This window comes from Serinus canaria, chromosome 3 (genome assembly GCF_022539315.1).
Source record: "Serinus canaria isolate serCan28SL12 chromosome 3, serCan2020, whole genome shotgun sequence".
Lineage (NCBI taxonomy): Eukaryota > Metazoa > Chordata > Aves > Passeriformes > Fringillidae > Serinus > Serinus canaria.
In genome coordinates this window covers 73,041,095-73,113,183 of record NC_066316.1, presented here as the reverse complement: position 1 = coordinate 73,113,183, position 72,089 = coordinate 73,041,095, and the positions used below count along the sequence as shown (strand labels likewise).

Below are 72,089 nucleotides of genomic sequence, written 5' to 3'. Positions count from 1 at the left end.
ACTGGCTTGAGATAAGAAAGAGTGGAAGCAAAAAAAAAAAAAAATATATGTACAGATATATATGTATGTATGTATGTATGTATGTATGTATGTATGTATGTATTTCCCCCCTCCCCATTTATTGAATTTGCATCTTAGGCCAAACACTCATTGCTGGAACCCCATAAATTGCATTAGCTCTGCATTATCAGAGCATTTGGTTTGCAGGACAACTGCACACACACCCCTGCAGGGTTCACCTCCCTTGCAGCACATGCACCACACTCACATCCATCCCTCTGCTGACAAGCAGGGATACAAAGAAAGCTGTTGGGCTTTGCTAGGCTTTGGTCTTTCTTGATCCTGCTCAGCCAAAGCCACCACTCACAGTTTTTTGGCTAATCAGAGGGCAAGCAGCATGCGGCTTTGGCTGAGCTTTGTGCTTGGGTGCAGGCAGCAAGCATGGGGCAGTTAGAAGTGTCAGGCAAATATGCTGCTTAGGAGAGATTTGGTCCACCCTCAGGAGCTGGTGTGCTCCAAAAGTGATAGGAATTATCAGAAAAATGCAACACCATAAAAGGTAAAGGGCTAAAGGGAACTCTTCTCCTAGCAAAATAATCATTAGCTAAAGATACCTTTCCCAAAAGCACAGAATTTAAATAATACTGCAGTGCTAACCTGGGACAGGAAACAACAGTGTGCCTGCAGGCCAGGACTCCTTTGGTTTGTGGGGCATTCTGACCTTGCCAGTGTGCCAGGATTTGGGACACACCCCCGTGGCACACGAGTGCACACCAGACCCTTGGGAGAGCTGCACAGCCCCAAGATGTCCCAGCCCTCTCTTCACAGCTGGGATAATAGCCGGCTCTGCCTCCTCCCCCAGGCTGGCTGCAAGGAGGAGCACGTGGAGACTGGGAGATGCCCAGGAGCCACAAGGATGTGTGCTTGCCCTGAGCCTGGCTCCTGTCCTGAGACGTGGCACCCATGGCAGAGGGGAGGGGGCTGCAGAGGCAGCGCCAGCTGTAGGCATGGAGATCGTGCACCTCATCGAGGACACCCTCTGTAATATCTGCAGGTTTATTTTCAGCAAATCTCAGTCTCTCTGCAGCAGGGTCTCTCACTGGTACTGCAGCTAATGCCCAGCTGAAATTCAGACCATTCCAGTCCCACCAGCAAGGAGAGCCTGGGGAGTGTACTCTGCCTCCACAGGGAGAGATGCTGGTGGATGAAATCTTACAGGGCGCTCTTGTGGCACAAGCAGCAAACCCAGCAAGCAGAGACCCACCTGTGGAAATAAAAATACTGCGTATTCCTCTCTCCTTAGTGTTACAGGAAGACAAGAATAAATAGTTTACATAGTGATGAGGATGCTCTGGCAAACATCAAGAGTACCTTGAAGCTAGATGCTATAATTTCAAAACCTTAAAGCCACAATACACATCTCTAAGAGAAATTATTCCAATACAATCTGAAAAACTAAACTTAAAAGCTTTTTTTTTTTTTTTTTTCTTTTTTAACCTTCCTAAACTTGTATCCTGATCTGGGTGTTTCTCATAAAACATTAGATAATATCAAACATTTCAAGCCATCACTGAAAGGAATTTACTCTACAGATTTAGGGTTGCTACCAGACAAAAAGAGATGCAAGCAGAACACTGAGAACAGGTGAATACAACAGAGAGACATTTCCATTCCTGCTGCTTAAAAAATATTTGTTTCTGTAACATTGGGCTACTTACTATTTGTGGTTCAAAATCTAAAGAGCTTTGTTTTGCCTTTACTTAAAAGCTGCACTTTGAACTCCTTTAGAAATACCCTATGAAAAGCAGAGCAGGTATCAGCCTTAATAAGAGTGCCTAAACTCCTGTGTTCGTGGAGAAACATGAAGGATGGCCACTGCTGGAAGAGAGGGCTTACAGGCAGGAGCACATTTGAATTTTTATCTGCAGTACAGATGATAAAATAAAATCTTGTACAACTCACCAATGTCACTAAGATTGGTGGAGTGGTAAGCAAGGAGAGCAGCTTATTGTTCCAGCAGACGGGAATTGCCTGGATGGATGGTTGCAAGTCAGCAACAAGCATTTTAAGACAGGTGAATGAAGTGAAGTTCAGGTAAGACATAGGGCAGCAGAGAGCAGGCTCTGCCTGGGCCTCAAAAAATACTCTGAACCACTGAAGACACGAGCTCCTAGGGAAGCTCTCACAGCAAGGGTATTGCAGAAGTGCCAGTGTGGGTTTTGTATGTATAAATACTTGGTAGAAATCACAAACCCTCTTGCCCCCACAGTCCTAGATACCTATGTCCATCTCTGGAGAAGACCCCAAAGGGTCCATGTACATATAAATTAGATATGAAGCAGGGCTAAGAAAGGCTTTTCAGCTTCTCCAGTGTGGGCTCAACACAGATGATGAGCAAGAAGCGAGGCAAAGCACCGGGACCCCATGTTAGCATGTTAGATGCCCAGAGACTTTTCAGAGAAAAGGAAGCATAAGGGTGTAATGTACAGGGAATTTGTGTGGTTTTAAGGAGTTTTTTATCATCCATAAAATGTCCCTCAGTCTGAATTGCAGCACCAGCAACTGAGAAGTTACAGTGGGTACCCAGCACCCACTTATTATTTATAATGAGCCTGGAGATCTCAGTGGTGAATCAGCCACTTGCCATAACCCTCTGTCAGGTTGCTGATAATAATCTGAGGTCATGGGCAATGGAAGTATGGGGCAGGGATCCTAGCTCTTATGTTTCCTTGGAGATAAGCTGCTGTCTTATATCTGTCCATGCTTCAGTCAGGGCACTGGACTAAATGACCTCCCGAGGTCCCTTTCAATCTGATTTATTCCATGATTCTACCATGATACCTTATAAAAAGTGAATATCTAGCCACAGACCTTAGCCCCAGACCTTGCAGGGTTTTTCTGTCCATCACCCTTGTAAGTTCCCAGCTGGACCACTCTTACCACTGAAACACTGCAAGTGCTTCTGTGATAAATGGAATTGCATGTAAGGAAAGCATGATTTTGGCCATCTGGGAGTATGTTATAAACACTTCTACAAGAAAAAAGAAAGTACTCCTGGGAAATAATTGTCATTCATCATTATTTCAACCTTCAGAAAGAGTTTTGCAAATAGTTATATACTGCCTTTATATAAAAAAGTTAAACCATACCATACCTATGTGATATGCATAATATGGCTTCCTTGAATTGGCCAAATATAAGAGAGATTGTCAGGTGCGAATATAAGTGGTTGCTTAAGTAAAAATTCATATTGAAGTTAGGGATAGCTACCCTAGATCTAGCTACCAGCATTAGTAATATAAACAACAACAATTACGAGATTTTTCCCAGTTCATCATATCTAAGGTTTAGATTTTAGTGATGTCCAATGTTAATCCACCTTGTTTAAATGTCTGCTGCCCTTCCAAGTATAATACACCTGGAACAATGAGAAAAACAGGAATCAGTAACCAGTGGTGCTATTAATTATCCTTCATGGATTAAATGCTTCAATTTCACTGAGTTGTCACCCTGTACCATTACTGCTCAGGAGCTTTGCACTATCTTTCCTTGCCCAAACAAGCTGAATCACATCATTTTATTTTTTCACAGTGCTGCTAACATAGTTCAAGGCATCATCTACATAATGTTGTTCCTGGGAGCCAGTGACTGAGAGAGCACAGAATGCCTGTCCTGAGGGTTTCCAGTGAAGGGCTCAAATGGAATAGAAAGTCAGAGGTCCTGAGAGGTCTCCTGGTAAAGATTGTTTGCTGTGCCTTTGAGCAGAGCCCTAAACTGCAAGAGAAGCAGGATATTGGTGGGTCTTTTCTCTGTTTAGGGAGCCCAATCCTCTTGAAGTTATTCAGATAGTTCTGATTTTGAAACAATTTTTTCTGACTACTACAACTGCAGGTTTAATTTCTTATTTGTAATAACTTGATTACAATTCCTTGACATTTCACCTGGAGGCCAGAGGGAAAAAAAGTGTTGCTCAGACCTTACCTTGGACTTGATCCTACAGATCTAGTCACTAGGGAGGTGGCTTGTGTGAGGACTCCTGGAAAAGATCCTTAGTGGAATTAGTCAGCATTACACATGGTAATATTTCTTGCTAGTAATTGACATATTTTCTTGTAAACCAGTTCAGAAAGCAGCTGAAATTAAGTGGTGCAATGGATTTGGCTTTACTTTCTCATTCAGGTCAGTGATGTGGGGACACACAGAACCTGCTAGCAGAGAGGACAGGCATTTTCCCAACACTTTCCCAGGCACCCTGGGAATCCTTCTCTTTCTCTGTCATTGGCACTATGAGAAAATATATTCTTACTGAATGCTGAACATCTGTATTTTATTTTGAAGCCCTTTCCACCACAGACAAGGTAGTGGGACACTATTCACTCAGATTTAACAGCAGGATTTAAGGTTTGTCTTCTGCTGCCTGCAGAACCTTTTTTCTTCAGTTTTTGCTATTTCAATTGCTAAAAAGGGCTTTTCCTGACTATTGTCAAACCTCTACATACATATATATAACACAGAGGTGGAAAAAATTTGCAAACAAAAAATTTGCACATTTTAACTGATTAGATCATAAGTTCTCTTCCTTTATGAAACTATGGCCAGTCTTTATTTTTAAAATCAGCTTGTTAATCAGTATGAACACTGTCATAAAAAGTCAGTATGCAAAAATGGACTTTTCAGCAATTCCAGGAAACTGCAAAATAAAAGTACAGTATATATAGAGTTAATAAAGGCAAGAATATAAAGGATATGATTAAAATGGAGTATTTGTTATTAAAATGTACCAAAGGCTAGCTGTTCATACATACGACTCATTCTACTAGAAGCAGAAATGATCAGACAATGTATTGCTTAGTAAAAGTTTGCTTTGACTGTAAATAACTGCAGGTGAAATCATAGCCAGTTCTATGAATTCCTTTTTTTTTTTTTTAAATCCATACTGTGATGTAAGAATGTAATTTGGAATCTAAAAATTTTACTTTGTGTTTATTTGAATTTCATTTAAGTGCAAATATTTTCTTGCTGCATTACATATTTACATGGTCAGACTATGAATGTTATTTTAATTATTATGTTATCTTAATGGTAAATTGACATTTTAAAATGTCACATAAAAGCACAAATTAAAGAGGCTAGTTTAGTACAATACACATGGTGTGTGACTGAGAACAGGTACTTTCAATTTTCTTCTGTTAGCCCAGTAATACTTAATTAAACTGTTTTGGGGATTAATAAAACCGTTTCAAACCAGTTTATTAAAATGCACAAACAGAAGAGAGTTTGATCCAGCAGAAGACATTTCAATCCCAGGTAAGTAACAAAACCTAAAAATTTCTATTAAAACTTCACAACTTCAATCATTATTTTGTATGATACTCCTTTAAGTAAAGAGCATAAAATTTATTTTAAAAAAGAAATAAAATTGGAAGAATTTCTTTTTCAGCATGGAAGTCCCCAAAATTTACCAAAGGCTGTAGAAATAATTACTGTTTCATGGAGAAATTGAAGATGTTTGACATGACAAGGCAAGGCAGTGATGGCTTATTACCCTTAGCACACTAATGTATTATATTGCAAATGGAAGAAAACCACTCTGAATGTCCCAGACCCCACCCCTGATTCCTTCTCATCCACTGTGTCCAGTGCTCAGCTGCTCTTGCTAGCGGAAAACTCCTCTTCCCCATGTCTGATACACACCTCCATGACTTCTTTGATCTCCAAAGGACACCCAGATAACTCAAACACCTCCCATTTTTTCTTATGATGCGTTAAAATTGCCCCATGTCCTCACTTTTATTTCTTTGTCAGAGGAAGCAAAGATAACTGTGAGAATTTTTCCTCCAAAGGTCGTGTTTGCTGTGCCTGTCCCTGCTGCCCTTCCCTGGCCCCTCCTCTCTCAGGAATATGTGGTACCTAACGCGGGTCTCCAGTGCTGAGCACCATGCTAACTGAATGTCTGCATGCTAACACTGAATGTGTGGCTTTAATTACTCTTATGTAATGCTCTGGATGTACATTCATCATCACAACCTCCAGCTCCTCTGCTGCCAAACTGTTCCCTTGACAGTTATTCCCTTCCTTGCATTTCTGCAGTCAATCACGCTTGTGAAGGGTAGGAGCCTGCAATTATCAAAGTCTACTCCATTTTTGCAGATAAATTCCTAAAATATTCAATGTAATTCTGAATTCTAGCCCTGCCCACCAATACACTTGAAGTGTTTCTCAGTTAGGTATTTCTCCAAGGCTCAGTTCTCTGCAATCATGCAGACTTGCAGTGTAGCAGTGAAGGGTTGCCTGCTTTCTTAGGCCAGCTTTCCAGTCAGCCATTTACCCATCTGCCCACAGGTCATTGTGCTTTCTAAATTTGCTCATGAACCTGTCATGTGATACATGACATACAGGAATCAAGATCTATCCTGAATATCATCTTCTTTTCTCCATGAGGTCTGTTGCCTATAAATCAGTTACTTTGGCTGGATATAGTTGGCTTGATGAGGCAATTACTGGCTGTTGGATGCTTATTTTGTTGTTATCTAGATGGCTGATCCATTAGCAAATGGATGGAAATATCAAAAATAAATACATAAAAAATAAAATATATATATAATCAAATAATTAAGACAAAATTAGTCTAATTCCTGGAATCTCTCCCTCTCTTTTAAAGAGAGATAATAGATCCTCAAGCTGCCATCACCCACATTTCTGAAGTTGCCCACTCCCTTCCCAAAGGCCTTCTAATTCTCCAGCTCTTTCAGGCAGCTCCCAAGCTATTCAGCCCTGACTCGTCCAGCTGTTTTGAAATGTCTCAACTTTCAGATAAATTTCTTTCAGATTTTAGCCAGAGTCCTAGGCCATTAGTTACTCTTATTAACTGCTTTAGCCATCTCATTTAATGCTTCACAAAATACAAAGAAATTCCCTTCATGGGTCCCTTCTTGTTAGATTAAGAAATGCCCTTTCAGGTTCCCCTCTTGTTAGATTTTCCTCACTGTTGAAAACTGGACTGACATTTTTGTCTTGTGTTCCTCTTACCAGTTGCATATTTTCAGAATCATGTATCCTTAAAATGAACTTTGTTTGCTGCGCTTCCACTTAACTCAGTAAACACCCTCTAAAAATAATTTTTATTTTAAGAGGCAAGCACAAAAGGAAGATGCAATTTCTTTCCATAACACGATCAAATAGGGGTTTTTCAAAGTTCCCATGTCATTTAAATATACTGTATCAGTAGTGGCATGGTGAATGCCAATGAAACACCACTTTCATATTATACCAGCATGCTTCTGCTGGTAAATTTCCCCTTGTAGACAAGTCCTTAGCAGTATTCCCCAGTGTTCCTCCCATTGTGAGTGACATTTCATAGAGCTGAGAAGAATAACATTGAAATGACCCCAAACCATGATGGAGCGTGGCAAAATTACGAAAATGCTGAGGCTTTGAACATTGACTATTCTGGATTTTAAATGCCCTCTTTCTTTTATTAATTTAGTGGGATTAGGAAGCTATTAAATACAGCAGACCAAACAAAAAAAAACCGAGGAATTGTCACCAAAAAAAAAAAAAATATTATTCCAGTCAAAGTGGGACCACCAGGCTAACAAATCTCACTGCAAAACACCTACAAGGTTACCGCCATTCGTACACCTAGACCCTGGTCATGTTATTCCATATAGTGATAAATGCAAGCTGTGCTTATCTTCTTTTTCTGGGAGATGGTTTTTAATAATTATCAGAATCATACCTATCTCTAAATACCAGGTAGTTTCTCTGTTCTTGCCAGCCTGCAGCCCTTTTAGCTGGCTCTTTCCCTTGACAAGCAGTGGCTTCCCAAGCTGGGAAGGGCTCTGAGAACATCTCCAGCTTTTCCTCCTGTTCCAGAAATGATTGCAGAAAGACACTAAACTTGGCTGAGGAGGCAGCAAAGCAAGGTCAGAGTGTCTTTTTCTTGGCTGTCCTGTAGCAATGTCACCTCAGCTGCATTGAGCTAGATGACATTTGCTCCCACGTGTCAGTCTCTGCAGAAACTATCCAGAATCACAACAAAACTTACAACTCTTCCTTCCATTTGCAACTTTCAGGTGCACAATGGCCAAACCATCATGCTCTATTCAGAAAATTCTCAGCAAATTATGCATATAGACAGAGAGAACAATCCCAATCATAAATTAATTGTGCATCAAAGGAGGTCACATCTTGGATATCTGCTCACTGGAGGAAGCTTCTACTGCAAATTTTCTCCCCCAAAACATGGAAACTTATCAGGGTAGGTGATAAACAAATAGCAATAAGCAGGATTCCATCCAGCTGGGATTTGAATGCCTGCAAAGATGGAGACTCCACATGCTCTCTGGGCAACCTGTACCCATGTCACCCACATCATAAAAAAAACATTTCCTGATGTCCAGGAGGGACCCTCCTGTGTTTCAGTTTTGTGCCCATGGTCCTGCCACTGGTTACCACTGAATAATGCCTCAGTTCTTTGCACCCTCCCTTCTTTATACCTTCTCTCTTATTCAGGTTGAACATTCCCAACTCTAATTCCTTTGTACAGAAACTCATCAACTTTAAATTGCAGTCTTAAAAACAGACTTAACTTAGACACTCATCTGGCATGGGCCCTCTCCAGGACACCTTTGAGCTACATCAGCAGAGCACTACAGAAAAGATTTGTCTGTTATGGGCTCTGCAGTAACTCTTTGGGGTTTAAATGGGAGGCTTGCATTTGCAACACCTTCCATCCAGCCTAGGAGTGGTAAAATTCCATTTGTTTAAAAGATTTGTCTCTGTACTTAATCATGTTCCTTGCTTGCTCTTTGATAATGCTCATTTTGCTCTCACATCTTTTTTTGCATTATTTTAAAATGGGTGGGGGGAGATATTTCACAGAAAAAATAAATATATATATATTAGCAAAAAGAGTTTCATGCAACTATAATTCCATTTAGATCACTGTCAGTGACAGGCAGAATTTACTTAAAGATATTTTCTGTGCTTTACGGTTACTCATTCATGCAAATAAAGATAGCCCTTGAAGCCAAGTCACCTTGCCCTCTCAATCATCCACCTTGCCCTCCAGAGCTCTGGGGGGAATGCTAAATTAAAATCTGTCTGCTCTGGCAGAGGTGGTTTTTTTGATATAAAGCCAGAATAATTATTCAGACATATGTTTACAGCTGCAAGGTTATATTTTGCCGAAGATTTTTTAAAGTGAAAATGTAACTTGGTTGCTAAAGGGTTTTCTGTTTAATCACTGCAGAGGTATGGAAGACAGGAAAATTTGTGAATTTGCCCTCTTTCATCTCAGTCCTTGTGATTTGTTTGTTTAGCTCACTTTTTTTTTTTTAATAACATAAAATTTTGCAGGCTCAAAAACATTTCCAAGTCATGTTATTTAAAGAGTTTCATTCTATTTTTGTGCATAGAAACAGAGTTTCCCCTCTTTTTTGTCTTCTGTGTTGATAATAAACACTGGCCAGAGCGAAACGAAACACTACAAGAAAATTGTGTTAGTCATGTTAAGAAGAGTTCAATGAAGGGCTTCAAACAATATTTTGAGTTGTTTTGCAGCAGTGAAAATTAGCTGGAAGGATGACAAATGCAAATTGAGAAATCCCTAGTTGGAATTTACAAACTGTCCTGTAATGCAAAAGATCCAGACTTTAATTTTTTACTGTGACAATCCTTGAAGCAACAAGAACAGAAGAAACAGAAGGGGAAAATTTTCAAAAGGAAGACAACTTTGATGATTTAACAGCACTCACATTGCATCAACTTTGCAGGAACAGGTAATATAATATAATACAAAACAAAGCTTCCTCCAATGTGGCAGGATTCCACAACTGGTATTAAACTCTGGAGTAGAGATGCGCCACAAGAGACTGTCATCATGCTAACTTAGTGAGAGACATGAAATAGCTCTCCATCTTCCTCCTCACTTTTTATTTAGCCCTCTTCTCAGTTCAGCTGGAGCTTTCAAATGATGTCTGTTGCAAAGCAGGTCTGGATAGTTTGGCAGACTCCCTTTCCACCTCAACAGCTGGAAGCCATATGTGATGCATGAGGTACATGGTGCATCCTGATTTTTGCCTCTCTCTTTCATTACTGCATTGTCTAACCACTGCTGAAAGAAAAACAATTGTAGTTAGATCAGTGGTTTCAGACATTCAGGTTTTTAGACATTCACCTGCCTTGGGGTTTTCCACTGCCCTGGAAACACTGCCTTGTGAAGCTGCAAAGCCAGGAAGTTGGTGGTCAGGAATGCCAAGGCTCTGAGCAAGAGGAAGATGGAAACACTGGAAAAAGCTCAAGTTGTACCAAACATTCAGAAAAATTGCCTCCTAGTAAAAGATTCCAGAATCTTAGTTTTTATTGATTTATTTATTATGTAAATCATATTGTTTATAGAATACATATTATATAAATATATCTATTATAATAATACTGCATATTATTTAAACAAAAATACTCAAGAAGTGATTGACTGCTGCAAGCAGGCACCTTCAAGATCTCTCATGCTGCATGGCTTTTTTGGTTCAGCAGGGAAAGACATCCAGGTGTTCGAAGCCAAAGCTAGAGAAAAAAGTACAAACATATTTTTTAAAAGCAGCTTCATTAATATCTAAAAGAATCATGGGGTGAAGTTTTATGAATCTCTCAAAGCTTTCATTTCAGGACTGGATAAGTTTCTGAAGATGTAGGAGTTTTCTGGGCATGGAGACTGGAGAGGAGCCTGACTTGTGTCCTGAGAGAGGTCACACGAGCTGGTCACTGCAGGCTCCTCTGTCCTTGCAGTCCCACGGACTCAGAGACCCTGTGAAAAGAGTTTCAAGTTTCAAGAAGCTTGCAGACAAAGAGAAATTACCTGGAGTCTGTTAATTCTTACTTTAAACCAAGAATCACTTCTCAAAATACCTTTGAAACTAGGCCACATTTTGTGCATTGAGAATAGGCAAAAGGAAGGAAAAAATATTGTAATTAATTCCAAGAAAATCTGCTTGTTTATTTTCTTCATCTGCCTGTCTCATAATACATTACACATAGTGAGGTTGAAGTCTTCAGTGTAATCTAATAATCAAGAGAGTTTGAGAAAAAATTCATGTGCATAAAGAAACTTTTTCTCAGTTATAATCTCTAAGCCTGGATAATGACATTACATTTTTGAGACACCGAAATCAACATTGCAACAGCCCATTCCAAGACCTATCAGCTTTCATTAACACAGCAATTCATCCCTGCCTTAATCTTTCTTCTTAAACTATTCAAACTGTGAACCAAATAAAATGTCTGTATCCACACAGCTTAAGTTTTACTAAAGTCTGATATTTGGCTCAGGGTCTGATTCACTAAAACATCTGCCTGCCAGTCTAGATTTGTACATTGATTTTCAGGTAAGACATCTCTCTTTAAAAGACCAGACTTCATACTGAAATTTAACACTGAGTACAGAAAAAGGTGTACTGACATTCAGTTCAGGGGCTTAATGAATCAAACCAGAATGATTCAGCCCTTATCAGCCTCAGTTATGTGTTGTTTCATCTTCTCCCCTGCCCATTTAATTTAAGAATGATCTTTTGTCACAGTTATTTTTTTAAAACTTAGGAATCAGGTGGACTGCAACCAGGGCCACTTTCTGACACAATTTTTTTCTTCTTTAATGGAAAGTCAAGGTACTTTCTAGTCTTTCCGAAAGAAGCTCTTAAAAGGCACATTTTCCTTTTTTAAGGAGTAGATTTCTGCTCTTTGCAGATATTGCAGAGTTGTCCTCTTGTTTAATTGGAAAGCAGACGTGTTTGATGGAGAAATTCCAGCCTCAACCTGTGGGCTGATGTTTTCAAGGTGTCTAAAATAGCAGTGTTCTGTTTCAGCTGTGTGACATTGTGAAATGGCAAGAAGCTGGGTTATCTGTAGCAGCGCAGAGACAGACACACCACAGAATCATCAAAGAGTCACAGGATGGTTTGGGTGGGGAGGAACCTTACAGATTATCTAGTTTCAACTTCTCCATGATGGGCAGGGATGCCTTTCACTAGACCATGTTGCTCAGAGCTCCGTCCAACACGGCTTTGAACAATTCCAGGAATGGGGCATCCACAACTTCTCCAGGCAGTCTGCTCCAGTGTCTCATAGTAAAAAATTTCTTCCTTATTATCACCAGACCACCTGCATTTCAGGTTGGTACTGCAATCCTGTAAACAGGCGTTGCTGTTGTCAAAGAAAAATCTCTTTTGAGAAGAGTTATTTAAATCCAAAGAAAATCCTCAAATTTATTTCCATGGCATTTATCAATAATACTCATTTACAGAGAGCCCTGCGAGCATGTGTTGCTAAAAACAAGGGTCAAGACAGAGGAGCTGGGGATTACAATGCACCAAGTCATACAGAGAACACCAAATATTTGCCTCCCTTCCTGACTCACCCTGGGAATCAACCATCAACCTTTGAAGTGGTGTTCCAACCCAATTCCTTCCTCCACTGATGGTAGTTTCTTATTCCCCGAGTAGCCTTGCTGATGGAGAGGTAAGGAAGTGTGGAAAAGCTTTGCCTGAGGATCTTGTGAGCCTCCATGGATCAAATAGCTTAGTAAGGTGGCAAGTCCACTGGAATCACTGTCTGCACATGAGAGCTCACAGACATGCCTATCTACCTACCTATACAGACACTCACATCTATGGGGCACTCACATTCCTATCAAATCCAGCTGATTGGATGGGATGATAAATTCCAAGCAAGAATTACTGCAAAGAGCCATCCAAATATGTTGCAGCAGAGGAAAAGAAAGAGGCAGAGCAAGCCAGGATCTGCTCTGAAACATCTCTCTTCCTCAGCCTGCAGCCCTCTCAAACAGCCTCACAACTCTATGCAGCTGTGTCTACCTCAAGCAAACCAACACGGTGCTCTCCACGAGCCACTAGCTACAACAGGAAACTCTCCACTGCATTCTGACAGCCATCCAGCTCCATCCCAAGCTTGGTCCCTCTCCTGCAGTGGGATTTACCTCCTTTCCAAAGGCCCAAGATGTGCTCTCCCTACTACAGCCTCTTGCCACTGATGCCCAGAGAAGATGAGCAAAGCTGGAGAGCTAAGTAAAGCCACACAGACACCTTGAGGTATGACTGTGAGGAGACACAGGCTGGTGCAGGTGGCATTTATTTCACAGCTGTGCACTGGAGAGGCAAATTTTGGAGCTGCCTGGTGTGTGAAGAGACTCTTCTGTCTCCCAGAACATTGCTGTATGTTAGCAGCAGAGTTTTCATAGATGTCCAGAGACAAAGACTCGTGACTTTTTGCCATCTCCCTTAAAACCACTGGAGACCTTTGAGCAGGTAATACTTCCACCTCCCTCCACTGTAACTGGCACCACAGTGCTTGTCAGACTTGTAAAACCATAGGCACCTCAAGTTAATATCATCCCTAGGGATATATGGAACTTGCTTGTAGCAGGTGTTATTTAGCTTTTGAAGTTCCTGAAATTGCCCAGAAGTTAAGGAACAGAGAGGAAATTTGCACAAAATATGTTAAAATACTTTTGAGGGTGTAGAGAAGGCAAAGATACTGAAAGCAGTGCCACACAGATAATGCTAAAGCATTTAAATTTCAGCATTTGAAGCTTCAGATTAGCTGGCTATGGTCAAATTTTCAGTTTTAGAAGCTAAGTAATAAGATCTAAATGTGGACAGTGCAATTAAACCCTTGTATTTAGAAGCCAAAAAAGTATAGCTGTTTGACATCTCCTGAAATGAGGTGAATGTGTGTGTTAAGTACTTACAGACTCTAGTGAGCTCCTGTAGTTTTAAGAGAGACACTGTACCTCATCCCTAATCATTCATGTCTTAAACCAGTTTGCAAAGATGCCTCAGGTGAACTCAGAAGAAAATAAGCAAGACACAAATCTGAATTTTAAAGGTACATGCACAGTCTTGTGCTGCAAACAAAGTTAAAAGCAGAAAACAAGTATTAAACACAGGATTCTGTCTTATCAAGTGACACAGTGGTGATTCTCTGAATTCGAGTTGTAGCAGCCCTTGTAGAGGAAGTATATTTTCTACAGCAGATGGAGAATTTATGTTCTACAATGATGAAGTCTAGGTAAAGAAAACCATTATCAGTAGACCACCAATATACAGATGAATGAGACAAGACCTATTTTGAAGAGGAAATTTTTGTAACTAATTTAGGTAGCCAGTAGAGTTGCCCTCAGTAACTGGGAACAAACAGAAATTGCAAAATGTGCCTTCACTCTTTGATGAAGAGCCTTCTCCACAGATACCAGGTAGGTGCTCTCCACACCAAAGGCTTGCCCAGCTCACATCTCCTACGTCCCATCCATGAGGATGAGCCCTCATTAATCTGCATTAATCAATGTCCCAGTACATGCCAGGCCCTTGGAACACCCCTTGTCTGGGTGTGACAAAAATGGCCTTGATACGGCATGATGGCATTAAACATCTCACCATGCCCCTGTGAGATGGAGCAGAATTTTGTGAGAATTCCAAGGTGACAGACACCATTTGGACAAAGAACAAAATTCCTCAAAGACAAATTCACACTGGATCCCTGTCTTTCACTTAGACTCAGAAAAATCAACCAGCAAAACTTACTAAATATCTGAGCTATGTTTGTCCACAATCAGATGAAAGAAAGATAAGAAAAATAAAGGGAGCCTAGGCAAGCAATCCCTGCCATTTAAAAACTTCATTAAATCCGATATTAAATTTCTGGATAACTTTTTTTTTTTTTTGTCCTAATGAAATTTTTCATTCTTGTGCCCAGGATTGTACAGAAACTTCAGTGCCTGAATTACACTGGCATGCCCAGACTCTCTCCGAACTTCACCTCCTCCTACAGCTCCCTCAAACAGCAACTCTTAGATAACAAAAGTTTCTTCAACTTTTTTCAGCATTTCTGTTACAGCACCTGACCAAGCCAGCCTGATCATGGAGAAAGAAAGAAACAGTGTTCATTGCCTCATCTACTTTGCTCTCTCTGCATGGTGTAACCAGCCCGGATAACACTGGAAGCCATGAGCCTGGTGTGCATCAGTCTGATATGAACCTTTACTGATCATGTTTATCCAGCACCTACTCGGTTTGATCTGCATACCCAGCCACATGAAGGCTGTGAGGCAGAAAGTGCATTTCAAAAATGTGATTTTCCTTTCAGATAAATGGGTTTAACTCAGAGCAAGCTGAATTGTAACTTCTCTCCCAGGTTTTGCATTTTAAAATTACTCTTGAAAGTTGAGCAGCTAAGCGTCCGAATCTACGGGGAAAGTTCCAGCCTCAGTCTGCAAGGCAGGAACTTTACCTGTGCACTGTGCTTTCTGCTTCAGCTTTTGGTTTGTCTGGAATTTGTTTTCATTATTTTAATCACAACCATTTTGGATGCTTTCAAATGCCCAGAGGACTGCTGATCAATAGATATAATTGCAGATTCAACCCACACAAGTCTGTGGGGCTGGATGAGATCCACCCAAGGCTGCTGAGGGAGATGGTGAAAGTGCTCACCAAGAGACTTTCCATCATTGACCAGCAGTCCTGACTCACCAGGGAGGCCCCTGCTGACTGGAGGTTGGCAAATGTGAAGCCCATCTACAGGAAGGATCAGAAGGACAATCCAGGGAAGTGGTGGAATCACCAACCTTGGAGGTATTTTAAAAGCTGTGGATGTGGCACCTGGGTACAGTTTAGTGGTGGACTTGACAGCACAGGGTTAACTGTTGGATTTAATGATCTTAAAGGTCCAATCCAACCTCAGAAGTTGTATGATTCTATGATTCTAAAATCATCAGAAATAGAAAAGGTCTTCTTTTTCTTTTTCACTGAAGTTTCTTCTTGTTAGTCAGCATTAATTGACCACTTTAATTGATATTCTCTACAGCAAAGAAAAAGTAGTGATTGGGAAATGTCCACACAGCTGTCACTGCCCACAGCTGCTCCTATGGCTTACTCACCTGAAATGACTGCTGCTTTTGGAGAAATTTCACAAATGTAGGATATGATGCTGCACAGGAGCACATGGAGCCTTTCTTCAGTGTTGCAACCAGGGTCCATAGCAATACCAGATTGATTTTTCCTATGCTTTCTGTGACGTTGCTGTGTAATACCCCAAGGGCTAAAGTAATATATGGCTATATGTAATAAAATAGGAAAATGAGCAGAAACAATAGCTGAGCAGATCAGAAAATATCAGTCATGAAGACAGATTCACAAGAAAAGATGTGCCAAGAGCAACTGTGCTTTTTAGATACATGCTTAAATAGAAGTACAAATGTTTGGGGACAATAAAGCCCAGGTCCCATGCATTTCAAACTGATCACCTGAATAAAAACTACCTGCAGCTCCTCCTTGCCTCCACTTCTCATCTGTAAGACAAAAATAGCACTGTCATCATCACCACCCTTATTAGAGAGCCACAAAAATAAAACAAGGTTTCTGAAGCACCTCAAAACCCTGGTTTTGAACAATACAGGAAAACTTCACAAAACCCAACTTCTGCCTGCCTAGCCAAGTTTGAATAGCAGGCAGAGACCACACACAGAATAATTCAAAAACAAAGGGCTGAATAGTTGCCTCTTAAATAAGTATTGCCCCCTTCCACGTACAGAGTAAGGCCACAGTCTTGTGAGAAAAATATTGTGCAATGCTAAGACTAAAACTTCTTATGAAGGGGGTGAATTAAAGGCTGCATAGAAAACTTGGACAGTATTGATGTATCTCTTCTGAGTGCTTATCCACGTAGCAATTTCTTTTGAAAGCATCTTTTAGTGTCATAAATGTAATGGAGGGAGAGAAAATTATTTAGAGCAATGTGAAGATTCAGAGATAAAAGAAATATTTGGTTTGTGCTCTTGAGTCGACTCTGAGATCAGTGTTCCCTACATAGATTTCTCTGATTTCAGACCCTTTATGTGAACTTTACAAAACTAAAAAAATCCATAAATTTCTATAAAGCTAAAACAAACTCTTGTTTGCTAAATTAAAGTTTCTTCTGTTTTCTTTTCCATACATCCCCCCAACCAATGGTAAGTAAATGTCTTTTTCTGATAGTGTTTGCATAAGAGGCAAATACAGCTGTTTGAGGACTGGTTTTTTTGATGATCCAGATTGATTTGTGAAGAGGTTGTCACAGAATTTCTATTCAAGTTCAGGTTTATAATTATATGTCCTCAGATCCTGAGGCATCCCAGCAAAACCTCCCCGAAGAGAAACCCTAAAATGTTAGGATCTGTGTCTGTATCTCTATATCCAGTAATGCCTCTATATATATGTATACAAAAACACATACATATGTACTAAATACATAGTTACATTTATGTTTCTATTTAGATGCATTCACATATCCGTATATTTCTATGTGGATATAACAAGTGGTAAATCAAAGAGCTGGAGAACCAAATATTGACTCCCCAGTGTGTTGCAGACCTAGTCTGAGTGTCTGGGAATTGCACCAGGGAAAGGGAAACCACACATGTACTGATGTGGCTGCAGCCTCATCCCATCCCAGTGCCAGCAGAGGCTGCCTTGGCTCCTGCCAGTGCTCCCAGGGCAGCAGCCAGCAGGGATGGCACTGGTGGAAGCAGCAGGACAGGAACAGGACTGGGACGGGGATGGGGTCGGGGAGGAAGCAATATGTGCCTTGCCAGTGAGGTCCCCAGTGACAGCACAGGTATCCCCTGCTGCAACTCAGCCTTCCCAGGCAAGACGGGGCCAGGGAGAGGAGGGGAAGCTCCGTTCCCCAATTAAATTTTATACATCCCTCCACTGTTTCTCAGGTTGCTTTCAGAATCAGAAAATCCAAGAAATATATTCACAGATGTTCCCTTGTTTATTTGTTGACTCTGTGTAATTTGTTTGCCCTAATTTGTTTTTGTCTATCATGGGACTTCCCTTTTTAATTTCCCTTTCTCTGTTTACCACTCTTTGTGGAGCAGCGGTCTGTTAAGCTGTGAGAGGCACATGCCAAATTAAAAAAAAAAAAGGGGGGAGGGGGGAAAGGCACTGCAGATTGTTTTAAGCACTGGCTGCCCCTTTGGGCCTGAAGGCCTTGCTTGCAGCCTGCACCTGCTCCTCCTCTTGAGACACGGGGCTCCTGATCTTTATCCCCTGCCTTTAAGCTGCCTGATTCCTATTATCCAAACTCAAACAGCGTTCTCTACATTCACGCCTCCAGCACTTGGCATGAAATTAATAAGCCTGGCTGATATATTTCCCTGGAAGCCTGCCACTCTTTAACAGTGGTGTTAGATTAAAAATTTTGGCATGGTTAATGAACAGGGAAAAGCTGAAGCCAAAAGTTTCATGCAGCAATGCAAAGATTTGGGGGTTATGAAAAGAATACCAACTTTGTTCGCATTTTCTGAATGCCGTCCTAATTACAGGGTTAGATAACAGACACAACAAAATAGTCATGGCTAGAAGAAAGGACGTGTTCTCATCCTTCCCTCGCATTTGATTTTATCTGTAGCCTTTTCAATCGCATCCCATTCTGCTGTATTGTGTAACCTGAAACACAGTGGTGCTCAGTTGGATTCAAAACTCTGCATTCACACAATTAGCACTGAAGGGGGGCCACAAATCCAGAAACTACCCCACCCTCCCAGTCTGGGAGCAGTGCAGTCCTCCTTCAGACTCTTCTGGAGACTGGGAACAACCTCTTCCCCAAACAGCAAAGTCCAAGGTGGATTGCAGGTGGCAATCATGCCACCAAGTCATTCAGGCCTTTGGGCATTTCTGATCTTCATCCATCTTTGGTTTTAAGAGATCTCATTTATAGGATGCTGACAGCATGGTTAGGTTTTTTCACTAGAAAAAAAAAAATCCTAACAAGAAATATCATGTGCACCCATGTGTGAGTCATAAGTACATGCATCTATACATACATATGTGTTAGAAGTGCTGGTGATTCTTTCAGGTGCAAGCCTTGTATCCAAATTTGCCTGACACACTGACTTTCTGTTCTTCCACTTTGGAAAGGAATGATCTTTAAGTTTCCCTGTAAGAGTCACTTTTTGCCCCCTGGTTACTACGTCATGGCTATGCTGTTACTAAAAAAGCTATAAAAATACTCTGAAACATAGTCTGCCAAACTGAAAGAGACATGAAACTAGTGCTAAAGCATGCCTAGCATGTCACCTGTGAGCCTGAGGTAGCCTTAGGAAGAACATGAGACCTGTCTTTTTTCCTGACTGCCACAGGTCCCATAGCTGTAAAGCCACAGTGTCCTACTACTAGTGGCAGAAATGCTTCCCTCCTCCATTTCCTATGGACTCCAGGCTGTGCTCCTGAAAATCCCTTGAAGTACCTCACCACCCATCTGGACCCCATGCCAAGGGCCATCCCCTGCTGCAAACAGGCCCACACTGGGAAGAGCTCTAGCAGTCTTTTTCCCTTGAAAACTGCAACAGTGCTACTGACAACAGAAAAGAACTTCTCCAGCTCACTGCTCAAGGGAAACTTGGTGTGAAAGGGCTTTGTATCACCTTTCTGTTGTCCTAACTTCTTTCCCTACCCTGCCCCTTTTCTCCTCTCTTACAGATTTGTCATCATGCCTTGACCAAAGCCTTTTAACATCTGCTATCTCTTCTGCAGCTCACCCCTTCCCTCTCTCCTTTCCTCCTGCCTTCTGGGATGCATTTGGATTCTGTTTGTTAAGGTACCCATTGGAACTCCACTTTCCTGATCTTTCCTGATCTTTCCATTTTCCTGATCTTCCATCCTTCAAAATTTCCTCTTCCATACTCTCAAGTGATTTCCAGCTGAGTGAAAGGAACATCTCTTCCACATTAAAAAGTCTTGGCCATTCTGCAACCACTGAGGCTGCCAAACACCTTTCCCTTTAGAGCAATGGCCTGCCCCCAGTGCTAGTTTTGCAGAAGGGAGATGTGTCCCTCCCTTGAGTTCTGAACACGAGGTGCCCTGTTTGGGCTGGCTGTTGGCTCTTTGTGCACCGTGCTGTCGGGTATGGCTGGGAAGGACTGGTGTCACAGATCAGCTGGTGCATTAATGCCTCACTGACACCACCACCTCAGCTGCGGGCTCGGCTGATAGCACAGAAAAGTGTGAAACAATAAGGAAATCGCTAATCTGAGTGATAGGGCATGGCTCTCGGTGCAAGTCCTACCTCTCACAGCTGCTCTTTACACATGCATGCCCTTGGACAGCTTCCCAGGCTGCCTCACTCCAAGGGTGTCCCAGAACGCCCCTCCTCTCCACCTAGGGTCAAGTCATCTTCTCCTACGCCAGCACCAACAGCTGGAGGCCAATGACATATGAAGTGCATGCTGAACATAATAAGAGTTTACAATGCTAATAGCTTAAGCAGGCAGCATTTGACCCAGGCATAAGTGTGACATGGCAAAAAAAGTGATACGGAAGCACAGCTTGTCAGGCTTTGTATCTTACATCTAGATGAAAGAGGGCATCTGCAAAGCATGACCTTTTCTAAAGTGTCCTGCTTGACCTACTGTGGAGCTATTTCAGGAGGCAGGAGGGACGGACCCATGGGGACTGTCCCCAAGACTAGACAGTGGGAGCCTTTGTTTCAGAAGTCTGAAATTTTGCTGAGAGTCTAAAAACCTTTTTTTTCTTGAATTGTCTGCCAAAGAGCAGCAGTTTAGAGGTTTTGTTTTGCAAGCAACAGTTTCAAGGAAAATTACTTTTCTTCTGCCAAATTACTAATTTCCCATTTCTGTTTTGAAGAAAACAGACTGGAAGGAAAGTTTTCAGCCAGTACCAGCCACCAAGCACCAGTTTCTTCATTCTGCAATCCTTCTTTATGAGTCCTTTGTGCACCATTGATCTCCACCCTTCCAGCCTACCTGAGAGCCCCAGGCACAGTGAAACTGTGATTTTTCTCTGTACAGCCAGAACAGACCATGCAAAAACACTATGCATTTCCATTAGATTGTAAGGCAAGGTAGCCCCAGCCATACGCTCCAAATATTTGCAAATTTATGATGTTTTGAATGTCCGGCACACCTTTAATTTTTATGGACGAGTTGCACAATAGTTCATCATTAGTAAAGCATAATCAAAATTAATTGATTATCAGCTCACTGTGTATTAATCAGAATTGTCTGCAACTGCAGGAAATGGCAATTAGTCTATATCACCACTGTGTGAAAAGCAAACAACTGGTCTAAACACATGCTAAGTCATCATTTAATACTACATGGCTCCCACCATTCTGGTCTCTATTCCATGTAAAAATGGCAAAATAAAAAAAAAAAATATGTAGAGCATAATGGTTTTGCCTTAACTACTGTTCTTATAAACAATAATGCAGAAATAATTCGTTTGTGTGACATTTTGGAAAGAATGTGACAAAAATGTTAAATATCTCTCCACATAATCTCACTACATAAACTGTTCCTAGTGTCTGAGTCAGCCATTCCACATGATACTACAATCTCCTCAGATTATATGGAGTTTGGGAAGTGTGGATAAACACAAATGTTATAATTGCCAAAATAAAAGAGTGTTAAGACAGGCAGAATCCAGTTTAAAACCTAGCTTAAGAGAGTGGATCCATCCTTGTTCTGAAACAGCTTCAGCTGAGCACATTTAGAAATCTCCCTATAAATCTTCATCTGTAGCAGTGCTTATTTCCTCCATTCCCAGCAGGCAGCCTGTTGCCTCATGCCTTGGAACCCTTCTTTATATTCATTTCCCTTCCCCTTATATTTTATCTGACTAGAAAATTTTTTCTCCCTTAATCTTTATTATTGTTTATGTTGACGTATGGGAACTAATGAACCTGAGGGAAAAAGACATCTGGATTTAGGCTGGCTTGCAGCAACAGCTGGATAACAGACAGTGGCTGGGACCTGGGTTCCAGCGTTTTCCCAGCAGATGCTCTGAAGAGCTTAGCAGTCTACACAAAACAACAATATTAGTCCCTGTTCCAGACCTGTTCTGACACATTTTTATGTCTGTTTTCACTGTCCATCCTGTCCTCACACCTCTTTCCCAAAGCCTGTGAAAGCAAGTCCCAGGCTAATGCTGGCACAAGGTGGGGCACTGGCAGAACCAGTGGTGCACATCAGCGTTTAAGGTTGAGTGAGTTGGGGCTGAAAGCTCCAGTATTACATGGGGACTGCGCTGGGAACTAGGGCTGTGGGGGTGGTTGGGTGTATCAGGGAAGGGTTGTATGAGAAATAGATACTAGGTGTGAATTGTGCATGTGTTCTGGAGACCCACGCAAAAGGTAAGTCACAGGGACAATGAGATAGCAAGGATACACCAGAACTGGACCTGAGGACAACTGTCTGTTGTCACTTATTCCTCTGGCCTCTCCCAAATGATGTCAGATAATCACAGGCCAGCTGTCAACCAGCAAAGATCACAAACCTGTGGCAATGCAGCATCTTGAGAAGACCATCTGTTCTTCAAAAGCCCAACCAATTCTTTATCTTCTGTGTTCACAAGAGGGTGGCTTGACTACTGGTTCCTCCAGAAATAACCGAGCTCTTCCTTTTGCTCCCCATTTGTCTTCCTAGATTAAACTCTGAGGGTACTAATTTCAAGATTTTCTCACATGATTTTTTCTAGTGAAGAAAGCATCAGGTGTTTCCCATGAGACCCATTCAGGTGGTGTCCCCTTACTGCCGCTTTGCCACAAGGCACAGAGGCTGGACCATCCCCTCTCCCAGTCCCCAGTCCGTGTGATGCCCCTCTCTCCCAGTCACACATGGCTGCTGGGGAGGTGGCATGAGCACAGGGCACCAGGAGTACATCTCCTACAAGGTCCTGCTCCCCCAGTCTGTGATCTGGCATATTTTGTGACACAGCTTTTTTGTGATCAGTGCACACAACTGCATCCCTCATATGACTCAGATTTCCACCCCAACATGTGAGCTAAGAATTATCATAGTACCTTTCACACTCACCTAATTCCAAGTTAAATCTCAGCAGCTCATATTTCCTGTCTTTATGTGGATTTCCATCTCCTCTGGTTTGTTTTTTTTATAAGGCAGCGGATGGTTGTCAAACACATTATCTGCACAGATCAGTCCCAGTCAAAGCTGGAACACATTGCTGGAGTTTTTCCCTGGGGTTGTCTGGGAACTTCATTCAGCACTCTGTGGCAAGCTCTGCCTTGCCCTGCAACCAGCAAAAATATCTTTAACTACCCCAGGTGCCAGCTGCATCCTACCAGATGGTCAGAGATTTTTCTCCTTTGGTTTTAGACTGACCCAGCAAAGATAGCCCGCTCCCATCCACGTGACCCACCACAGAGCTGTGTCCTTGCTCAGTCAGCTTTGAATGGCTGCTCTCCCATAAATGTGATACTGCCACTTTTTCAAGAGATCTGGGAGGGAAGGATCTGTGGAAGCCAGAACATCTCTCTGGCTGTCTTGGATGGCTCGAACCCCTGCCCAGGGGGCTCAGAGACCTTGGCACAGAGCCCAAGATGCCTATGACTTTGATTTTGACCCATGGAACAAATTATCACCTTTATATGAAGAATTACAAGTCAAGAGAGTTTAAGTAGAATAATAGTTAGTTTGTCAAGTGGTGAAAAATAGTCTTTTGGGGTTTTTAGAATGGGTGTTCAGGGTCCCAAGATGGAGGAATTTGGGCGTGCCCTGTCCTCCTTTCTTCTTCTTAGCCTCCATGTTCTGGGTGATGCTGGCACTTTTGGGTTGGTTTAAGGTAGAAGCTCACTGTCTAACATAGGTGATAGGTATTGGGAAGTTATGGTAAATAATGTACATGCAGTTTTTAGTATAAAAAGATAACACTGCCCTGAGGGCGGCCAGTGTGCCTCAACCTGACCTGCCAGACAGACCTGTGGCAGGTCAGAGAAAGAATGTTACAGATAAGAAACCTTGAGAACAAGAACAGAAGAATTTTGACTCCTTCTTCAACTGCTGGGCTGGGAAAAAGAGGGCTTGTACATTTCTCAGAGTCACTCTGACTAGCAGAGACTCTGAGAAAAATCCGTCTTCATTAATTTGTGGGACCTTGCAGGGACCTTGCAGTTACTGAGTGATTTGTTCCGTGGTGCCTGGGAGCACATGGCTACCTCCAGCCCCAGAAAAGGCCAGTTCCAAGGGCTTTTCTGGTTACCTCCAGCCCCAGAAAAGCCCAGTTCCAGGCACCTGGTGTAAAACTCGGTGCCACGGGCTCGCATCTCACCACGCATTCGCTGGAGCGCCCAAGGCCAGATAGGCTGAAGATGCCCTGCGTTTCCCTGGGGCCCTGCTGACACCCTGCCAGAGCCAGGCTGGCAGGAGCTGCTGAGGCAGATGCTTGCCCACATCTCCCAGCAGCAGCCCTGCCCAGCAGTGACTATCCAGTAGAGGGGCAGAGGTACCAGTGAAATTCTCAAAGTAAGAGCATGGCACGCTCGTGAGAACTGAGTCTTGCCTAATTATTTCACTTAGCATTCTTAATGTTGCCAATTATACAGGAGGGTGCAATTATTCATGCTATAGGAATTGTGACATGAGAGCAGGTCAGTGGACTTTTTATTATTAGATAAAGTTCATCTCTCCAGAAATATTCTCATGGGCCAGTCTGTGGCAGCCAAATGAACTCTCACAGGAGTGGTGAACCATTGCTAATTTTGCCTGATCCATATGCAGAACACATTTCACCATCCTTGTCATCTTTAACACTATCAGCAAGGTACCTTTTAAAAAATCTGTAAGACCCTACTACAAATGCCTCCACAGTTCTTTGCCATGGAAAAAATACAAAATTTAAAAATAAAAAATTAAATATACTTTATTCAATGTAAGTTAGAAGGAGCTTAGTGTAGACATGCTGAAGTTACTGTTATTGTGATAGAATAGAGAGAATAGGATAGTGCAGAACAGAAGTTGCTTCTTTGTACAGGTCAGTTGGCCTATATTCTACAATTAGGAGTAGTTTAAGTTGATGATAGTCTGCTATCTCTTTGAGTCATTTTTATTTACAGGCATGTATACAAAGCCTTTTTTCCACCATCCCAGTTCTACATCTCTTCCAGCCCACACTGTACCCTAAAAACGAGTTCCCTTCCCTTGTCTTTTCCAACATCATGTCTTCTTTCCTTTTTCTTGAATCTCTTAGATTTTCTTGGCTATATAGTTCACCAAACTCTTCTTCTCCTTCCCCTAAATAAGTTCATTTCCAAACAGGTTTACAAGAAATCTACATTTTCTGCAATTGTTGTACCTATTTTGGTCATGAATGCAGTGTAGTTTCCACATTCACAAGTTTTGAGCAGGTTTTCCCTAGTCTCCACCATAAAAATAGGATAGTCAACCAAAGTTTGATAGTGTCCAGTGACAGATGGCTTGAAGAAAGATGCAAAAATCTTCATACAGATAATTAAGGAGAAAGCTGCTCTTGGAATGTGGGACTCTTACATATAGGAAGTGTCTGCTTAAACCCCATCTCTTGACTGGTTTCTGTATTCACTGAAGCAGAAATGTTTATATTTCTTTGCATTTTTCATTGCATCTAATATAGCTGTAGACTTCTGCATTACCTGCAATTGCCCTAATAGTAAATGTCCAATTTGCTTTTAATCCTGCTAACCACTTGGAGCTCTATCATACCAAACCACCATGACTTCATGTGTTTATTTTGTACCATGTTAAAAAGCCATTTTTTTTTGTTTTTAAATAGTAGTAGTGCTTTCTAGTTTAGATATTCATTTCATCTGGCATTACCAGAAAGAATATGCAATCTATTTACTTTTTTCATTTTCAGTCTTATATATTCTGCCAATATGTTCCCACTTCCTTATTTTCTTTCCAAGCTAAGCAGTCTTAGTCATTTCAACCATAACTCAGATGGGAGCACCTTCTATTTTAACAACCACCTCTGCTACTGAGATGGCAGCTTCTGCTTCACACTTCTTTTTTGAGACAAAGAAAGCAGAACTCAGACCAGAATTCTGAGTGATGTCATATTTTATGATTTTCATCTGCTCATATTTTATGGTTTGCATCTTCATGGCATGTCAGGTGTGACTGGAATGTGCTCTGCCTTCAGCTCCATTCTGTGCACAGCCCACTTTTCAATCCCTTCACCTACAGCTCCCTATTGATCAGCCACTTCCACTGGCTATGCCAGTTCTTTTCTCAGGTATGCTGAACTGAGATCCCAACAATATTTATGAGTAGTTTAATCTACTCCTTCCAATGAACAGAATAATGTAAGCTCCCTTGTATTCGCTATGAGCAGAAATCAGCGCTTTCTGCATCACAATCTATTAAGTAATTTAATTTCTTTTATAAATCCTCATTTCAAAACCTAATAGTCAACACCAAGAGATTTTGGGATAATCTGTCAGGTCATTGAACTTTTTCCTACTGTCTTAGTTTTCACCCCAATACTTCCTACCTGAGTTCTGGTCTAGGCCTGAGTTGATGTGTCCACCCTCCTTCATTATTTCTTCACAATAAATAGAGGAGTTGATTTCTCTCCCTGTGTGTCATGAAAGTTTTCATCCAAACAAGGAAAGGTTTACATCATGGATCAGTAACACATGACTGTGCTGATACTTCCTAGGCCTTGACTTAGCTCAATAAACACAAGGTCCAAAAATATATTATAATTCTGGTTACTTTTACTTTAAGGCTAAAGTAGCTATGCAGAGCAAATTCCAACATTCCCACCAAAGGAGAAAGGGTAAGAGAGAGAAAGAGAAGCTTGCTGATATAAGTATGGGTAAGTAAGAATATGGCAAATCCTCTGAAGTAGGTCGAAGAATTTTTCTTTCAAGTTTTATAACCACAGACACCCCAGTCAATGCATTAAGTTATCCATAATGACATGTCTTCAGCCTGGATCTTCCAGTGTAAATTGATTAGAAATGCAGACAAACAAGAGAAAAATGGGCAATTGTGCCTGACCCCAAGGTTCTTAACGATAAAATAGTATCACTGACCCACTTGCATGACAGAAAAACTGCTGCCTGGACAGTGTCTGAAGGCACTATATAATTATGTAGTGAGGAAAGACCAAGATTTTCAAAGAGGGAATGAAACATGGGAACCTATTACATGACAAAAGGAGCCATCTAACCAAATTGTCAGGGCTGAAAAGATGGCAAATCCTGACCTTGTTGATTTGTGGGTTTTTAATTATGAAAAGGAAGAAGAAGAAGCCTGCAGAGGTGATGCATTGCCATCTGTTGTGGATGTCTGTCTGAGGATGTTACAAAATGCTCTCCAGAGACAGATACCTGTTCTATACATTGGACACTGAAGGGTGCCTCCATGATATCATTCCACTGTAGAGATCCAAGAGAGTAGGGAATTCATTTGATTTAAACTTCTAATTTGAAGACAGCTGAATTCATTTGGACGTACTTACCCAGTTTTCCTTTTGTTGAATTCCATCTTCCTTTCCAAAGGAAAAAGACTGTGGCTCCAGTGCACAGTGACCTCAGGTGTTCACTGTGCAGGGACCCAAGGAGATGCTGAGCACAGCAGCAGCAGCCTGCAGCAGCTGACATTGCAGCAGCTTCTCCAGAACTGAGCTTGGCCAGGTTTTAGCTAGGAAGACTTCAGTATATAGGTCTGCTTTCTGCTGCAAAGCACAGGAAGACTCAGGCTAATACCTGCATTCACTGCAAAGGATCAAAATTGCTTGCAGACACCTGAAGAAAACAAAATGCAAAACTGCAAAATTTTCCCTAATACCCCATTAAACTCCCAATGAATAGAAGAAAGGGAAACATGAGCAGCCATGAGAGGCACACTTACATGACTAGGTGCAGACGGATGTAATCTCACTCCAGTGTGGAAAACAGAGAGCTGCATTACTGCAAGGATGTGCAGGAGCTAAAACCTCACCTTTGTCTCTCCTCAGACCTGAGTTTCCTTGCAGGAAGGTTGGTGGGGTTGGTAGTTGTGAGCACCTGCTTGACAGAAATGAGTGTGAAATGCAATAGTGCTTGTTCAGCTCTTTGGCAATGTTAAGTGCCTCTAAAACACTGCAAGTGCTGCACATATTATTCAACTTTTAAAGGTGTAACGGGAAGTGGCAATCATTATTGCCCTGGCCAGAGCCTGTGTCAGATTTGTTCTTGCTGGAATTAAAAAGCATGGCTATTAAAATTTGAGTAGGAAAACTCGATCATTAGCTCATATAATTGCCTCATAATATATATGGACTGGTTTATCCCTCTGTGATCAGACCAGGGAAATAAGCTCATAATTCTCATGGCCTGTATCACCAGCTTTACTCCTGGCCAAGAGTCCAAATTCTGCTCTGGTGGAAGCTCTATATGGACCAAGCACAGGCACAACAGCTGAGTGCAGTATGAACTTTAGAGATAAGGACAGGGAATGATAAAAAGCAGAAAATGAGATTAAAAAATAGAGTTCTACCCTAACAATACAACACGATCCCATCAGTTTGTTGCCACTAAACTTCACTTGCCATCAGACCTCATCAGACAGACCAGGTTGTGCTCCAGCATCTGCCTTGTCATACAACACAGACTAGGCAATAGTTTATTCCACCATCCAGTACTGGAGCATCCCAACACACCCTCCTGGCTCTGCTCTGGGCTCCCAGAAATTCACTCAGCCCTGATAACCCCAAGGTTTGAGGAAGAGTTAATTGAACATATAAATACGCAGACTTCCTAGGGAACTTAGTTCCCCTGAACAATAAAAAAATTTTAAAAAAAATTCACTGAATTCTGTTCAGTGAGAATAAAGGCAAACAGGCTCATAATGATTACAAAAATGTGAAGTGCTTTTAAACTACACTTTCTAGAGTCCTTGTCACAGACTTCCCTAGAATTTGCATGTGTCATATGCCCATCTTCATGAGGAGAGGAGAAGAAGGGTATAGTTCAATAAGTGCATTGTATTTGCAACTGGGGAGCCTTCTGTGAGAAGCTACCAGAATCTTCCCCTGTGTCCACTGGAGCCAATGCCAGCCAGCTCCAACACAGACTCTCTGCTGACCACGGCTGAGCCCATCAGCAAATGGCAAATTTGGAGCCTTTGGGATGACAGGTTTGAGCTGGGGTGGGCAGGAGGATGGAGCAGTGCAACAGCAACTGCAGCTGGAGAAGAGGAGCAAGAACATGAGAGAAACAGCCCTGCAGACACCAAGGTCAGTGAAGGACGAGGGGGAGGAGGTGCTCCAGGTGTTGAAGCAGAGATCCCCCTGCAGAGAGCCCCTGGTGCAGACCATGGTGTGGCAGCTGTGTCCCTGCTGCCCATGGAGGCTCAGGGAGAGCAGAGTTCCACCTGCAGCCTGTGGAGGAGCCTGTGTCAGAGCAGCTGGATGCCCAAAGGAGACTGTGGGCCTGTGGGAAGCCTGTGCTGGAGCAGGATACTGGCAGGACCTGTGTACCCATGGAGAGAGGAGCCACACTGGAGCAGGTTTGCAGGCAGGACTTGTAGCCCTGTGAGGGGAGCCAGTGGAGCAGCCTGTTCCTGGAGGGAGGGACTTGTGTTGGACAAGTCATGGAGGGACTCCCCACTGGAGCAGGGGAAGGGTATGAGGAATCCTCCCCCATGAGGAGGAAGGAGCAGCAGAGACAATGTGTGATGATCTGACCACAACTCCTGCTCCCCACTCCCCATGCTGCTCGGATGGGAGGAGGTAGAGAATTCAGGAATAAAATTAAGCCCAGGGAGAAGGGAGGGGTAGGGATGTGTGTTTTAAGGTTTTGAGTTGTTTCCTATTGTCTCAAATCTGATTTAAAGGGCAATAAATTAAATTAATTTCCTCAAGTCAAGTATGTTTTGCCTGTAATGTTAAGTGCTCAGGGATGTCTCCTTATCTCCTATGATATTTTTGTTATCTTTTCTCTCCCCTTCCCAGCTGAGGAGAAGAGCAATAGAGCAGCTTTGGTGGGCATAGGCAAAGAAAATAATATAAAGGTGAGGCAACATTTCAGGCTGGGTAGTACAGGCATGGATATCACCAAGGTTTGGTTCTTCTGAACCAAAATTAAGAAATGCAGTGAAGAAGGCCCAGGACTGACTGCATAGTAAGAGATTAATCTGAAAGAGCAGCATCAGATCTAGAGGATGAGGATGTTCTTCTATTTAGAAGGAAAGGGAATGCTATGAAGGTGAAGAAAAAACAGTCAATGAGTTTGAGAGCAGCTCAAAAAATCTTTTGAAGGCCCACTGGAAAGCAGCTATCACCACCTTCATTGGAAGTTTAACTGGGACTGAAGTAGCAGGTAAAAATACTGAATATATTTGGTCAAATGTATCAGAATTCCACCAGCATGCAGCAGAGATGAACTTGATCTGCTGTTCTGACACCATAATTATCTGGTAGCTGATTTGTCTTCTACCCTTTCTGAGATATGACAGTGTTCACTGATCAAACATAGCTTTCTTCAGTGGGAAAAGGTGGTCAAACCCTTTCGTTGTGTGAGCTGGTGCCTGGCTAAGCAGACCTCTTTGTATTAGTATTCTGAGGGTGGCCCAGCAGCAGAGCAGCATGGAGGGCAGCAGTTATTTTGTTTTGAGCCCACTTTGTGTTTTTCAGCCCCAAGCATTGCCTCCAGCCACGTTCACTTCCTTAAGAGGATTATTTGCCAGTGATATTTTCTTGAAAAACATCAACACAATGTAATGCTGCTGCTTTTTCTTACAAAAATAAGAGAAGTGAATGACCAAGCATATGTCCATGAGGGATTACTGATGTCATTAACATTTCTTGTTTATTTGGTGGCTTAAAAATAACAACAGCAACAAAACCAGACTTGTCTCAAAACTCTTAGTGAAGACTAGCTGATCTTGGTAACCTCATGTTCTTCTCTCCCCTTCCACCACCCACTTCACTGCATAGCCTGGGAAAACAAGCATTTGGCTTTCAGCTCTACAGGCAACAGAAATAGCTCTCTGAACCAAAATTTTCCTCCAGGTTGACTCCGATTAACATTTTTTTCAGTATTTCCAGTTAATTTAGACTGCATTTGGAGTCATTTTTGGTAAAGACTAAATCACTTGGGTGAAGTTAGAGTCAAAAAATATCTCTCATGAAGGGTTAGGTCACGATGAGGAGGACCTTTATGTTCTGTTGCTGAAGGCACTGGGGGAGGTTGGGGTGCACTGGTGTGGGGTTGGCTTTGGTTCCCTCCACCTTCACTTGACACAGGCCTACCAGCTATGGGCAATAATTCCCTTTCCACCCAGAAAAATGTGTTTTTTACAGGAGAAACATCAGCACTCCTCCAGTGGGAACTTTGTAGTTATGTTCCAGGTGGGACCTGTATGTACCACGGCAAGTTTCCACCCTTCTACACAGCATCATTTTTCCATGATGTCTTTAAACATTTCTCCCAAGGTAACAACACTCCATACAAAAAAATAAAAAAAAGTTAAAAATATCTACTGTTGGTATTCATACATCTCTATCTTAGGACACCAAAAACTCAGTTTCCAGTGTATTTTTCTTCAGAAGAGGAAGAAATGAGAGAGTATTGCTCTCTATAAATAGGGAACTTGGGGGCCGAGTAGGGCTGCCAAGACCTCAAAGGAGATGAGTTTTTAGAACTGGTTGTTGAGATGCTAGGAGAAGAAACAGATATCAAAAGTATGAAAAGAAGTAATACTTTAAAAAAATAAAATTAAAAGAGGACTGTGTTTTTATTGGTAGATAGGTCACAAGGATCCAGCTGACACTAGGCAATGTCCAATATTTGAAACAGTTGAAGTGGTCACAGCCCCTGTGCTGCATTTGCTGCTGAGAGGAGGTAACACAAGTGTCTCTGCAGATATGGATTCTGAATTACTTCCTGGTTTGTTACAGAAGTCATTTACAATCTGTTTTATTAGAAGTTTGTTTCTGTCAACAAACTTCCTCCCCTGACTATTGAGATAACCAAATAGAAAAACGAACAAGGATCTAATAGCAGAAATGCTCTCCCTCTTTCCCCAAAAATCAGTTACTGGTGGGCTCTGCAGGGATTTGTGCTGATGCACCAGTGTTGGGTATGAGCCCGAAGGCTCAGTTTGATATAGGTGTATTTGTGAAAGCAATGTAAGTACAGAGAAATCCCACTTCTTGAAGTTTACATTCCATTTTGGATGTAAAACCAAATGGATTGGATTTTGGATCCAAACCTTAATTTGAAAGAAACATGTTGCAACCCAAAGCAGATCTGGGAGGCTGTAATTGCATGCAAAATAAGCCAGATTTGTAAATCTGTGTAAAACCACTGAGAGATAAATCACACATGTACCTCCACAGCGAGTCCAATCCATTCACAGTGGGCATGTGGAGTCTGACCCAGCAAGCACCAGGCTGGCCAAATGGAGATTTTCATCAGTCACCCCATGGTTTCTCATCTGCCCTTCACGGTTAAGGGTCAGGCTCCTTTTGCTTTTCCAGTGCTGCCTGAGCATCCCCTTCTGCCAGAGTGGGCGTGCTGAACCTTGCATTGGGAACTGGTGGCCAGCCAGCCTGGCAGCTGAGAGGATGGGTCAATAACCTACTGTTATGCATCTGGCCAGTGTATCTGTACACTGTCTGCTACATGGAGTCAAAAGTGCCTTGGCACCAGTCACAGAGCTCCCACCTTGTCAGCTGCTAAGGGTGGTATTTCCATCAGAAGCTGGTGGAGATTGTACTTGGAGAAATGTGAGTTTTGCCTCTGCTGTGGCCTTCTTTTTTTGCAATGCCTCAATGCAAAGACTGGCTACTCTGCTGAAAATGTCAAAAAGCTGCAGAATGCTGGAGAGCTGATACTACTCAAAAGACATCCTATCCCTACAATCCTAAAGCTGCAAAACAGGATCCTTGACAGATACTCAGAGGTACTCTTGTCCCCAAGTTGCAATAGGGAAACTGAGGCATGGCAAGCGTGGGTGACTAGCACAAGGTCATGCATGCCAGTGGGAGTTGTGGGAAGAAAGCCCAGAAGCTTCTGGCATATTGAGACACAGGCATATATTTCATACCGCCTTGGCAGGCTGCGGGTGCTCTCGTCTCCTCCCCGCACTGTGTGTGCCACAGAAACAGCCTTTGTTCTCCGTAACTTCCTTCCAAATGTTTCAAACATCACTTCTGCTGGGAACTGTAAAACTCCTGCTCGGTCTCTATAGAGCACTTGTCCAGCCAGCATGTGGCTGTTTCTGCTTGCTGCTGGGCTGGACTTCTCTGATCCTGGCTATTTGCCAATTTCTGTACCTTTGATCAGCACATAAGGTCAGTCTGGAGAGCTTGTCCCAGCATCTCCAGTTGTTAGAGACCTTCTGGTCACTCACACTGATCATGAGGACATTTGTTTTCCTTTGGTTTTACCAAAAATTTCTAATTCTGATAATAACTACAACTTTTACCATTTGCTAACTTAGCAAAAAGCTAAGGCAAAAAGAGACACCAGCCTATATTAGCAACCCACAGGAGGGTCTAGGTCTATGATTTTATTAAACCATTTGTTGTCTGAAACCTTTGTGGAATGTGGGTCAGGTCTTTCAATGAAGAAGGAATAATTTGGAGTGTCTCTAGGAGAACTTGGGAGCATCCAGATAACCATTAAACTGTTTGTGGGCTCTCTGTTGTTTTTTTTTTTCTTGGAAGGAAGTCCTGACCTTGAAAATTGTGCAAACACGGGAGTTGTGCAAACACGTTTCCCCCGCTCCCTTCTTGCCCTGCATGCAGCACCAGGGATGGTATCACACGCTCTCCACACACTGATGATAAGCTGAACTAACAAAAGTATGAGGAAAATGTGCCAAACCCACAGAGGGAAATGAAAATCAAATCCCCTTCCTCACATCAGCGTCAAATTTTTATTTCTTGACAAGATAGGAGCTCAGTGGAAGGGAAACGAAACGATTAAAAAACAGATAAAAACTAGAAAGAAGCTGCATATCCAAGTCATTCACTGCCCTCCCGTGGCTGTGTGTAAAGCACATCCAAAGCACTTGGCAGCAAAGGAAGGCCTCATCTTCAAATCCATGCAAATACATTTGCCAAATTAGTAGATTTTCTTTATCCTGTCTTTCACCATCACTGAATGTTTGGCTGTTGGCTGAAAAATAGTTTATACCTTAAATACTGGTAGAATATTACTAGAAAATAACTGAGGGTATGTTGCATGTATTGAAAAAAAATATAAGATACAATGTATTAATAGTTGTCTACAATTTTTAGAAAATTGCAATAGTGCATTCTGGTGAAAAAGGAAATTTAAAACCTTGTTATAAAAATATTATTCTCTGAAATTACCTCTTTTTTTTTTTTTTCTTAATACAACATAAGAGTCCCTGAAAAATTCCTGATCAGGTGCAGGTAGGATTACACAGTGTTACTCATTTTCCCGTGCTGTTGCCAAAGGGGGAGGATTGGGATTGTCGAGTGTGTTGGAATCGTTATTTTGCAGTTTTAAATCCAGCCGCATTTTTGGCATGTGCTGTATTTGTTGTCAACAGATATACCACTGAGGTGTAAGAGATGTTCAGCGATCCTAAATCAAAAAATTGAGTGCATTTTTCAGAATTTCTGCTGTTTGCCTAAACTGTTTCCCACTTTCACCCATCAATATTCTACAAATTGCTAAATTACTGCCACACCGCTGACACACACGGGTGTGTCACGTTTCTATGAAAATAATGGGGAGATGTGCTGTCACCACAGAGGCAGAAGGGCAGGTGTCATTGCACATGTGATAATTAAGGGCCAGCATCTCTTCTGTGGGTGTCCCCACACCATGCTGTGGCAGGGGAATCCAGTGGATGGGTGTCCCGTGGTGCCCAGATCCACTGTAGCCACAACTGAGCTGTTGTGAGGAAAATCCCAAGCAAAGGCTGGAGAGGGAATTTTCAAGCATGGACAAGTCTATCTATTTAAATACAGCTTCTCAGTAAGAGCCAACAGAGAGGGAGAAGGCTGGGCCCTGGTTTCCTCTCCACAAGAGCACAGAAGAGATGAGTGATTTGGTGAGATGCAGCAAAGCCTGGAGGCATTTGTTTCAGCACAACATCGCGCATCCAGAGAGCACGTACGCTTGGACAGCTACGCCCAGGCACCACAAAATGAAGAGTAGGTGGTCAGGAACTGAAACAAGAGAAACTAAGGAGGCAGATTTGTCAGCACAGAGGGATCCAGGAGTCAGCCAAGCATGCTGCCAATGCTGTGCTACCACCTGTGTATCCATCAAGGCAAGCACAGCAGAGGTGTTTGCAAAGGAATGATTCAGGACAGAACTGGGAACATCCCTGCAGCTGACAGCCACTGATCATCAACAAGGATTCTGCAGTAGAAGAAAGGGGCACAAACAACAGAATTATGTACGCTTCCCGGATGTATAAATACGGCAAGATTGGATGGGACATCTCACATCTCTCTTCTAGGAATGAGACATAACTAAAACCAACAACAACATCACACGGGCAACCCCTTGAAGAAAGATGTCAGGGTCTTTTTTGTAGCTTCTTCCAGCATATCTCTTCAGAGTCTCTTTCAATTTTCCCCAGGAAAGAAAATAGGAATATTTATGATCAAAAGTTTCACTACTCGATCCTCTCCTAGTGAGATGGCAGGCTGCAGGAGCAGGAGGATGCACATCATCGTGTGCAGGAGCAGCCAGCTCTGCTGGAGACTTGTCAGAACAACCAGGAGGAGGCTGAACAGCACAAGCAAGCTGAAGGCAAATAAGGTAGAAGCCCAATTTCAGTCATCCACAACGATGTTTTGCTGAATGCAAAGTGGATTATTTATTTCTGCTTCCTGATATATGGCTGCTAAGAGATGAAGCCCCAAGTAGGGAGCAAAACACGTTTCAAAAGCATGGTATGTCTGCATTAGATGATGTAATTTTGTTGCTGAAAGCTTGTGGCCTGATTCACTTGGCTTGAATGTTAAACTGTCTGACTATACCCTACTTAGGATGGGGAGGTTACAGGAGGGAAAGATCAGCACTTTAAATTATAAACATCATTCAGTCTTTTAAAGTTCTGGATAAACAAAAACTAATTACATTTTTGAATACATATGGAACAAAATGCTGACTAAACTAGGCCAGAAGGGGAGCATCCAAGGGGTCTGCCATCTCCAGTGCCAGTCAATCACTCATATCTATTTCATTTCACTCACATGTCAAAGAGAAAAAATATTTACTTGCCTAACAAAGCTTTGTGTGCTTATGTTAGCAGTGGTCTGATGACACGAGCTCCCCTCAGCTGTGGCACAGGGGCAAATGGGCTTAGATTACAGCTGAAAACAGCACTTCTGTTTGAGGGAGATTACACACAGAGCGAGAATGAAAAACCAGCTAAACAGGGACTTCCTTGGGCCTTTCCTTATTCGGGGCACTGTTATACCAGATCAAAATCAGGGTGATTGATGCCTAAGTTGTCATTTTAACCCCAGCTTGGAAGTTTGGGGATGTGCAATTAATAACTGGTCCTGGTGCCTCCCAGCAGCATGGAATCAGATAAGGGGCATTGAGTGAGCTGCTTCTTGGGCCAGGGCTGCCTCAAACTCATTTCTATAATTTTTTTTTAAGTTTGAAGCATCATTTGGTCTTGAATCTGAATGGAAACAGGAAAGTTTCAAAAGATTTGCAAGCTGAAATGCTGCAGGATGACTCGTTCTGCTTCAACATTTTTTGCCTCATTGAGTGGCACAGAGTGTGTGGAAAGGGGGCTGCACCATCCCAGGCTGCAGGGGAATATTCACCCCAAAATACATGGCTTATGGCTCCTTCGAGTAATTTTCAGTATCTTCGAGCCATGTTTCAGTATCTGTGAAACTAAGTCATCAATATTTGTAATAAAGGCTGTACAAATTATGATTTTATAAACATGTTTACCAGAATATTAAGTATTGTATTTATCATTTCCTTCCTCACCCCAGTTTCTTTTCCCTTTTCCCATCTCTTTAGCTATCAAAAGCCAGTGGAATACAAGATTGTCTGTAGAGCTGAGAGACTGTTTAATTTAGATGATGAATGAACCTCTTCCTGCCTTACAATTCAATGAGACAAGTATGCACTTAGATTTGTGCAAGTAAAAGATGTCACAGAACCTACTAATGGTTAGTTCCCATCTGGAAAGGAAACCTCAAATGTCAGCAGCCAATCCAGAAGTTTCTCACCATGTTAGCATGGCAAATATAATGTTAAGGTGATCTGATAGAAGCCATTCTGAAACTTTCAAGATGCCACCAAGCTTCAGAGCCTGGTTTTAGACTGGTAAAAGTTTAGCACAAAATCTAGCTGGCCAGCAGCAGCTACTTCAAGACAGTCTGAGCCATAGTTGCAGTAAAACAGGCTGCTTCTTACAGACTTTGTACAGAGGAACTTGCCTGCTGCAGCCACTTGATCTCTATTGTCAGGTATCACAGCGTTAAATAAGATGACAAGAGACACTCTCCTCCTGTGGATCTCATTCCCTTTCTTCCCCATGAAGCTTAACAATCATACTAGTTAGAATTTTAAAGCTTCACATAATAATCATAGGTTTGCATGTGTAAGATAGTTGCCTGTCTTCTATGATCCTCCTCCTATTCAAAGCTTCTGGTTTACCCCACTTGTTTAAATGCTTGCTCCTTCTCCCTCACCAGTCGTGCCTATTTGCCAGAGGATATCACAGTACATGGTCCTGTCTGATGCTACCAGGCTCGTGCGGTGCATGGTTCCAAAGCTCTCCACAATCTATGTACAGATTAAAAAATATATACAATAATAGGCAAGGCATATCATTATGAAGCATTTGATATTTATGCATCCAAAACCACAGAGAAATTTGTTTTACAGTCATACCATTCATTCTTGTTTGCCATATTTTTTGGCTTATTGTAAAAGTACTAATATTTTCATGGCTTTCAACTGAAAAATGAAGGCTTCTTTAACAACTTTTCTAAGGGATTTGATTTTGTGAACTACTTCAGTAAGCAGGCTTTAAAAAGGCTGCTATTCATTCTGACGCTCCAAGTGGGTTCCAAGTGTATCCATAGCTATATAAATGGTGTATCAGATGGAGTTGCTTTTTTCTCCTCTTCAGTTCTCCTCTTTTGGCCTCAGCAGAAATCAAATACCTAACAATAGTTACAGAAGCTAGAAATTCTTCATATCATCCTCACACTTTTACAATTCTTTGTCATTCTGCAGGATTTTGGTAGTTGGTTCTGTGCTACAATGAAATCCCAACTCATGCTCGTTAAGAAATGTAGACAAAAGTGAGTGTAATATTTGAATTATTTTATTGGAAAAGCAGGGCTGGCATTGGCTTTCAGAAAATAGCTGGGAGAATTTTTACTATTCAGATAGCACTAAGTTGGGCAGGCAGAGTAGCTACGGTCCCACCTTTAAAATGTGTAACCGTGCTTTACAGTTGAAATATTACAGGAAAATTCTCTGGAGCTGGAAAAAGCATGGGCTGTTCACAACTTGCTCAACAGCTCGGGAGAGAGAAGGCACAAACTTCACCCCCTGCTTTATCAAAACATGCACACATTTGGGAGCCACCTGCTTTCACAGTGATGCTTCCTTCACCAGCAAACCTTCGCATTTTCCCCTTCTGAATCATTGTGTGACAGTGAATCACTGATGATCTTCAGCACTGGGACCAAAAATAGGGCTGGGCGCAGAGAAAGGCTGGGGTAGGGACAACCTTTCCTGTGTTCAGCTCTGGCTCTCCCAAGCAACAGTGAGCCCGCTGTTCTACCTCTAAATACTTCAGATCCTCCTGGGAGCAATCACCTTTCCCTGCTCCACAGGCTATTTCTGCAGTGCTGCACTCACAGTGCCGAGAAGCCGCGGCAACGGGAGCTGCATTAGCATGCGGTGAAGTTTGCACCCCGGGTAATTATGGTTTTCTTTGTCACAGTGAATCACTGCATGTGAAATTACGGCAATTTCCCTATGCAGAGATGTAGTTGATAAATCAAAGCTGCTTACTAGATAATAACCGTGGCTCCCAAAGAAATGCTGCCTTCCAAATGATGGCGAAGCACGGCCCAACCTCAAAGCCTTCACGCCTAAGCAGAGAAAACTCAGAGAAAACTCAGCTCCTTTCACTGCTGTCTGTGAGGTTAGCACACCCTCAGCCACTGCAGAGTCTACTGTGAAGGACAGAAAAACTACATCTGCCTGGTGACAGCCTATGTGTCCTCTCTCCAAATGTTATTTCTGCATCACATTTTCTCCTTTAAATTTCCTCCCTGTTTTGATAAACAAGTCTTTATTTTAGACCCTCAGTTTCCATCCTAATCAGCACTTCTCTAAGACCCTCTAACACACTTAAACTGCATCTGCTAAGAAACTCTTTGATAACTATTGTTTTTATCATTCCTTCTTTCTTTGAGTCCACCCACTGGTGCTTCCTGTATCAAATTCCAATTTCTTGCACTTGACAACTCTGTCTTTCTAGTCTTGTCCATTACTGCATTTATCAACTTGTTAGTATTTTTGAAGCACCCAGAAATCATGGTAATGACTGCCACAGAGAAGCTAATGAGGAAATTAATCATTCTGCTTCCATTGTAGGACTTGAATCCTGTGCAGGAAGTAAGGCTTGGGGTTCAACTTCAAAAGAAATCCCCACCAGCTCGTCATTAATTTATCAGTCTCTACCTCCTGCACCAGATGAGGCAGAGGTCTTCAGGAAAAAAAAAAAACAGTAGGAGGAAGAAAGAATTGAAATCTGCACTCCATGCCTATGCAAAATGAGGTAGCATTAAAACTACAATGTGCAATGAAACTCTGGTATTTTCTAACCATGGAGTGCTCAGTGTTCTGAAATCTGAAATTCCTTTGAACAACTTCCCCTGTCTGATATGGTACATCATGGCCCAGAAAAAGTATCAAAGTAGAGCTGATCACTGGGCTTTCTGGTAAGGACACAGCTGGTTTTGGGTGGGATTGAGCCTGGGACTGAGGTGTTAAATTTGATGTCTGACCATAGGGTACACTCCTGAGCCATGTTCATCTTCCACAGTCCGGGGGGAAATCTGGGTCATGCAGTCAGTGCAGCAGGGGCAGCTCTGCTCACCCAACAGCAGACACTTCTGCTCTGCTGAGGAGCCCTGAGGCTGCATGGCCCCTCAGAGCAGATCTTCATGGATAACAATAATGCAGGCACCTAGAGAAGCCCAGAAAAGTCTTAAAATAAAATTAAATGTTCATGGCTAAATGCACAGCTAACACCGAACTGAGACTATCTTTATCATCTCTTTCTTGCTGCACCTTTTTTTTCTCAGACTGCAAACTTCACAGTAGTTAATGTGAGCCATTGGAGAACACTGCTTGCAAGGACTCATGCTGGCCAGATTATTTGGGCCCTACGACAACATAAACATTGAATAATATTAGTTGCAACACCACCATCACTTTAATTTTCCCTTTAACTGTTCCCTTTAGGTAGGATTTATTTGCAGCTCTTCAGCCATCATTTCAGATGCTGCAGAGGCCCTGTCTGGCCTCCAGCTGCTGTGAGCAATTTAACTGGAAAATGAGCAATATTAGAAGGTTTTGGGGTTGAATGGACCTTTGCAGGTCATCTAGTCGAATCCCACTTCAATGAGTAGGGATGTTTCCATGCAGGATCTGGCCAATAGATAAATGGCTTTTCAGGGAACTTATCTGGGCAGTTTCCCAACAGTTGTTATCCTGGGGCACTCTTGGACCGTGTGCCTACCTCCATCTCCTCATGCAGAGAACACAGCCACCCACCCTCACCTTTTTTGCAGCACTCTCTGAAGTAAGGATCAGGTTTACCACCAGTTACTATAATTGACCAAATTCCCACTGACAAGGCTGCAGTAAGCAGCTGTGTGTGCCCATATGGCCCAGAACTACTGTGTAGCATCCAGAATATTTCTCACAGCTGCAATTTAAAGTTTTTGGGAGTAGAGGATAAACAGAGTTTGTGAGTATTTTGCCAACACAGAAATTCACTGGAATAGAGAGACCCCTGAACTTGACAGGACTGCTTTGGCTGCCATCTCTTCCAAGCTTGCAATATTTAATGTTTCCATAGGTCCACGTTTCTGACCTCAGTGTTTACTAAACACTGAGGTCAGAAATTTCTAGCCTTCATGGGGAGAAAAAGTCTATAACAACCTCACCAACCATAAAAGTTTAAGGCAGTGAAAGGAGCTAAAAACCTACTAGAATGGTACTAACAGGCTTGGGCTTGACTTGTCTTCGGGTTTTTTTGGGGGGATGTGTTTGGTATTTTTGGTAGGTTAGGTTGGGTCTTTTGGGATTTCTTTTGTTTTTTTAATGCAACACTGACACAATCAGTTAGGAAGCTGGACTTGATGTCAGGCCTCTGTGAGGTTTGAAAGACCTGTGTATAGTTTTGCACCCATATTGCCTGCCTGCTGTTGCCCTGCATTTGTTCCAGCCAGGTCACATCTCCTGTCACGCACCCCCTCTGCTGCATTTGGGCCAGCACACTAAGCCTGTCTAAGGACTTTCACTATATTTTTCAAAATTGTCAACAAGAGCAACTAGCTACCACAGTTCCCTGAGCAAAGACCTTAAAGGTTCTGCACTCCTGCCTTCTCAGGATTACTTATTTTCCCACTGGTAGCAGTAGCCATAAAAACAGAGCGAAGAGAGCAGGGACCCCTCCTCACACCCAAGTTTATGTCAGTCCTTCCTCTTGTGCTACGCCCTGAAATCCTTCCTGAGTGTCAAGGGGAGGGGATCAGTGACAGAATGACTCCATTCAAACAATGCTGGCGGCTAAAGTATTTGCCTGGGGAGATGAGGACTTAGCTGACTGGTCATTAAAGTTTCATGCAATCCCTACTCTCAAGAGAGCAAATCTCAGCTGTTCACAGCTCCACAGAAAGCACAGACACAGAATAAGGACATGAACCAGAAAGGTATTTTAGATCCATTAGGTATAATTTACACACCAATGACATACAGCATAAAGACAAAATATACAGATCTTCATATATATGTACATTGATCAACACAGTGCACAATTTAGAGTTATGTTACAATTAAGTGTACAATTTTAAATATGGCTTTATAAACTAGTAATAACAGTGCTAAAATAATGTATGTCTCGTGTAGTTCACAGACAAACAACATAATGCAGCTGCAGCATCAGAGTTCCCATTAAGAAATGTGTTGCTTCATTTTGTTAGTTAAACCTCGTACACTGCAGCTAGCTGGATATATCCCTTGCCCATATACATCTACATACACTTATTCTTGCTGGATTGCACACCCCTGTCTTTGGGACTTGCATTCTTCAAGTATCCTGAAAAATAAGAACTTGTACATTTGAGAAAAGATAAGTCAGAAGAACAAATTAAGAGGTGAGAGAAGAACACACACAATAGTGCCCAGTGAAAATACCAATGTGACCAGTGCAGACAAAAAGAGCACTTTTTAAGGGAGCTTAAAAAAGAACAACAGTCACATCTTGTTTGCCTTACTGTCCCCAATAAAGCAAAATTTTACTTAAGTATAATTAGACAGAAATGAGAGAAGTGGTAATTTCGGGGTCACTTGGAAGCTCTGTTGGAAACTCCAGCACCACTGAAGCAAATGGCACTTTTGTCAACAACTTCAAAGTGGAGCAGGATTTTATTTATTCTGCAAAACTCGAATGCCTTTTGGAAGCATATGTTTCAGCTGTAACTTGTTGAGCTGAATGTGTAAATCATTACATGAAATCCCACAAACCTTTTTATGCTGAAGTCTGACCCAAAGCCTGTAAGGATCTCCTTGGCCTTGAAAAACCTGGGAGTGGTGCAACCAGGACACAGAACTAAGAGTTTAACACTGTAGTGACACACAGTGTTTTCAGTGACTGGAATTCCTGTGCTGTACACAGACTAACACCATTTAACTTTCCAAATTGCTCAGAGAGCTGCAGAAACCTCTGCTAAGAAGTATTTCACACTGGGGCATGTCCATAAGGAATGAACACAGACAAAGCCCTCCCCAGTGGCCATCAAAGAGAGGACTGCCCCAAACCAGAGCTGATTCCTGTTGCAACCCTTCTCTCCACCAAGGCAAAGCTGTGAAGACTGGGGTCACTGGCCTGAAAATGAAATGCACATGTGCAGTGTGGGGGAACTTCCCTCCACAGGACACCAGTACAACAGCCCACGTTCCCCAGCAGACTCAAAGCTCTGCTTACTGCCAAGGCTCGCTCCCAAAGAGAGCCTTGTCTCTGCAGCTCAGCCACAGGATGACAGCAGGCTGATGCCCCATAGGAGCACAGCTACCACAATGAGCCCCTGCACAGTCCACCCAGCACTAGGGAATACCCAAGACACAGCACACATGGATACCCCATAGCACTGATAACTGCTGAAAGGCACTGCAGTATTCAGAGTTACCTCTAGTCCTCTGGTTCCGTGGGATTAAACAGTACAACCTGCACGCTGCTCCGGATCACGGCTGCTGAGAGGTATAGCCATGACTCACACCTATGGGGACCCATTGCCATATCCCAGCTACTGGACCATCCAACTTAATTCTACATTTAGAGAGCATAATTTGCTTCATTAGCATCACATGTCTAAATCATGATTTCGCAGTATTTGGGGAGGGAAGGAGCATTAGGCCAAACAGCTACTTGTCAAAAAACAGCTTCAAATTCTTATTCAAACATCTAAGGACAAGACCCACTTGAATTCATCCCCTGCCACAGAAATTTCACTTGGTGAGCTGCCCTGCATAAATCTGCACATAACACGCTTTTCCAGCAGGCAATATTTTGTAAGGCTTAGCATCTGACAGATACAGGCCTTTCAAGGAAAACAGTATGAAACTGTCATGATTACTTGAGCAGACATCACTGACAAAAGCAAATTTGTGCCTGAACTGTTGCTGCAGAAATATTTCAGGCAGTATTTTTTCAAAGAGAATATAGATCTGGAGGGACATTGCCAAGGTTTTAAAGATCAAAATGTGTTACTTGCAGTGCTATAATTGGATGGAAACAGTCCTCCAGATCTGAAACATCAGGTTCAGTTTGGTTTTTAAATCAAACACCACATTTGCAGGATTTCTGTAGGACCTATACATCCCGGCGCCTGTTTCCCCCACTCGGTAACAGTGAGCTCTGCTGACAGAGCCAATGAGACCGACAGGGGTAAACAAATCCCTTCTGACATGACAGAGTGTCACACAGTCAAACACTGCCATTCACATGAAAAGAAACCATCAGACTGCTTCAAATCTAACTCCATTGGAAATGCAGGGCTGGCTTTGAATTCCATTCGCCAAATGAGGGGCAGACCAATTACTCATTCCTTTAAAGCAGCACTGTGGAAACACAAAGGCAGTACTCAGCCTTTGGCAGTATTTAGGGTCAAGTAACCAGGAGGAACAGTCCTGTCTGCTCACTAGGATTTGGGCTCATGCTCTAGCTCATAAGCGGGGCAGGGGTCCCACCCATCCAGAGCAACAGTGGCCCCTGAACCCTTCCTAACATCACCCTACAGTGAGTTTCTGGCTGTGGCAGAAGGACCTGAGCCAGGGAAAACCTCTTGTGGTCTGTGTCACCTCAGACATGATGTGCTGGCATCCATCAGCCTCCAGCTCCTGGCAGAAGCTGCTATCCCAGCTCACCTGCTGGGCAGCTGGCAATCCACAGCTGTCCCAGGTTTCATGGCTGCAGAGACACCTGCTGAACCTCAACCCCCACAGCAGCACCGTCAGGATCTCCAGCATCCCTACAATGGACTCCCTCACAATTTTGATCAGTGAGGGAGGCAAAACAAGAAAAAGGAAAAAAAACCAAAAGGAAATTGAGATGCTGACTATTTTTAGTTCTGTACAGCCCCTCAGCACTAACATTAAAAACAGATATGATGGAATGGGAAAAAAAAAGACTGCAGGACTAAGAAAATGTTCTTTTAGCAAAATTTTGGGTAGTCAAAAACAATTGTTCCCTTTTTAAGAATTTTTTTTTTTTTCCGATGCAAACCAAAATAAATGAATACTTTTTTTTTGTTAACTTTTTGTTTGTTTGTTTCCCCACGACAATTTACCAAGACAGTTTTCAAAAGAAAATGTATGGATTGAATCCTTTTAAAGAGGTCTGACTATCCTTTAATGGTCTTTTAATGACTGGGACTCATCTGCTGCAAGCACACCTTGCAATGCTGAACAAATAGAGAAAGCACAGCCTTCAAACATGCATCAGTAAATGAATGAAAACATCTCCATCAGAATTTCCAACACACTAATGATTTTAAACAGGAGCTTTTTGATGCAGATTCCTTTTATTCAGAATATCAATACCTACATTTTTGCAAATAAAATCTCTCCTGAGTTGGCTGTGGAGTTACCCAAGCCACCACCTCTGCACTTTCAAGACCAAGACTTATCTTCTTGCGCCTTATTTTTGTGCTTAGTTTCCTGAGAAGGGTCCCAAGTAACTGGATGATATCTTTCTCCTCAGTTTTGGTTTACGTTGCCATTAATACTTTCCCACAATATTGACTGGAACAAGGCTTCAAGGACATGCCTAGGGAATTGTGGAAACAGGTGCAAATTCACACCAAACCTGTCAGCTCTCACTGCAGTGGCTCCCATGCATGAACAGACCTGGGGTTTCAGTGCAGACAAACATGTCCCTGCTTTCAAAGCCAAGGCTAACTCCAAGTTTCTCCAGAGCAGGCGCTTTCCTCTGCAGGAGGCACTCCAGGATCCCAGGGAGCAAGCAATTCTTTGAGTGTTGGAGTTATTTCAAGCTCCACATTCACTACAACTACCAACAATTAACATCCTAAAGCAGTTGTCTGCCCTGTCTGCTCCTAGAACATTTGGTACAACCAACACATTATAAAAAAATTGCTGAGGGATCCTGATTCATCTAACTGTAAGTCACTGAGAATGCCATAATTAAAATAGGCCCCCAACAAAGTCTGCACTCAAATACCCAATTTTATATGCATATTTAAAAACACAACAGCTCAGTATGTTTGATATGCTCTCTCTCTACCAAAATCAACTAATCATGGCCAAGCAACACTGAAATACATGCTCAACTTCAGAGCTGTGAGTAAGTCCAATGGATTTATTCTCATCTCTAACCTGCATTTAGGGAGACATGAACATGAAGCATGTCAGAACCTGTGCAATCATTTTGGGATCCAGATCCACAGATATGTCAGCAAAGGCAATTTAAAGTAAATTCTGGTCATGCTTTCAGTATCTGAATTTCCCCCCACACATGGCAGTGCTGAAAGAACTGTCCCATCTCACCTCCTCCTGTGCATCAGCTTTAGGGACTGTGAACTGCAAGCCAGCACAGAGGCCAGCACCCCCTGAAGCACCTCCCTAGGCAGCTATAAACCATTCAATTGCCTGGGCCAACATCTCGCAGCTACACAGTGTCCCATGCCTACTAATACCTCAAACTGCTTTTCAACCTTCATGGATTTGCTATGTCTGTTGGTAAAGAACACAAAGCATCCACTGCTGAGACACACCAGACTTTCAGCAGAAAATCCCAGCTCTTTAGCCTTGCCTAGAAATAGCAGACAGCAGCCATGGGCAGGGAGTAAAAACATAATAATAATTAAAAAATACAGAAGAAATTTGACCAGCACATATTCCAGATGAGTTAACACTGACATCTCCCTCCTGCAATAAAGTATTCTAGAGTAGTGATTTCAACCTTCTGCAAAGAACAAGAAACACTAACCAGCTCCATTCTGCAGGATTATGTTTTCCTCCATCCTTCCCTGACTGTCTCCAAAAGAACTGGGAGCAGTTCTTTCCTGCAGACCCTGTAATAACCAAAGTATGGGTAGCTATCAAATAAAATTCCCCTGAAACTTTGCCATATCACACAAACTTTTTCAGCTGGAAAAGACCTTTGAGATCATCAAGTTCAAGTTTTAACCTACCAAGTCCACTTGGTTAAAACTTTAGCACTACCAAGTCCACCACCAAACAATGTCCCTGAAGTGCCACATCTACGTGGCTTTTAAATATCTCCAGGAGTGGTGACTGGGCAGCCTGTTTTCTCAATATCCAATCCAAACCTCCCCTGGCACACCTTGAGGCCATTTCTCTTATCCTAGAGCTTGTTACCTGGGAGAAGAGACCAACTCCCACCTTGCTACAACCTCCCTTCAGGCAGTCATAGAGAACAATAAGGTCTCTCCTGAGACTCCTTTTCTCCAGGCTAAACACCCCATCTCCCTCAGCTGCTCCTCACAAGACTTGTGTTCCAGTTCCTTTCACCAGCTTTATTGTCCTTCTCTGGACATGCTCCAGCACCTCAACGACGTTCTTGTAGTGTAGGGCCCACAACAGAACACAGGGCTCAGGGTGCAGTCTCACCAGTGCTGAGACAGGGGGCCAATCACTGCCCTGGTCCTGCTGGCCACACTACTGCTGATACAGGACAGGGTGCTGCATGAATCTGATGCACCTCAGCACACAATTGACTTATATCGACATGGCAGTCAACCAACACCATCAGGGCCTTTTCATTACAGCATCCATCATTCTCTTCCACAGAAGAAAACTCTGCCAATCATACCTCTTCCATTCCTGTCCTCAACCCACTGCTGTAAAGGTAACATAACAACACAAACCAGTTGTGACAAATGCTCCACTTCCCAGAAGTTCATCCCACTTCAATGGGGGATCTGGTTTTGAACATGAACAAAGATAGGCTGAAAGGTCCTGCTGCCCTCTAGACCTCCAGTTTGCCCACATGTGTTTTAAATGTGTTTACCTTGGTCCACCTGAACAATTACACAAAACAAAATACGGCTGAAATAGTCCAAGCAGTATGTGACAGCTGAATCAAGCACAATGGTCTCTTCCAAAGTGGTATAAACCTCTTCCTGACCTGAAGGAGAAAACAAATCAGAGTGATCCCAAGAAACAGCTTATCTGCACAATGGGAGACACTTGTACACATCACTTGCATTGTTCATGATCTCTGTACTCATCCATGTCCACGTCTGAGTCAAAGAGGGAATGTCCAGTGTAATCTGTGTCAGGGGTTTGGGAAATACTGTTCCCTTCCTCATCAAATGTTTCTGTCCTTGAATAAAAACTAAAGTCCTGCAAAGGGGAGTAAGTCTTGCTTGCTTCGCTGCTTTCCTCAGATTCATACAGAGTGTTGTCATCATCATGGTGCCATTCTGGCCAAAATTTCCTCCTTATTCTTTCACAATACATAGCAAGGTTAATCAGTTCACCTGCAACACAACACAACAGACTTCAGTAAATATATCCAGGCAATAATGCTCTAACTCACCTGATGATGCAAAAACGCATTAGCTGTGTTTGGAAACAAACTGTGTAGGACCTTTCCAAAGAAGTTTCAAAATTCCAAGATGCCATCAATCCTCTTAGCAGCTGTTTTTAATTTTAATGTAACAACATAAAACAAGAAGGGTTACACATGAATAAACACAAATGCACATTCACACAAATAGCAAAGTAAGTATCCCAAATTCAACCTCTAAAAAAAGAAATCAAGACAAGACACTAATACTGTAAGGTTTCTGTAGTAAAACTTTTTGCTTAATTGCAAACACCTGGTTCCTAAAGACGGAATTTGATTTTATAGATGGCACAGTTTGCTTATTAAATACAGGGAATGTGGGGTTTTCACCACCAGATGGCAGCGTTGTCCGCAACATAAATTCACATTTAATATGGCCACCGGCTCACTCCTATTGCTCCCAGCCCTAGTATCTTATGCTTTGTTTATAAATATATGTATGCTTACAGAATAAATCATTTTAAAAATCAAAAAAGAAATTAAAGAATCTCAAAAAAGAATTAACAGCGTGTCAAAGGGGCGGTGAATATAAAACCTGTACTCATGACAGCATAAGTAGTTTGATAGGTACAGAGAATCAACCACACTGCTTGGGTATTTCAAAATATTAGCTTCTATTTATTTTCATTAGAGATGAACTAATTCAATAGTAATCCTTCTAGACAGCCCTGAGCCCTTCAGAATTTTACCTGTGATGCCCCAGACATCAAGGGAAGAACTGCATAGCCAATATTTATATCCTTTCCTCATTATCTGAGGAAAAGAGTAAGCCTGTGCCTCTTCACCACAGGTTTAGCAGAGGTGTCTTCCACAGAGTAGGTTTACAGGTCAGAATCACTCCTTTTACACTATTTTACATCTCTTTCCTCCTCAGCTCTTCCCATTTTTCATGCTGTGTTGTTTTACTATGAAAACGGATACAAAGATACTTTATCCCACAACAAAGAACCAAACCAAAGAACAACCCTCTGTGGAGAGGAGGGGTATGTTGGCTTCCAATTCATGCAAAAGCAAAGTGACTCCAAAGCCAAGCTGGATTTCTTCCTTGCCTGGCATCTTCAGGAACAGCAAAGGCTATAATTTCAGTGAGACAACAGCACTTGCAGTTCTACTATCAAGGAAAGTACTCAGCTCAGTAGAATTTGGCTAATGGCTCATCTTCTGTTTTCTCATACCCAGCATACACTCCTTAAAAGCTTTAAGGCTTTGCCACGTTAAACAGGGAAAAGATCAAGTACAGAAATAAAAACAATTACTGTGTAGAACATTAAAGAGAAAACAAAGAATTTTAAGAGAAAACAATATTACAGGATACAAATGCTACATCAAAGGCAAGAAAAGTCTGCTGAAGTACTGCAGTCTTCAAAATGTCCTTCCAAGGTACTCCAAGTTTAGATGTGAAAAATGCCACCAAGAGCTTTTAATCAGAGGTCACTAAGCTTTCTTACCTTTGATTAGTCTCTCTGGTCGAGTCCCTGGTAATGTCCACATTGCCTGTGCCAGATGCCCAAAGACAGTGGCATCAACAGTGGAAACAGTTGATCCCATAATGTACTTCTTGTCACCTGCAAATACAACAGCAAACATTTCTTGACTGGACGTCACTTTTTGCCAAATGAAAAAAAAAAATCCCTATTTGTTCAGGATTAAATGGATGCACCAGTCAGACCTGCAGCAAGTGCTCAGAAATAACCTGCATCTCCAGGAAGAGGACAAAGCCGTGGGCAGGAGTGGACAGGTCCTCTCACACACCACCACTGCAGTGCCCTCACCCCCACTAACCCCTGACAGGGAGAAATCAGAGGCACATCAGGCACTAAGTGAAGCAGCAGCCCTTTGGGACTGGCCTGGTGCAGTGGAGGGACATGTCTGCTCCTCACAGCAGTTCTGCTTTACATCTCTGAGCACCCCAATATCATGATGATCCTAAATGGCCACCACAGCACAAACAGATGGGTAACTAACTAAGGGAAGAAAATACATGTTTCAAAGCCACTGTTTGGAACAAAACATGCACTGTAGACTTGTTTTCACATCACAGGAAGAAGACTTGGAACAAAGACCAGGCACAGAGCACACAGTAAAAGATGAAGTATTGCAGAGGTCAGGTTAGCTGGTTGCACTGCTCCTGCCTTGGCCCAAAGTGCCATTAACTCTGTGAAATGTGGCACCTAATCAAATTCTCAAAATCCAGTTATCCCATCTCCCCAGGACATTCTTCCAAGCTGCCTGTAATTCAGCAGGTTATTCAATGTTCGGTTTATTGAGCAAGTCCAGAGGAACTGTCCAGTGTAAAATGCATCAAATTCCAGAGTACAGTACAAGGAATGCTCCCAATCCCCTGCACAAGAGCACAGCAAAACAGTGCTCAGGAACACACAGTAACAATAATCTTCTCTGACCTGTCAGATGTCATTTGAACATGCAGTTAACTCTCCCCAGCTCCTTCCACAGTTCCATCAATTTATTGTTTGAAAACTCTGTACAGGGTAAATGTTGTGTCTTTTAGGTATTTCTCTAACACCTAAGCACTCATCAATCTCAAACACAGCTCAAAAATTGGTCCCTAAACCACACTTACATGCCAACAGCAGGAATTTAGCACCATATAACCAGGTCTTGAGATTCAATCCATAGTGGTGACGTACTGGGAAGAAATACTGCCATTTCCACCTTGCTACAACTAAAGCAGGCTCTGAGTGAGGGCTAAACCATCCCACCCTCTGGTTTCCCAGGCACAACACCCCACACCTTCAGGTGCATGGAAACAAAGAGCAAGAAGAGAAAATAAAACCGTGGGGTCATAAAACTCCAAATCTCATTTTAAGCCATGCTCCTCCACAAAATATGGCAACTGTGCATGTTTTCTTCCCAATGTGTTCTCAAAACTTCCAGTGCAACTTTAGTCCAGAAGACTTTTTGATAGACCAGTATCTCTGTGTCTGTTTTTAGGCAAGATTACACAGTGTCTGTCACATCCAGGCTGCCATAGCACTGATCATCTCAAACACTTCTCTGCATCCCCTGGCTAATCCAACAGAAATGAAATCACCTAGTCACACTGGACTTGGATCAATTTTGTACTGAATTCCCAGGAATTTGAGAGTACCCAACACCACTGTTTACAAATGCATGGACCAGAGGATTCAAAAGCAGCTACTTTAACATAGGGTTAAGAAACCCCAGCAAGAAGCAGATCTGTGGGACACAGGCCTGCACACATCCACAGAGGCAGGTACAGCACTTGCAGGCTGCCACAGGGCACTTAACTAACTTTAGAGGCGCAGATCCAGGTTAGTCTGACCTCTGAGTTCTCAGCTCTGAGCACCCCTGCCCTTCAGGAAGCTGCTGGCCTGCACCTCCCTGCTCAAAATCCTCACTACCAAAGAGCCTGAGAGGCAGAGAGCTGAGAGGGCACCAACAGATTTATGGCCACTCACTTGCCTCTTCTAAACAATTACCAAAATTGTCTTTTTACATATTGCTAATTCATGTGCTTATTCCCCACACTTTCTTACACTATTACCAGGCAGTAGGAAACTGCTACAATACAAGGAAATTACATTTGTGGTTTAAAGACTGCAGGACAGAGAGAAAGGTGATACCAATGGGATAGGCTGATCCATCACAGGGGGATTAGTTCCAATTTCCCTGTTTATAAGACCTGGAGGAATCTGTCAGAGAAATGGATATAAGGGAGATAGAAAAATCATTGTCAGAAATAAAAATAAAGAAAATAAAAAAGCACCAAAGATGTTATTGGGAATGCCAAAATTAATGTTATAAGAACTGACAGCTGCAAAGTTATCATCCTCTGGAAGCAGCTCTTAGAACTAAAAGTTATTCTTGTTCCTATGTGAGTGGTCCTTGTTAAAAAAGGGGAGCATTAATCTGATATTCCTGATGACTGACAGCTACAGTTTGGTATGTGCAGCAATTCTGCACCATAGGCATTGTTTTTAAGCTCTTAAGCTAACAGCCAAAATCTCAACTACTTTCCCTTCTGGAAAAAAAACTTGGGTACATATATATGGAGGGGAATCTCACAAAGACTGTGCAGGCAGTAAGCTGACTGCCTTCTCCTTCCCCCTTTGAAACAGAGGAGCCTCCAGTCAGGCTGGAAGTCTTCATCCCACCTCCTGCCCCCATTCCAGGATACCACCTCGAGGTCACAGTTACCTCGACCCTACCATAAACAGACAGCTGGAAAAAAAACATAAGTATAGTGAAGTTAATGAAAATTAAGGCAATTACAGAAAAGTAGACAAAATCACCAATAATCAAAAGGGGAAATAAAATTATTCATGTAACTGCACACTGACCAATCTGACATCCACTTCAGAGGGGAAGATGAAAAAAATGTACAATATTCAGCTGGTAATATAATAAAATAACGGGAATACAGCAAACAGCCATCAAGGCTTTCTGAAGTACACAGGCATAATCTCAACAACAATCTGGAGTTAAGAAGAAAAACTCTGCTAGTAACATATGTATAATACAATTAAAAATTTGATATAGTGAAGAAGTGCTTGAGAATTTTCAGTACATTTTCTATAAAAGCCAAAGACTGATTATAGCATTTACCTTCACAGGGAGATGACCCAAGCTACCCAAGAAGGGTGAAAGAAGTAGGAAGATAATTTGTCTGCAAGCTAGAATCAAACTCTCATTTGAAACAAGTCCAGTTTTGAACAGATTTAAACTAACATCTGTCAGCAAAACATGGTAGCACCTCTACCTGCTGAAATCTCATAATTAAAACTAGATGGCTTTCAGAAAGCCATCCCCAAGCCAGCAAAAAGGCACAGGCCTCATGACAGCAGTCAAGCAGTCCGATCCACAGAGATCTGTCTAGATGATTAAATTATCTCTTTGAACTTGAAAACTTACAAATCTCAGTGTCAGTATAGACTACAGAGAAATAAGCAAATCAAGATACTTTTACAGGTACTCAGGCACATGTTTTAGTTTTCTCTTGAAGGTTCTGTCTGCTCTTGGTAGACAGGGATGACTTTAGCACAGACATATCCACTGCCACTCCTTTCAGCCAGAAAGTTGTCTAGCCAGAGCAAGGGGGCTTTGCTAAGCTTCTAAGAACTTGGTCCAGCTTCTGTCCCAGCCCCACTCCTCCTTGTGATGAACATGGAACCACACAGTGCCAATCTCAAAACTGCAACACCTGTAGTCCCACAGAGGAGAGCACCTGAAGCTAGCCACAGCTCTGCAGCAGGTATGACCAGATTTCCTCTTCTAAAATAAATTGCTCCCTCCCTTCCTCCCTCTCAAAGAAAAGCGACTTCTAATCTCCAAACAACAGATTTTCTCTGAAGAGACACTAGAATAGATAAATTGTTCCTGTTAACAAACAAAATGCAGCATAAGAAAGTGCTGTCAAAAGAGGAGCTGTCAACAAATCTTCCCCTTGCCCATTGTGTCCAGGCACCTCATGGGGTTTTTTCCACCCTATTCCCAGTCCAGTAACTCAAAGGTTTGTTTCAGAAAACAAAGTTATAGAAAACTCTACATCTGGGTCCACTGCAAATGCCTTCCTTTCCAAAACAGCTTGGAAGTCCAGCAGCTTGTTTTTTGCTTCTCTTTCTCAGCAAGTACTTAGCTTCTGCCTTCTGCTGGGCTCTCCCCGCTTGTTCCTTTCATCCACTCCACACTTGCCTCTTTAGAGCATGGGTAGTGTGTCCCCCTGGAGCACAGGGCAGGGAGGTATCCTCCTGTCCTCCACTCAGCCACCTCTTTAAAGCAACTGTTATAGGGAACAACACAGGTACCATCTCTCTTGGTTTCTCCCATAAGAGAGACATAACCTCAAGGAAAATGACAACCTGCATCACAGCAATTCCTCAAAATGCAAGTCTTACACAGATGCACAGTATGCTTAGCTCTCAGTGGAGCAGAAGGCAAGAAGCACAGTGCAAAACAGTTCCAGTGCATATTTCAACCTGAGCCACACAACAGAAATGAGGTTCATGTAATTCACTTCTAGTTAATTGAAGTCAACCTTATGACAAATTATATGGGATCCACCCAAGATAACCAAGAATCTTAAACACATGTATTTTGACAGCATAGAACCATCTCCCACTGGGAGCTTTGAATAAAGCTGCTGACACCAATCAAACACAACAAAGTTCAGCTCATCAAAATAACATCAGCAAGGGCTTTTCAAACGCCAGCCTCAGAGCACTCTGCCAAACAGCCACAAATAAAAACCAGGAAAGGAAATATAACCAGGAAATAAAAAATGAGACTGACTGCCCAGGCCCCAGAAAAGGTATAAAGAGTCTTCATTTGCAGAACTAAACACTGCATTTTCCTCATGTCATATCACTAAATGCTCTTCCAAAACAGCAGGCCACAGTTTGCTGCTCTAAACACACAAACTCTGTGCTCAGAGAAGGAAGCCTCTCATGCCTCTAGACACACAATTTGGCAGCAAACAGTGGGAAAAGAAAACAGTGTCTCTGCCAGAGCAAGGAAGGCACTAAATGAAAGCCCCTATCTTCTGCCAAAATGAGATTATTTGTGTGCGATCAAGCTGTCAGGAAGCACTGGAGGTCAGTTCCACCCTGTGGAGAGAGGGGCTGTGAACAGAGCACCATAACTCGCTGTACCTTACCCAGGAGGCCTGCCAGAGTCCGCATGTCCTTCTCCATCAGCGTGTACATCTCCTCCTCCGAGAAGCGCCCGATGCCATGGCCGTACATCTCCCGCTTCACGATCCCTTTGGTCAGATGGCAGAAGATCCACTTCAGCAAGTCGCTGAAAGGGCCGAAAAGTGAAACCATCTTTTGCGTCTCGTGAAGATTTTCCACCCACTGGCAATAAGCTAAAGTCCTGGAAGGATGCAGAAAGAAATTATAGCAGTGTAATCCCTAGAGAGCCCAACACCACCCAGCAGAGGCTCACACAGAGGCCAGGCAGGTGCTCACTGCCCTGATGGAGAGGTAGCTTCCATAAACAGCAGACTCTGAGGCAACTCAGAGCACCAGCAGAGCAAACTCACTTTACAGTACTTAGGCAGACTGCCCAGTGCTTATTCTCTCATTAAATCATGACTCGCTTCAGGAGAAAACAAGATTCATGTTGAAATATAAAGTAAAAGCTGCAGGATTCTGCTAAACTCCTGTAACAAATTGCATTTATTAGATAAAGACGAGTGATTGCACAGACCTGGGCAAAACAACAACAAAACAAAAGCCCTCCTGGAAAATCAATCTTTCCCATCAACCTTTCTCCTTTCTACGCTGCTGACACTTAGGCAAGCAGTAACTTTGCTCCAACATAAATACTGAAGCAGTAATTTTTCAGAAGATTTATCTTCAGAAACTAAGAATAACACAATCTTTTTTAAAATATAACATTAAAAATTAAGAGGTAGTGGTTATTAGGTTGGTTTTCCTCTGTACAGTTTCCTCTCTTGAAAATGCAGATTTTATGAGAGAGACATTTGAAAAGGACTCTGTTGCGTTCCATGCTTCATTAAAAGGCAAATAATATCCTTTAAAAAGTCTTTTTATAAAATTTGTCTCATCAGTTTAAATTTTTGTTTCCCACATTAGTTTTTGCTCTTTATTAATATTATAGGCAAACATATCTTGATTTTTTGCTCCAGAAACCTATAAAAAATTAACTTTGTTAATATCCAGCATCTTCAGAAATTACAAATAAACCAAAAAGACCATATATGTGAACTTTTCTCACCAAGTTCAAGGGTTGTTGGAAAAACAGCTAAAGACATCTCAAAGTAGACAAGATAAACACAGGAAGCCTGTGGGGTCTCAGAAACACTGGGAATTGATATACGTATTCCAATCCAAGCCATTCCAAGGCTTCATTGTTTTAGTTTGGAATGTGACTTCAGTTTTATCACTGTATGTATTTCCTACTTCACATAATTTCCTTAGTGCTGATGTGATTCATCTAATTCAAGAAAGAAAAGGGAAAAAAAAAACCAAAACCAGTATCTGCTGGAGAACTCCAGCGACTTCTTCAACTCACACTGTCCACTGGAGTTCAACACCTTCTGCTCTAACTGGTTTCACTGAAGTCAGTAACAGTGAGGTGTGAACAGGCTTTGCTGCAAATGTATAAACAGGGAAGAACAAAAATGTACCTGCTCTACTACTGATGGCTTTGACCCTCAACAGATTATGCCACAACCTCCAGCATTGTGTAATTATAACAAAAGCATCCTGCTGACATTTCACATGCTTCAACCCTACTTTCAGAACGGGGTGTTCTGCACATTTGATGGATGAACTCAAGTCATTGAGCAGGTTTCAGCAACACAAAGTTTGAATCAGAGACAGATTTAGCAGAGGCACCAGCAGTACAGAAGGAATGTGAAGCCAACAAACGCAGCAGTAAAGAGCTACTGAAAGTCCTAAAGCTTTGACGTTGTCTGGAAGATGTGAGACTGCCCTGTTCCAGGAACAATGGTAAAGCAGGACTTAAGACAAATGGAAAGAAGGCTAGCCTGAAGGCATAAGGGCACTCCATAGAGCAGAATGTTGCAACAGTCATGTTTCTCTGGCCTGGCAAAGGACAAGGTCTCTTCAGCAACTCTGAACAGGACAACCTCTTGATGTGAACACTAGGAAATAATTACAATTCTATGAATTGGGTTGGAAGGGACCTTAAAAATCATCTACTTCCAACTAGATGTCCACTGCAAGGATGCCTACTCTGTGGGCAGAGATATTATTACCCATTAGATTAGGTTGCTCAGGGTCCCATCCAGCCTGGCCTTGAACACTTCCAGGGATAGGGCATGCACAATTTTCTGGGCAACCTGTGCCTCACCACCCTTCGAGTAAAGAACTTCTTTCTAACATCTATTTTACATCTCTCCTCTTTTGGTTTTAAAATGTTCTCCCTTGTCCTATCACTATCTACCCACATAAAAAGTCACTCTCCCTCTTTCTTATAAGACCCGTTTAAGTACTGGAAGGCCACAATGAGGTCTCCCTGGAGCCTTCTGCTCTCAATGCTGAACAACCTCAGCTCTCCCAGCCTGTCTTCACAGGAGAGGTGCTCCAGTCCTCTGATCATCTTTGTGGCTTCCTCTGGACCTGCTCTAACAGGTTCAGATCTTTATTATGCTGGGGACTCCAGAGCTGGAAAGAGGTGAGGTCTCACAAACAGAGTAGAAGGGGAGAATCACCTCCCCTGACTTCTCTTGATGCAGCCCAGGATGCCATCTCATGTCCAGTTTTTTCATCCACCAGAGCCCCCAGGTCCTTCTCCACAGTGCTGCTTTGAATGAGCTCTTTTCCTAATCTCTAAGTTAGTATTTATTATTTGAATAAGCTAAGAAGAAGTGCTCTCTGAAAGCACTGCTCTGTCTTGCTGCAAAGGCCCTCATTCCCCAGGATGGGGACCTGACCTGCTTCATCTGGCAACTCTGCCATACAATTTAGTTACTCTGGACAACAGGCCTGGCCTGGAGAAGGGCAACAATAAAAAGACGCCAAAACAAAACAGAAAGAGAACACGGGAATTCCATTGCAGCATTCCATTGTCCAGTTGCACAAGATTAAACCTGCTCATTCCAACCACACCAGTGAGCTGGCATCGCACCAAGAGTGATCAACCATGTCCAAAATTGTTTTAATTTCATAAAACAGAATGAACAAAGTTTCCCACCAAGCTAATTGGCCCATACTTTAATGCAAAAATACAGTTCCCAAGAGCTCACTTGTTTGCCCTGGGAGAGAAGGTCTTTGGGTCTGGACAAGGCAGAAATCAGATCAGGTGCTTAATGACTAGGACAGAATAGAAAACTACACAGAATTTAGGTAATCCTGCATTAGGCTAAACTGTCAAGTACAAATCTTAAGACATCTGCTTGTCCCTTTGAATGAGCAGAATTGTTATATGTCCCAAATCTTGAATTTACATGGGCAGTGAAGGCAGATAAATAGACAATCGCAGAATTTACTTCCAAAATGTAATGGTTCTGAGTAGACAAAACAAGGAAAAAAGTAGGCTCTGATTCAGGGAGAGTTAAAAGAATTCTATTCAAGGGTTCATTAATTTGTGTTTTCTGCCAAAATATGCTTCTCAGCATTTAATTCCACCCATCACTCCTATACTCAAACTACATTAGTGGAGTATGATCAATAAAAAGTTAGGAAATGCCAGAAATTGGGTAGTCTACATAATAATCTACTTCATTACATCATAACTATACATTTTACACCAAAGTATTTATGGATGGAGTATTTAGGGATGACATAATTACTTATATATTGGCCTGAACGGAGCATCTTGGGAAACATTACCATTCATATTTGTGCCAGCACATCTGTACAAATCTTAGAGTAGAAATAAAACAATAATGCATTAAAGAGCAATGCTGTAGGGGTGAAGTAAATCCGAAGTCCAAATGTAACAGCAGCTTTGGCCTCAATACATAAATCAGGCAAGGAGATGAAGAAAGTGACTCATCAACAGCAGCTTGCCTGATTATCCCAAAACTGTCTGAACTTCAAGGCAAGGGGAAAGCATTCACAAGGATGTGAACAGGGGGTTATTTTTCCTATCTGAACCTGCGCAGACCAGAATTTCTTGATATGCAAAAGGATTATAGCAAATGCGTTGCACAATCAGCTGTAGAAACCCCACCTGCTGTGCAACTTCTCAGAGCAACTGGCTTTTAAGCCACCAGCAGCATTCAAGCCTCATCACTGTTAGCAGTAGGAGACACTACTCTTAAAATTGGCTTGATGTACTTAAACATACATACATTATAAAATTATTTTATGTTTAACAACTGGCAAGTCTGAATACTGACCAAACTCAGATTCTCAGATCCATATTATCATATTATGCTCTTCCTGTACTTCAAGCATTCATCACATATGATACTTGCTTCTTGAAAGACAAAGCAAGAAACAAGTCAAATATATTTGCAAGTGTATATATATATACACACATACACATACATTTATAAATCACACATATACACACACATTTATAAATCACTACAGCTGTGTTTGACAATACAGCTCAGCCAATCTAATGAGTTAGTCTGCCTAAGCCGAATATTCAAGGCTTTATGTTCTCACTAAGCACATTAGTGTCACCAACCTAAGATCTGTCTCCTGAGATCGAAGTGACAGAAAGCATCTCACAGCAACTGCTAGCCCTACAGGCACCCAGGAGGTGCCTGGCCTGAATCCCAGCAGTATTGTCGAGCCCAGCATGCCAGCTCCAGAAGAAGTGAGAATCAGACCTCTCCTAATCAGAGGTCTGATCCCACAAATGTGCTGCAGTTACACCAAAAACCGAACGCATTCCCCAAAGGTGGCTCTGGGTGCCCCACTGGTTTCTGGGGGTCCACTGCAGGCAGTGGAGGTAACTCAGAGCAGCCCTATAGCAGATGACAGAGGTCTGCATTGGATCCAGGCCCTGGAGTGAGAGTCACAAAATTATTTCATTTCCACCTCTTCACTGTTGGCTCGCCTCAACACCCAGTCAGCTTAGAGGACTTTTTTTCTTTTGCCAACTAAACATAGCAAAAGCTTAATGGCTTACTGCCTTCTCCAGGGACTGCAGCTCCAGCACCAGCTCCAAATCAGTCTTGTGCATCTCAGAGATAGGGTGTAACCCCAGCATGGAAACAGGCATGCTCACTTTCTGTCTTCCTGCCCGAGCCCTGCTGGGTGTCACAGCCTGGGGCCGAGAGAAAGTGTCCAGATGCTGAGGTTCTCAACAGCCCCGCACTCCTCCCAACTCCAGCCACAGCAGTCGCTTCCACACATACTAACTGCTGAGGATGAGCCACTGCTTGGCAAAACTAAACACTTCTGGAGGAAATGCTGAGCATCCACCAGCATTAGCTCCACCCAGAGACACCACAGGATGCACTTTTCTTCTTTGTCCAATAAATCTACTACAGTATTACTAATTTATGATGAAGCTACTTTGCATGCTGCTGGCACAAAACAGTAGGAATCACATTATCTATCACTGCTTTGGAGGCCTTGTTCCATATACCTCATTCTGCAGAAAGGCAATCACTGTTTCAAATTCCTCACCATGGGACATGAAGACACCAAGCAAAAGCCCTAAGCTTCTAGTTGGAAGGTTCAGGGACAGATGTGAAGGGATCCCACAACCACAGATGCAATGCTGTCAAGGAGAAATATGGTCCTACACAGTGAAAGCCTGATTTTACTTTGATGTAAGTATAGGATGGGCAAAGTTTTTCTCCAGGAATTACAGCAGTACAACTGCAACACTTCATGGCTCAGGCTTTGCCTACTACAGGAATCTGCAAGGTACAACCTCACCAACATATCAAGCCTCTGGTACAGCCGGAGGGACATACAGTAAGACTTACAGCTGGAGTTTTTACTGCACTGCAGCAAAAATACATGCCTTGGAGGAACTCAGCTCTGTGTGACTACACAGGAAAGGCAACAGGGATACACAGCCAGGCATGCACATCTCTGTTCCTGATGTAACTTTGTCCACCTGTTAAAACAGATGTCCCCTCTCCAGACCAATGCCTGAATTTGCAATACCTGTCTTCCACATCTGCCTATGTCATGTCCAGCAGTGCCCAGCCAGCTCCAGGGGAGCCTGGATGGATGGACAACTGCTTCACAGAGGAAAGCACTGAGTAACTGAGACAGCAGTATAAGCCTGCCATGAGTAATGATACATTTAACACATTTAAATCTATGAACCATGAAACAACTGACACTAAGGCAAGGAGATGAAGCATTAGGGGACTAAAAGGCTTCATCCTCCTTTTGGCAGCCGCAATAACTGAGGGCAGAAAAATGAACAACAAAAAAAGTTACCTTACAGGCTGCCTGTATCATGTTTGGGAGGCTATGACGCTGCAGATGGGTATAACTGGTGAATGCCACACTTCTTGGAAGGCAAAGATTTAATTTCTAAACCAAATCACTTCAATATGCTAATTACTGAGTGCTAAAATGGTTCTCTCAGGAGACGCTAAAAATTATTTGAAGAACTATATGTACACATATTGCTGCTGATCTTCGATCAAAAGGTGAAAGAAAAAGCAGGTAAATGCATTCAATTTAAAAACCACACACTGTTTTGAAGGAAAAACATGCAACATAAATGCAAAACTTAGTGTAGCAAGGACTTAAATGCATACTAGAAAATAAACTACTGGGAGAAAGCCTTGTGCCTACTAAGGCAGCAAATGCAGTATCCAAGGTGCATGTCCACCTGATGCCTCTATGCCCAAACTGAAAAGGGCACTTAAGAAGGACAGAAATGTAGAGCACACAGGAAATCACAGGAATTATTTTCAAAGATGTCAGTAAAATGCATAAAGTCCCAGAAATATTCTGTTTCTATTTTCCATTCATATACATACTTCAGCTTCTCAGGATACTGTGACTAATACTGGACATTATCCATGGGCAGTATTGTTAACAATCCATATCAACAGGAGAATTCTGTGTTACAGGAAAGGCAATGATCCATACTGCAATCACTCACACATAATTAAAATCAGTAAAAGTAAGAACACAATATTCTGGATTCACCACTACCACTGGATTCATTCCTCTACACCCCACAAACCACAAATACATTCAGCCACCTTGTTATTTTGGTCTTTTACTAACAAGGCTGCTCCTGTAGAGAAGTCACATTGAACAGAGGAGCATCCCACTGCTGCTTCCTTCTACAAAGCTGCAGTCAAAGGGCCTGACTTTACATTGCTTGCACAGCACAGCTGTTCAAGGGAATCATCCCTGGCTCATACCACTGCACACATAAAGGAGCAGCAGTTTCCGAGGATGAAGAGAGTTGTGAAGTTAATAATTGGGTACCCAAGATTTCTGCAAGAGAAAAGCATTTGTGTAGAAGCCCAAGCTCAGGGCCACATCTGACAGCACAGGAACACAGCCAGCTTTGCCATGCAAGCTTACCAGTACAGGTGCTCCTCCACCATTTTGGTCACAGCTCTGGAAACAGCTCTCTCATGCGGACCAAGGTGTTTATTTAAATTCACTCCAAGTTTCTCTTCCAAAAAGTCAATAATGAACTCGGTGCCAGATACTTTCTTGTGATTGTATTCAATCCAAGGCATTTTCCCTTGAGGGGAAAGTTTTCCATCAAAATAGTTCTAAGGGAAAAAAAACCAATCAAGTAAACAAACAAATATGTAAACAAAAAAAAGCCCTTCAGGTTCTGTCTTAATAAGAATAAATATTTTAAGATAATTTTCTGTGTTCTTAAAGAAACAAATCCACAAATCTTTTTTTTTAAATAATACTCTAGAGTAGCAATGGCTATTCAATCAGAGCAGCAGCTTTACCCTACATGAAAATTCAGACAGAATTACTTCCAGGCTCTGCAAGGTATTCCATGCTTTTATGCTGAATGCCATGTGATATAATACGATTTAAGTTATATTATTTATTATTTAAATACCTGGGTTCTTTAAGGATTGGAGATGCTCAGATCTCCCAGAAGACACTGCCCGTTATTCTAAAGAAGTTTTAAATCATAGGTTTCACAAATAAATTCAGTTCCTGCACACATTTGCACTTTTCATGTTAAAAGTACCTTAAAAAAATAAATTCACTACCCAACTCAGATGGCTACATTACTTCCAAGGATAACACACACACAGTCACAAGCATGTATGAAGGCATATCATTCCAGAAGGCATATCATTCCATGAGTGGAAGGGAAATCTGCTTTCTGCAACTTCAAAACTTAGAAATCTCAGACATTTACAGACATACTTGTTTCAAGTGGGTCTCCCAAGAGCCCAGCATAGCAGAGCACAGCACTACTGCAACACTGAATTACTGCTATACCTGCTCAGCACAGCACTCACACAGAAGCAGCAAGGTGTTTTTCCTATGACAAAGCCAAACAGAGATTAGAGAATGTAACAAGCATGAGAGGACGTGCTGGCTGCCAAAACATAATCAGACATTTGTCTCCAATTCTCTTACTCCTGAAGGCAGAGACACAAGGCACAACCTTTTTCCTTTCTTGTGATTCCCATCCTCGCATCCTGTTATTTAGTGAATGAAAACTAGCACAGAAAGCTGAACAGTAAAGGCTCTGCACTCAATCTCTGGCAGTCACCCCAAGAATTTCAGGACCTAGCTCCTAATTGCTGGAGGTTTAGGGTTTGCAGCTCTAGATTGATCTGTTTGAGTGTCATGTATTTACCCTTCCTGAATCCACTTAAAACAGATTAAGGCAGCAAGAAGTATACACCAGAACACGCCTCCAGTTCAGTCTGAGAGCGCCAGCATCCTGGCTGCCACCCCAAATGCAGATGTGCAATGCACTGGGATCACGCAGCCATTCCTAAAGGCTCTTCCTTCCGGACAAAAACGAATGGGTAATGCTTCTGGGAAACATTGCCTTCTGGCTGCAGCCTCCTCCAGGGCTTGTGCCCAAACAAACAGCATGGCAGGGACACTGATGGTATCACATCTCACCCACCTCACCCCTGTGTGGGTGAATAAAGCACCTGAATCCCTCCCACCCGCATGTGTGGGGGACACAGGGGCCAATCCCATGGCACAAGCTCTAAAACTGCTGAACATCTGAAACCGAAAGGAGAGCACTGCCCTGTCCTTCCACCTTCCAAGACCTCTTCTTCATCAAAAATGGCCTTTCAGCACTGAAACTGACTGATACATTTCCATAATTTTTCATTATGACTTTACTACAGAAGCGCAAGGTTTTCCTGGAACTACACAGCATGTTTAGAAGATCCTGAGTATTGCTGGCTTAATCTTCATTAAGCCCTTCCATTAAGATATTTCCCTTCTTGTGCACAAACACTGGTGGTTTGCAGAAGCTACTGGACTTGAAGATGTGTTTATTGCATCTTCCAGTTACTGCAGTCCATACCATTTGCATCCCACTAAAAAAGAAAGTTATTACTCAGTTGCACTTTTCTTCAAGCACATACACTGCCTAAAAAGATTTTTGTGTTTCATTACATACGCTTTATCAAACAAGATAGGAAATATCCTTCAGTGACCTGAGAAAAATCTAAGTCTCTTGAGAAATCTGTTATACTGTTTTTTGTATCCACTGTTCTCAAAGAGACATTTTTAGGCTTGAAATCTCTGCATCCTTATGGCTGATACAAACTACAATCAAATATTTATCAATTTTCCACTTAAAAATTGTTCCAGCTGCTAAGCAGGAAAAAGCTACAGTATTATTAAAAAACAAAAACAAACCAAAAGAATATCCCTTTTCATTCACAGTACATTAAGTGCCTGCAGAGCAACAATAACAATAGCTCTACAGAATCTCATTCATAAGGAATTTACAAAAAGAATGGCGCAAGGTATTTCTAGGGTAATTTTACAGTACTATGCAGAAGAAATTAGATTTCACATTTTCCATTACTCCTGTTTATGATTTTACATTCACTCATGTCTTTTCCTAAGGAGGCTGCCATTTCCAGAGACCTGGCATGAAAACAGCACATTCCTGCTGTGCTAATTATTCATCAGATTACATAAAGGCTCAGCCCTTCATATTCTTGAGGAAATCAAGGAATACCCAAAAGATCTTGATGAGCACACAGAGAGGGCTCTTTCAAAGCAAGCCTTACCAAGAAAAGCATCAAATGTTTTGAAAATGCAGCTAGGGATTATGACAGCGCAGCTGGGGTGGGGCTGCCCAAATCATATTTCATGGAAACTCACACATAGATAGGCAGATTCCAGAAAACATAAGCACATGACAATAGTGCATTTTTTTGGGAGAAATTCAGGTCACAGTAAGGTAGGAATGAATATGTCATTCTACTCCAACCCTCATGTGCCATTAAAGCACGTTGCATAACACAAAGCACAATAGTCAACAGTCTGATGCATCACAATAAACACAAGGAACTAAAGTGTAAAAGCTGTCTGACCATCTCACGGTCTTCACCCCATTTCAGAACCCTCCCTTCAAAGCAAGGTGATGACCACAGCAGGTTTCCTGGGACAAGCACCAGCTGCCTCCTGCAGCACTTCTCCATCATGGTCCCTGACAGTGTGCAGGGAAGCAAGGTGTTTCCTTCTGGATCCTGCTGAAGCCCCCTACACGCCCACCCTGCTGCCTGCCAGGCAGACATCACGTGCTTCTGTCACCTACAGCATCCTAAGGGTAGCACAGTCATGAGGGAACAAGACAAAAGTCTACAAGAAGGGTATAAGAGACCCCAGCCAAGAACAGCACCCCTTCAGCTCCCCTCCCACTCAATCCCACAGCAGCAGCCATACTTTCCTCCACTTGACAGAGCCCAATGCAGCACCACACTCCTAACACAAGGACAGAAACAATATCTGCATCTTTCAGAAAAAAAGAGCTATGTCCTCAGCACCACCAAATTTACCTCTAAAACCCTTTAGAGGGCCAGTAACCCCACAAACACCTTAAGCCCACATAAGCCAGCATGGCTAAAAGCGCCATCCTAGTGTTCCCAGCACCTGCAGGACCCATTCCTGCTCCTACAAAATGGCCCACAGAGCATGTGGGGAACCAAGCTGAGTTAGAACCAAATAAACTAAAACGTCATGGCTCTAGGTAGGCCAGCTCTGATCAGCCTGAGCTGCCACATGTGCAGGAAGGGACAAGAGGTAGAGCTGAAGGTAGGCATGTTGCTTTTGATGGTCTTGTCAGTTTCGTAAACTCATAGATAGTGAGAGAGATGCAACACCCAAAAGTAATGCTGACCTTCAGTACAAAAACTAAAGAGGGGGAGGAAATAAAGCCTCTGGAAATTCCTCTCTCCAAAAAGCTGTGTGATTTCCGACCACCATGAGCTCTCCAAAAAACTCCATCCTGAATCACACAAATGCTGTGTTATCTTTCAGAAGTGACCATGTCCAGTCACAACCATCTTTTATAATGTAGCTCTCTTTACCTACTCTCCACCAGAGCAAACGTGACCATCACAAACCTTTGAACTGCATCAGCTGCCATTAGAAAAAAAACAGATCTCACCAAGAGAGTCATCCCCTCAAATGTGCAATTTCTACCCAAATTATTTTGAGAAAAGCATTGTGCACAAAGTCCTCCTGCTCCAAGGACATGTTCAAGCTTCAGAATCTTGCAAGTTCTGTAAACCTAAATGAGGAAAATACATCCCACAGGATGGAAGTCTTCCAGTCTTCCTCTTTAGTACTCCCAAGTACCTGATACCAATCCCACTGAATTGTAAGAAAACATTAAACTCAGGCTTTTAAAGAATTAAGCAAAGTGTACTGATTAGACTTTCTTTCTCTTCCAATGTAAAGGAGTTTAGCCATATATGAAGCTAAATATCAATGGCAAATGCATTAAAAAAAGGTGCAATAGGGTTGGTTTTCCGCTGTACAAAATTTGACTTACACAAAACATTCTTCCTAACACCTTGCTATGGAATAAAATGCCAAATTTATATTACCGAGGAAAAAAGGAAAAGAAGTCCAGACATTTCTTCTACCTAAGATCTTAGGTATATATCATCATTATTTTATCATCTTAAAGGCATTCAGTGCTTAACAAACACAGAAAAAGAAAACCATCCCGTGTCTCAAAGAGCCTGTGTGCTGCACAGCTTGCCAACACCACAAGATGTGTGCTACACTTGCTGAGTCCCAACTCAACCCCAATGTAAATGGGCAAGACCGTGAGATTCAAGTGTCCACTCTCACAGCTTTCTTTCACTGGAGTAGCTCAGGCTTCATTCCCTGCAGGAAGATGGCAAGGGATGTACACAAACACAATTAAGGAGCAGTATTCATGACCTCTAAAAGCAATCCTATCTCACTTCACTGGGGAGGAAGCACTAGCCATGGCAGGTGAAGCAAAAGGTAAGTACTTCTTCTCAGACAGCGTTAGAGATAAGGCCTCCAGAAAAACAAGAACCTGCAGCTGTCTAATAGTGGTGTCTTTAGCATGGTGAAATTAAAGGATCAAACAGTCTTCTGCTTTTGGGGTGCCATTAAGTGTTATATAAACTCCAGACTATTCTCCCACTTCAGCATTTTAACATTGATTTAGCTTTGCCAGTTAAGTCTACAGATAATCTTATTCAAGTAATATCTTTAAAGGTTATACACTAAATTTATTTGGAGATGCAAAAACGTTGGCAAACCCACCTAGCTGTAGGTGTATGTTTATATCTCCCTGGGTGAGACAGACTGGGGGAACGAGAGGCAGGACGCCTATGTGCCATTTCACGCAATTACAGAGAGCTGCAAGGCAAAGGCAAACGGCAAGATGTACCTGGTAGGGTAAATCAGCCATCCTCAAGTACGTTTCCATTTTCAGGCAGAACGGGGATAAACTCGGAACGCCATTCCTAGGCCTTGAAAACTGATGCAGTATGATAGCATCCTTCGAATCGAGCTCTTCCTCTTTCCTGTCAAAAATAAAAAAAAAAACGTAATTAAAGAAAAAAAAATCACCAACAAACAACAAAACCAAACCAAACCGGACAGGTGCATGAGATTAAACAGACAAAGGAGAAACCGCGGGCCCCGGCAACACACTCGTCAGCCCTTAAGGGGCTGCTGCAGGCTTTGGTTGCAAACCGGGTCCGGAGGCAGCGAGAGGGCCCAGCCCCACAGAGCCACCTGTCGGGGCGAGCGCAGGGCTCGCCGCGGAGCCGCCTCCTGCGCTGCTGCAAAGGGCGAACGGAGGAAAAAGGGGAAAAGAAAGATAAATGGCAAAAGCACCGTGAAGGAGAGACCCCAACCCGGCGGACCTCGGCACCCTGACCCCTCAGGTGTAAGCGGCTCCGAGCGCCGCGCCGGCCCCGCGGGGAGCGCCCTGGGCTGGCAGCGCCGCAGCCCCCGCGCCGCAGCCCCGCAGCCTCACCGTATGGCCAGCAGCTCGTGGAGCAGGTACGCGGCGGCGGCCAGCAGGGCTCCGCCCGTCAGGTACAGCGTCTTCTTCCACCAGGAGTCGGAGCCCAGCGCCGCCATGGTGCCGCCGCCGCCCGACAGCGGGAAGGCGACGATCTCGCCCCCATAGAAGGCGGGCGGCGGCTCCTCGGGCCCCGCGCACCAGCCCAGGGACAGGCTGCGGTTGCGGCTCAGGTCCGCCACGCAGGAGCGCGGCGCCGCCAGGCCCACCCCCCACAGCATCCTGCGCCCGGCACCCGCATCCCCCGCCGCGGAGCCGCCGAGCCCCCTACCCTGCCCTCCCCTGCCCCGTCCGGCCCGACCCCCGGGCCCAGCCCGGCCCCGCGGCGGGGAAGGGCCGCGCCGCGCTGGGCGGCTCCGGCGGCTCCCGCGGCCGGCGCTGCGCGGCTGCGCGACCGGGCTGGGAAGGGAGGGGATGGGGAGGAGAAGGAGGGGATGGGGTGGACCCGGCCGGGTGTGTCCTGCCCTGCCCTTGCTGTGTCCCCCGGGCCCGGCAGCTGCTGTCTAGAGTTGAGGGCGCCGGGGATCGGTTCCGCGCTCGGGGGTTGCGTGTGAGGCTGCCCTGTTAGAATGCTCGCGGTCCGAGCATCGCCGTGCTGCTCCTGGAGGAACAGAAGCCTCGCATTCACCCGGTATTTGGGACAAAAAAAGGCAGCCTCCCTACGCCTCCGCCCCCGGTGCGTGGCCGCAGCTGAGCCTTGCCGCACTGTGTCTGCAAACACCGCCGCGAATTTTTTTCTTATTAGCCTAGTGCTGGATGAGGTTCCTGAGGAGAACACCCCTGTGAGCAGAAAGGGAAGCAAAATGGCTTCAAAGCAAATCCCTTGTCCTGCAAGGTCATGAGATTTTACTGGCACTGGGGAGCCTAGCATTCCCTGGCCTCCGGCCTCCCTGCTGCAATAGGGTCTTTGGGTCTTTGCTCATGCCATCATGCCATGATGGCATGAGCAGGACTTCACCTGCATTCTGCCAAATATCCTCAGCTCCCAAAACACCACCCTCTGTGTTTTGGATAATACCACTGCCTAAATAGCCCCTTGTCAAATGCTGTGGTGTGTACATAGCTGCTCCAAAATGCTCCCATAAGTTGGATGCTTTATTATGGCATCGGGCAAGAGAAATGATCTTATCCTTAACACAAATGAACCAACTTAGAGTGTCCAGGAGGGATGGACAAAGTCTGTGATCAGGACTTTGTAGATGCTTTACCTCAGGATATGGGACAGATGGAACAAAGGAGGCGAATGAGGAAGAGGTCCCTGAGCAAATTCATTAAGTTCAGGTCCATATAGTGACTCCTCCTAGTGCCAGCAATAGCCAGTTTTGCGTTTAATTTTTCTGTGCAACATCAATGAGAGCAACTTGATGCTGTGAGGAGAGGTTTAGGTTGGATGATAGGATAGGGAAAGGTTCTTCACCCAGAGGGTGTTTGAACGCTGGAATAGGCTCCCCAGGGAAGTGGTCACAGCACCAAGCATAGCAGAGGCCAAGAAGTTCTCAAGCGTAATTCTTGAAGTTGTCCTGGGCAGGGCCAGGAGCTGTTCTTCTGTGAGCCTTTTGGTCCTTTCCATCTCGGGACAGTCTATGATTCTGTGATTCTATGAACTGTCTCTGCCTCCTGCCTGCACTCACCAGGGATGGCTGCTGTGCTCTGCAACTTTCCTGCAGTAGCTCCTTGCAGCATTTTGTTTTGCTCCTCACTTTGAGCTTGTTGTTTACACATATTCAGTAGCCACAGGTTGCCATGCAATATGTGTTCAATACAGTGCTGATACTCTGCTCTCAGGAGTCAATGGGATCAGAGAGGTTCCAGTAAATCTCATTCCACATACAGGTTGTGCCCTCCACTCATCCTTAGCAAGGTGCTGGCTGAACAGCTACTGCACAGTTTTTGAGCTATCCCACATGAAAGGGGATGCACAGGTAATAAAACAAGAGTGGAAAGTGAGAGCAGCAGCCTTTTTGTGCCACAGCTGATCATTTGCAGCATACAGTTTTGTTAAATTCTTACGACAGGGCAATGAAGAGACAAAGAAGAAAAGTGCTTTTTCTCTGCAACAGCACCTGCAAATCTCAGGCTGAAGATTTGTTTCAAATGGCAGACAGCCTAATAAATCTGGACCATCACAGCCTGGTAGCTGGTCTCAGCTTTTGTTCCTGCATGGGAATTGCTTGCTGTGTTACTGATAAGAGGGATCCAGTTACAACTGGGATCTAAGTTTCTGTGAGGGCAGGGAGAGGTCCTGGGCATCCACATCCCAGCTGCTGCCACTGCTTGACTTTCAGAGACAAATGAGTTATCCTGAAATCTGTGTTTTTATCAACGGCCAGCACAACTGAGACCTGTGGGGGAGAGTAGAGAGGGAAGGTCCCGGTGCAGACCCAGAAAAGTCAGGCAAACCTGGATGCACTACTGCAGTTTATGCTCTGAAGATCGATGGTGTGTTTTAGTAGTCCAGCTTATGCCTGGTTGCCCCAGGATTCTTAGAGCAGGACTTCAGTCAGGTGTTTAGCACTTGTGCAGTTGCCCTTGTTTTGGAGGAGGACTTTTTGCTGTGTTAGTCCCATTTTGGCTGCAGTGTTGCCTGGAAGCTGCAAGGGTTCAGAGCTCAACGATGCCTCCTAGAACAGTGTGGGAAGCCTCAGCAACAGCACATGTACCTCATGGTATGTCAGATACAGATCTGCATGGAAACCCCAGCAGCCTGCTGTTCTGCTCTTAAACAGGATTTTTAGAGGTTGGTGCATGGTGCTGACCAGACCTGGCCATTTAAAAGGTGCAGGTCCCAATGTCACATCTTGTTTGCCAGAGTTTAACAGCAAATAAAGAGCATGAGTAGAACACAAGTACCCTCATACCTGTCCCACACACAGCTGGGTCACTAGTGATGCTGGGTCACTAGTGGTGCTCTGCCAGCCTTTCTTCCTTCAGGTTTCAAAGATTTCTGCCAGCAGGTATTGAATCCGTTTGGCCTGGCAGTCTTGTAGTCAAGCTTATTGGCAGGCAAACCAGCAAAGTGTGTCCTTAGCATGCCTTTTCCCTGGCTTTGGAAGAATGCAATGTCCCTTCCTTCAGGCACTGTTGCCTGTGGCAAATGACTTGTATTTGGGAGGATTATTAGCTGGTAGCAGTGCCTACAAACCTGAGTATTGCTTTCTGCTCCTGTGCATTGCAGGTGCCACAGTCTGAGTGGTTCCTGAGATATGGTTTGATTTTCCCAACTTTGCCTGAAAGAGGCTCACAAGTGATGCCCACTGCACTGACAGCTGCCTCGCTGTCTTGCTTAGGGAGGGTGGAAATCCAGCTAATTTAGCATGTTTGCTTAATTACCACCGTTCACTTTTTTTGAGTGGGGAAAATGAGAGCTAAGAGTGATGCACTCAAAGTCTGTCTGGCCACAAAGACACACTGAGTGCAGCACAGACTGGAACAGTCATCCCTCAGATACATCACACAGAGCAAAATACCTAATACATTAAAATACACTTCTGTCTGTAATCTGTTCTAGATGCAGCTGCCTAAAGGAAGAGAGAGTAACAGAATAAAATAAGTAGATTTTTCTAGTTAACATAAATCTGAGCTTGTTATATAGCAAGTCAGATTTTTCTTCTGAAGTCTGCAATTTGATTTGGGGGCAGGAAAGCACTTAGAATGTTACTAGATTTTCTACATTGGCATAAAGACTCTTGATCTTCATTACCTTTTTTTTTTTCCTGTAATGTCCTTGAGTTTGTTGCACATCTTTAAAAAAGCCTGAGGTTTCCATGGCAGGCTGCCCACAAAGGTGGCATCGGGTGGAAACCACAGTTTGAGCCCAGTGGTTTGTGATGGGACTTTGTGGAGTGTCAGAGCACAAGCTGTCCCATCTGTATTTTAGCTCAGAACTAAGTCAGCTTTTTAAAAATCAGAGCTCATGCTTACCACAAGTGTACTTCTATGTACTGCTGCCAGTTGTGCTTGAACAGCAGAGTTTCACTCGCCAGGTCTCCCCTGGGGCTTTAAGAAATAGGGCCACCCATTTTTC

General features: G+C 43.0%; 1 protein-coding gene across 1 annotated transcript; it reads right to left on the bottom strand.

The window, feature by feature from the left end:
* Positions 1 to 41,762: 41,762 nt before the first annotated feature.
* On the bottom strand, positions 41,763 to 68,297 carry FAXC (failed axon connections homolog, metaxin like GST domain containing). The gene is made up of 6 exons (XM_018918167.3): positions 68,018 to 68,297; positions 67,424 to 67,559; positions 62,104 to 62,300; positions 54,798 to 55,015; positions 49,612 to 49,728; positions 41,763 to 48,074 (listed from the first exon to the last, which is right to left on the bottom strand). Exons 1-6 carry the CDS (start codon positions 68,284 to 68,286, stop codon positions 47,791 to 47,793), a joined length of 1,221 nt encoding a protein of 406 aa, XP_018773712.2. The 5' UTR covers positions 68,287 to 68,297; the 3' UTR covers positions 41,763 to 47,790.
* Between the last annotated feature and the right edge of the window lie 3,792 nt (positions 68,298 to 72,089).

What these genes read in the sequence shown, in the direction of transcription:
- FAXC (XM_018918167.3), bottom strand. Translation starts at nt 68,286, where the DNA reads ATGCTGTGGGGGGTGGGCCTGGCGGCGCCGCGCTCCTGCGTGGCGGAC. An exon ending in CACGAGCTGCTGGCCATACG is followed by an intron (nt 67,560 to 68,017) that starts GTGAGGCTGCGG and finishes TATTTTTGACAG; the next exon opens with GAAAGAGGAAGAGCTCGATT. An exon ending in ACCAGAGAGACTAATCAAAG is followed by an intron (nt 48,075 to 49,611) that starts GTAAGAAAGCTT and finishes GTTGTGTTGCAG; the next exon opens with GTGAACTGATTAACCTTGCT.